Genomic DNA, 61866 nt, shown 5'->3' on the forward strand with positions numbered 1-61866 from the left:
GATTGACGGAATATTTTGGATATTTTCACGCGAACCTTTACTTGACATGATTTTCGTATCAAGTAATATAAGTTCTTACTTGACACGTTTCACATGTCAAGTATAAGAAACTCTTACTTGACATTTCTTTCGTGTCAAGTAAAAAGGTTAAAAAAATGGAGATTGACGGAATATTTCAGATATTTGATAGGCCTCCAATTTGGTAGGCAATCGTATATCATTTGGTAGGCGATCGTGTAGCATTGGGTAGGCGATCGTATAGCATTTTGTTACTTAGCGATCGTGTAGCAGAGCTAAGTGATCGTGTAGCATTTAGTAGGCGATCGTATAGCATTTTGTTACTCAAGGATCATGTAGCAGAGCTAAGCGATCGTGTAGCCAAGCTCAGTGATCGTGTAGCATTTGATAGATGATCGTATAGCATTGGGTAGGCGATCGTATAGCATTTTGTTACTCAATGATCGTGTAGCAAAGCTAAGCGATCGTGTAGTCAAGCTTAACAATCGTGTAGTATTTGGTAGACGATCGTATAGTGTTACTCAGCGATCGTGTAGAGACTTTATTTTTTACTCAGCGATCATGTAGAGACTTTAATGATTTCCCTCCTACCAAAATTATCAAATAAAATAACATTTCCCTCTCCCATTTTCATTTCCCTTTCTCTCCTCTTTCACCATCTCACTCACGACCTTCCCCTTCCCCCCAATTTTTTTTCTTCTTCCATGTGCTCGAGAGCCCTAACCATCGTCAACCTTCATTCTCCCCTCGCCTTCGTTCGCGCCGCTGTTATTGAGTTTTTCATTCTGTCATCTGCTCAACCGCGCCAGCACTCTTTCTCGTCGTTTGCAAGTCTTCAGCCCTACCCAGATTTGTAGTCGAATACCCTCAACCGCTTCCATTACTACAGCCGTGCCCAGATCTGTAGTCGAACGTTTGCATTGCTTCCGTCACTTCCGTCGCTTCAACTCCACCCAAATTTGTAGCCGAACGCCCCCAACCGCTTCCTTTACTTTAGTCAAGTTGGTCTAGCCAAATCTACTTGTTGTCGTCGAGGTCATCCACGTCTTCGTTGAGGTCTAGCTTTGTAACAAATCTGTTCAAGTGTGGCTTCACTCTATTTCGTCAAATCTATACTCCATCTCGCTGGAATCTTGTATTTTTGGGTAAGGTTTTGGTAAGTTTGGTGAGTTTTAATTACTTTAGTGGGTTTCTTGGAAATTTTTAAATACCCATAATTTTTTTTTTACCCAAATTGATTGATACTCTTTGTGATTTGGCTTTAGATTCAAGATTCGGAGAACATTAATGTGCTGTCCAACAGGTTGATATTAATTTCGGTAAGATTTTCGATAAGTATATGAGGTATATCTTATTTGTTGTTTGATATTGGGTTTGTTCCATTGTTGCCCACAATATTTTGGTTGGTGTTGGTGGTTTTACTTAAAAATTTTTGAACACTCAATAAGTTTTGACATTAACTTAGTAATACCTGTCACTTTTTTTGTGTTAGATTGAAGTGTTGGAAGGAGTTAAGTTGCTATCCAATAGGTTTGAAACCGATATTCGCAAGGTTTTGGTAAGTTTGGAGGTTAGTATTAATAGTTCTTTGTTACCCATTGAAGTATTGGTCTAATAAGTGAGTTATTTTCAATTTTTGATGTTCAATTCAAAGATTTCAAGGGATTGAAGCTGCTATCCAACAAAGTTAACGATGATTGGACGTTTTGATAGGTATTAAGGCCTTGAAACTCTTTTGGAATTATTACATAGTTGCTGGAATTTGCGTTTGTTAACCATTGAACTTTTCGTAGGTTGGATTACATTATTGTATTTTAACACTTATTTATATATTTTGAAATTTCATGTTATCACCCTTTATTCTATTTTGCAGGTTGACTTGTGATGGGTGGAAAATGGAGAGTAACTATGCATGCGTCTTATGATATGCGTTGGTCTCCATGCGTCGCTGGTCATGCGTTGGACTAAGGGATGTGCACTATGCGTTTAAGAACATATGTGATGACCATCCATTCTTGCCACAAGTTTTCTTGCTCTTTCGCTAAGTATAACGAGAACGCAAGTTTTTCGGGATGATCTGAGATCGAACTCAGGGACTTGTAACTAAATGTTGCGACGTAATATGTTTGCGGCGAAGAATAAAAGAATAATGAAGTTAAGGAACTATGCGCTACTCCTACTCCTAACTAAACAGATTAAGCAATGGAAGCATGACTATGAGAGCTGGTAGAGACACGACAACTATTAATGTGTGAAAAGATGCATGGAAAAATAGATAAAATGGTGGAGGGGATGACTTCACCGCATCACTAAGCTTGATCGCAAGGATAACCCCAGCCAGCACAAGTTATGCGATCATGCTATACACAAATATATATACGCATGTGATGCATATGCAATAATGTCGATAGGACTTATGTCTAAGTCTCTATTCTTGCTTATATGATCTAATACACGTAAAACAAGGTGACTGCATACTACCATATCCTAGTTTTATGGCGCATGCGCTGTGTAAATAGCAAATAGAACTTATTTCTAAGTCTCTATCCTTGCTTATGTGATCCATTATGACTCTCTCAAGCCTAGATTTGGTCTTTAGACTACTCTTTCAAATATGTCCAAATGATGAGTGATGCACTCATAAGACAAGATAATCACATAAAACATGGTTGACATAAGAAATCTAGGAATAATCACATAAAACATGGTTGACATAAGATTATTCCTATTTCTAGGAATACTGCTTACTTTGCTCAGTGAGTTCCACTACTTACCCTCTCGGGCAGTTAATTGCCGCTGATCAGCTCATAGACAAGCATTGCAATCGCTCATAGACAAGTGTTGCTACAACTTCACACTAAGCAAAGAGGATTTACTCACTATACTCGCGCAACGCACACCTCTCGATAGTTTAGAATCTTACTTAGTTGTTGCAATGACAGTAAAGAATGATAAAGAAGAGGTAAATGAAGATGGAATCGAAGGAAATCAAGAGATGCATTGATTACAAAATGTATTAATGTCTGAAGCCAAAATGTAATACAATATAGAGAAAGAAGAGAGATGAAGGGCCAGATGTAGGCAATGTCTTGCTTCCATCATATGTGTGTCAAGGCTGCTGGTGGTGCCATGGATGGGTGGTGGAGTAGTCTCTCTCGAGATCTATCTCCGACAAAGCTCTGGTCATCACTCGGAATGGTTGAAAGAATGAAGAACTCTCAAAGAATGTCTTCTCACGCTTTCATCTATGATATCAGGATCTGTCTTAAGGAAGAAGCTCAGATGATTTGAAGTTGGGCTTTAAGGCTCTATTTATAGAGCTCAATCGCTGACAACATTAATGGTCCTGCTCTGAATCTCTGTTACTAACGGTGTGGTAGGTGAAATGTTAAAATCATCTTTTTGATACTCCCAATGTATGTGTTCATGCTTGGTTTTCGAAGTACCATCGCATTCCACCACCCTTGCGTTCATCCTTCTATCATGGTTATTATCCGATAACCGCAACCTCTATGCGATGGACGCATGCGATTAATAGCCACAACATCCATGCAATGAATGTATGCGATCACCCTTGCGATGGTCTGGGATTCACCGCATGCGATCAGTTCCTGCGATAGCTACAAAAGATAGACATTTTGACGCAGAATAACGTATAATATTGGGTTAACCGAGATTCTTAATGTTGATCGACGCAAGCTCACTTTTTACATGAATTCTTAGTATAATCACTGCATATTCTACTTGTTAGCCCTCCAAAATTCTAAATAAAAGGCTACAATAACTTGTATTTCTACCAGTTATCAACTTGTTTAAACATGGCTTGTCTGACTCTTAGTTCTCGATCTTTAGACGTCAAAGCTCAATGTATAGATTAAATAATGTACTTTGTTGAGAGGTTATTTATTAAACAATTTGTCACTTTTGTGTTTGTTGAAAGTTGAGTTTTGTATACAAAAGCAATAGTTGAGATTTTATTTTGTGCATGTACATGTGAAAGAGAAATATTGTTGTAATTTGTGAGGAGTGTTCATAGTTGAACATATAGATTTTTAGTGAATATATTGAGTTGATAGATCTTAAATGTATAATGTTTATTTATTTTGTGTAATTGTATTGTTGAAATATAAGGTAGAAAATGAGAATATCGATTGGGGCATTGAATTTGAAAACAAAAAGAAATATACTTGACATATAAAAAACGTCAAAGAGTATCACACTATACTTGACACCCAAATAAACTTGACATACCACCAATGTCAAGTGTATTATCTTACTTGACACGAAAATTGTATCAAGAAACATATTACTTGACGTTTTTTCGTAGTCAAGTTATCACACTATACTTGACACTCGAATAGTTGACGCTTTTATAAGTGTCAAGTATACCCTTTACTCGACACTGGAAAAACGTCAAGTAGTCTAATTTTTTTAGTAGTGAATATTAAATTTAATTTATGATTATATCAATTTGGTTGTCTTAAATTTAAATTAATTAATAAATATTAATACTGAAAGGGAGTATTTAACGAAAATTTGAAGTTTAAAGTGTAAATCTGGAAATCTAAGGATCAAAATTATAACAAAACTCAATAATCAAGTGTGAAATTGTAACTTTTTGAAACCTAGAGAATAAATTAAAATCAAACTCAAAACTTAGAGACAAAAACGGTAATATTTTGAAACCTATATACCAAAGGAAACTAGATCCAAAATTTATGGACAAAAATTTTATTATTTTTCCCTTTAATAGTTTATACGTAATTATGTAATTTTTACTTCTTCTTACAAAGTTGACCAAACAAACGAAAGCATTCAACTCTCCTATCCAAACAAGAGTTCAATTATCTTAGACATTTAAATTTCTTATATTTAAAATCTATACACATAAAATAATATTTGTGATCCAAACTAACACTAAAAAATATTTAAATTATTAGTCAAATTCAAAAACCAAAAACAACTTTTTAATTTTTCTATTTCACTAATAATTGTAAAATATAGACAACAAAATTTTTTTAAAAAAAATCATAGGTGAAAATAGTATTTATAAGCTTAATATTTTGGCGAAAAACACTTTTAGTCCAACTTTCATAAAAGTAATAATTTAACCCCCAAACTTTAACTAGTAACGATTTAGTCAATGTACTTTCAAATTTGTAATAATTTAGTTCTTGAACTTGAATAAATAATTACTTAGACTTTATACTTTACAATTTGTAATTACGATTTAGTAAAACTTCTTATACATATAGATCAATGAGCTGATTGAAAATCAAATTTATTAGACTAAATCATAACGTAATAAAAGCTGACACTTAATTTTAATAGTATTTTTCATGATAGAGACTAAATTGTTAAAAATTGAAAGTATAGGGACTAAATTGTTAATTTATTAAAGTTCAGAGACTAAATTGTTACAAATTTGAAAGTACTGAGACTAAATGGTTACCGATTAAAGTTAAGTGACTAAATTTTTACTTTCATGAAAATTTATGAAATAAAAGTATTTTTTAACCTAATTCTTTTAGAAAATGAATAGAAGTGATTATCAAACATAACTTTAAGATTATTTCAATAAGATTACAAAGATGTAAAAATGTTCTCTGGGTGAAATATTGATTCCTCTTGTGCCCTAAAGAATCCTAAATGCTTGAAGTTGTTCCCTAGTTGTCTCTACATTGTTCATTCACACAACACCTTAAAACCTCCAAATCTAAAGTTTGAAGAGCCACACTGTCTTTTTTTTCTTTTATTGTTTTGCCCAAAATTAAAGAAGGGAATATTATATATAGTAATTTTCATTTAAAATTAAAAGGGAAAAAAAGCACACACACAACAACCCCATAATTAAATTGAAACAAGACATAAAAAACACAACAATTTAGAAAAAAGAAGAAAAGAAAAACATGCATGTGAAAGAAAAGCAATTATTACTATAATTTTTATCATGTCAAGCACATTGTTTTATAAATTCTTGATAAATTAATTAATCCTACTAATTTTTGAATCATTGATAATAAATCATAAAAAAGGAAAAATATGTTTTTTTCCTAAATTTTGAGTCTAGATAATTCCAAACGGTTACACTTTCAGTTCCTAAGTTTTGAGTTTGATTTCTATTTAGTCCGTAGATTTTAAAATATTAGGCTTTTAACTCCTTTAATTTTGAGTTTTGTTTCAATTTGATCCCTAATTAAATTTCAAGATTTATGTTTTTTAACTTATTTCACTAAATATTCACTTTTAATTTTGATGTTAATGTCTATTAATTAATTTAAAATAATTATGAAGTGAAGTTTTAAAATTAATTTTAATAGTGATGATCAATAGTGAAACTTAATTAAGTATAATTCTTTTAATTTTTAAAATTATTTGATAGACAAGAACCTTAAAGACCGGAAAGTGAGTACTTAATTAAAAAAAAAAATTGAGGTTAAAAGTGTAACTATTGAAATGTAGTTAAGGATTAAATTGAAATAAAACTCAAAAGTCAAACCTCAAGAAAAATTAAAGCTAAAAGTGTAAGTATGGTAACATTTTGAAGCATATGGACTAAATTAAAATTAAACTCAAAACTTAAAAGACTAAAAATATAACATTTTTAAAGTTAGGAACCAAATATTAGAAACTAGACCCAAAACTCAAGAACTAAAAAATATTTTCCCACTACTATTTACTATATTATATAGGTTAAAAAACACTTTTGGTCTCTAAACCTTCATGAAAGTAATAATTTAGTCCATGAACTTTGGTTTATAACGATTGAGTCCATGTACATTCAATTTTGTAGCAATTTAGTTCGTGAACTTTAGTAAGTAACAATTTAGTCCTTTTACTTTTAAATTCATAACAATGTAGTCTTTTAACGTAAATATATTTATCAAAATAAGATGTCAATTTTTATTATTTTATGATGCAGACAATATTGAGTTCTAATTAGTTTATCGGTTTATTTATGCAAGAAATCTTATTAAATCTTAACAGTAATTTCTACAATAGGGGACTTAATTGTTACAAATTTGAAAGTACAATAACTAAATTATTACATAATAAAGTTTAGGGATTAAATTGTTACAAAATTGAAAATTAAATGACTAAATCATTATAAACCAAAATTCACAATGACTAAATTATTACTTTCATGAAAGTTTAGGGATTAAAAGTGATTTTTAACCTTTTAATTATGAAATAATAATATTACGGCGTATTCTTCTAATATTCATCTTAATAGTTATGTCAGAGTAATATTATTTATAGTGTAGCCCCTCCCCCAAGTTAAATTACAAACTTTAGACACGAACTTTAAAGTTGTATGTAATTGATTCTTCGATTAACTAAGAATGCTTATCTCTAAACTCTTAATTTTGGATCTAATCGATTTTAAACTATTCGATAATTTCTATAATTTATGGGCTTATTTGATACAAAATTAAATTTTATGTTTAAAAAATTTAGAGTATTTAAATTTATGTAAAGAAGTAAATACTTAAAATATTACACCATGTAAAATAATTTCATATTTCTTATTGAAAATTGGAAGACCTATTAAAACATTTTAAATTAAACACAAAATTAAAAATTTTAGAGACTAAACATTAATTTTTAAAGTTCATATCCTATTAAACACAATTCTAAAATTAGTTGCAGAAATTAAATATATTTCAATAATAAGTAGAACTGAAAATATCAATAGTGGAGAGTGTACTTTTGTGGTTTTAAAGAGATAAAACAACTTACATACAAAAGAAAAACATGTAACAGAATACTGACCATTTAAATTATAATAAGATGCTATGCATAACAATTATTAGTTTCAATAATAGCAAAAGACAATAATTATGTAGAGACAAAATCCAAGTTCTATATAAGGAAAATTCTTGAGAAATAATTACCCAAAATATAAGCTCTCTCAAAGTAGCTTTTTAATATTGCAAAAAAAAAATATGGTTCTTCAGAAGGTATCAGCAGTTTCATGCAATAACCTCCTTCAGCTATTGGCCTTCATCTTTCTTTTTTTTCTCCTCATTACAACCACAGGTAACTTTTAAGTTTTAACCTTTTTATTATTTTTTTATATACTTATTTTATTTTATTTTCATTATTATTATTTATTATCTTTTTGAGGAATTGAGTATTAACTTCTCGTTATTGCATGCATGTTGTTAGGTTCTTCGGCCAGAAGGAGTTTGGTAGAAGGAAGGAATCGAAACGAGGACGATTCATATGCTAAAAACCATGGCGGAGTTCTTGGAAACGACTTGGTGACGATGGATTATACTCCGGCGAGGAAGAACCGCCCAATCCATAATTAGCAAATTAGTAATATATGTGTGAAAAATTAATTGAAATAATTATTGGTAATGTTTTGAGAGTATGTTTGGAATTTGGATACAAAGAAATTATATATGTCTTTTTCTTTGTATTTTGGTTTATTTATACATATATTTAGACAGTGAAAAAAAAATATGATATGATATTTTCTACCATTTTAGTATTCTCTCCCTTGTTATTTGAAATATATATTGAAACAGGAAATGAAAGTACATGATTTGATACCTTTCTTCATATTCAAAAATCATTTACATAAATATTTATATAAATAGAAGACAATACGAAAATATAATGACATGTTATATATATTTTTTTAGTGAAGTTTTATTTGCCAAAATTAAGTAAACACGAACCGAACTATGTTTACTAAAATCAATGGAAGAAGAAAAAAAGAAGATAGAGGACTAATAACTTCATAATTTCGGTTAAAATAGGGGAATGCTTTTTCAAAGAAAAACCATAGTCAAAACTTTAGGAAAATAAGCTTCTTCTTCTTCTTTATTTTTTTTTTTTTCAAATATCTTCAAAGCAATTATTGGTAATAAAATATATGTTTCAAGAAATATTATTGTAACGACCCGACCTTTCGAGTACTCTAACAAGAGTCGTTACAACTAAATATATATTTAAAACCCAGATATTTTTTACCATAAAAATTCATTAAAATAATAAGGATAGTTTTTTCCAAAATAAATAAACAAAACTTTTATTCAGGGTCCCCTAAAAATAATATTCATAAAGAAAACATTCATAACATTAAAATTTGTTGTCTCACATTAAATTCTAGTTTCAAAACATTCAAATGACAACAACATAGACGGAGCGGAAGTGATTTCTCTTATCCTCATATGGTTCTGTCACCGGTCTCGTCTGTCACTCGCCAACCTGTTCCTATCACTCCTTGAAAAACATAAGAGAAGAAAGGATGAGTATAAAAATACCCAATAAGTGACCTGCTACTAGGCCCTCTAGGTTACCTGTTAGCTAGTTTATCTAGGCACCACAGTCGTAGTGATCCCAAAGGAGCACGCATCAGTCATAGTGTGTAACCTGAAGGTCCAAAAATCAATCATAGACATGAACCTAAAGGAACATGAATCAGTCATAGTGTGTAACCCGAAAACCCACAAATCAGTCATAGATAGAAACTCAAAGGAACAAGAATCAGTCATAGTGTGAATCTCGAAGGTCCACAAAGCAGTCATAGACATGCACCCGAAGGAACATGAATCAGTCGTAGTGTATAACCCGAAGGTCCACAAATCAGTCATAGACATGAACCCGAAGGAACATGAATCAGTCATAGTGTGTAACCCGAAGACCCACAAATCAGTCATAGACATGAACCTGAAGGAACATGAATCAGTCGTAATGTACACACCTACCCAGATAAGAAAAACTAACAAGAACCCTATAACTTAGTATGCATCAATTTTCATATAGCTCCTATGTTATATTTTACAGTCGTTTATCTTAGGGTAAAATTTTATATATACACTCAGTCAACAGTACAATCATCATAGACAAAACAATCCAATCCAGTCAATCAATGTCATTAAGTCATGTAGTTCAATCAATCATAAATTATTAGTTCAAACAGTCCAGAATAATTAGTCAAATTAGTCTGAACAGTCTTAAGAAATAGTCCAACTAATCTTAAGATAACAGCCCAAGTGGTAGGGACGACTGGTTTAAAGGCATACCAATAGAAAGACACTTACCTCAAGTTTTAGTCAATACGAGCTCAAACAACCTTAACTTTATTTGCCCAAAAGGTCACGAACCAAGTACTTAGTGATAAACCAAAAATTAGGATTTCCAAAATAAGGCCAAAATTCCCAATAACCCAATTTACATCATCTATTAAGGCTAAATATTTACAGTTCCAAGGTACAATTACTTACCAAAATTGTCTTCAAATTGATCTCAAATTTGGTGAACAACACCTCAAAATCCTTCAGTTCTTGAATCAAACCCTATATCCAAAATTAAAATTAATTCCAACGTTTAGGATATAATTCCAATCACAACTTAACCCGAATGTCTCCAAATAACTTACCCAACACATGGTTTGATCCCAAAACCACTTCGCATCTTCAAAATCAACACAATCAAATAACTATATCACCAAAATCAACCTTTAACTTTAATGGACAACAACTTTAGATCTTTTAATCCAATCTCCAAAAATCACAATTAAAAACAAAAGTTTAGCCGACACTTAATGGTTATCCAAAATTTCTCAACAAATGCTCTAAACCTTACAAAAAAAAAAAAAGGACACCTAACAATTTTAGTCTTATCGAAAAGTACTTTGAGTGTCTGTAAATCCTATTTCAACATCAAAACGATATGAGTGAGCTAAAACTTGAACCAAAATTTGATGGTTTTTCAAGATCTTCTAAGAAAACCCATAAAACACCAAATAACTTACCCAAGATATCAATTCCGGGAATAATGGTGCCAGCGGCGATGACAATCATAAACAGGCAGTGGGTGTTGCTGTGAGATGGCACAAATTGTTTAGGCTAGCAGCTGGCAGTGAGGGTCTTGCATGAGGAGAGTTTGCAAGAGTGAGAAAGAAGGGGGATTTCCAGTTTTACACATTCTATTCAGCAGCGATTACGGACAAACCAGAGCTTCAAACAACAATCAACCGTTCAAAATGAAGCTATATATGTCCCGAACGGACTGGTCAAATTTTAGTACGATCAAACGGTTCAAACTCCGAAAATCAACAATATTGTAGAAGTTGTCGCTGAAAAATTGAATTACTTTCTCTCGAATTTTCTGTCTCTTTTCACTCTCCTTTAATTTCAAAAAATCTTAATTCTTTCATTTGTTTTTCAAATTTTAGAAAGATAAATAAAATATTTTATCACAATATCTCCAAAATTTTCAAATATTCTATTAAATTAATAAATCAATTAACTTCTCAAATTACCTTAACCTAGGCTTTAAAACCCAAGTTAAATGGCACAAAATCCATCAATTTGATATAAATTAATTTCTTTCAAATATTTAAATCAGTTTAAAACCACATAAAATTAATTATCTTTTAAGTTGGCTCCAAAATCCAAAATAAAAAAAAAGAGGCAAAATTCAACATTTTCAAGATAATTAGTTCGAATATCTAATCAATTATATTCAGTTTAACCAATAAAAGTTTTTCAATTATTTCAATGTAATTCCCATTTTTAAAAATGAAAGGAAAATTAAAACTCAATAATTTTAGATAACTAAAATTTTCCTGAATCTCGGGATGTTACAATTATTAATAGTCAAGATATATTGGGTATGTTTTTTTTTTGAAAGATATGATAGTTCGGTGAAATTTAGTTGATGGAGTTGAATTATTAAGTTTGTATAGGTTTATATGAGTGTGATTTGATATAACACTCGATCATTTAGAAGTGCACTTCTTTCAAAAGATGGAGGATGAGAATGGTTTTTGTAAGTTAAAGTCTTAGAAGAATGTTTACTTCCAAGGACTTCAATCTTCAAATATCATTCCGTACTACTTTGAAGAGCTTAAGGAGTATATTTTAGTAGTTGGTTCATTCGCTAAAAGTTCTTTTTTGGAGCTTTATTTTTGGGGCCTCCAAAATGAATGAAGAAGAACTATTCAATAGAGTCTTTTAGAAATACTATGGAATTAGGACTTGTTTGGCCTTTGGATCGAACTATCCAATGAGCTCATTTGTGGGCTCAATTGGACCTAGGATATTAATAGTTATGTGAAAGCTCTATAAAAGAGTTATCCTTTTCTACCTAAATTGTGTTAATTTTAGGAAATTTTATTTGGATGTGCTTAGATATAGGAAATCAAGTTCAAGAGACCTTTCAGACATTGTCTTAAGTGAATTTTAAAGCTAAATGGAGCGAGTTGAACCATATCAGATTTGAACTTCATCGTCTTTGGACACTTTACCCTATTTAAATTTTATGTCTAGACACTTTACCTATATTTCTTTTATGAAAATCATTCTTGTTCAATTTTTTTTATTGCAGACTCAAACATTTTGTGAAAACCTAATTGATCAGAAAAGTTTTTCAATATAAAAATATACTTAATAAAGAAGATGTTGCTAACTATTGGGCAACACTTTAGAACTTAAACTGTGGCAAGCCAATTATCTAGACTTCTACATACTTTGAAGTCTGATAGGGCTAAAGAAAGAATGTCGTAAATCTCTCTCCACCAATCAAATAAAATTTATCATTATCGAACTGAACTACTATTACTACTAGAATAACATAGCATTAGTGGCAAGTCCAGGTTGATTGGTAGAGAAACGCTAGATACGTTTCGATATAGTCAATTAACTATGTGGCAAGTCTCTTATTTGACTATATGATCCCTCTAAATTATGTCAATCTACTCCCTATTAGTTATCATTCTAGATTGTGAGTCAAAACAAAACGAGATAGCATAAAGAATCACTATGGAAGGGGGAGTGAGTTACCCAGCTAGTCCTATTCTTTATCTAGACATAAGGTGGATCCAGGAAGATCTTGCTAGTCCTTCTTTGAAGCACTTTCCATAGGACCTCCTGAACTTGCCTTCTTCGTCAACTACTATAACTAGCTAGGAAGACTTCCATTTACTTATAACTGTAAATAGGGGGTTTGATGTGGAATAAAGATAATGTGCACAAAATAAAAAGATAAAGCAGGTAAATGTAAATCAGGAAGGGATATTCTAGTTCTATGAGCCAGAGAAGTTTTTATGCAATTCTCGATCCTTGAATTCCTTCATTAAATATGCATATGATTTTTATGTGTACAATGGCTTACTTGGCTTAACCAACTCATTGACGCAACAGGCAATCTACTCATTGGGTTAAACCAAGCAAACATCCTAATTATCACTTAAAGCTTAAACTCTAATTAAACTTCGTGCTTTAATTTAGCCTTATTGGGTTTGAGAGCATCCATCTAGAATTAAAACAAGTGCATTAAGACCTAGGATTCCATTGTGTTTTAACCAATTAAATAGCCTAATTAATTAGGCAAAGTGTCCTTGAATCTAGATTGAACATGCAATTTAAGGCCTATTGGTATGTTATATTCCATAGATACATGATTCAATCTTTGCTACTGATGCGTTATTTTATGTGGTGAAATTATGAAATGAATTGCGGTGATATAAATGCGTTGAGCAACAAGTTTTCTCAGCAGAATCCAAGTATAAATCCCGCTGAGTTTTCTGGTAAGTTCAGGGTCGAACTCAGGGACTAGGGAAAACGGTATGCGGGGATAATTTTTAAGAAGACTTTGCGATAACCAATACATCAAAAAAAAATTTTGGGTTGTTGTTTGCAGTAATAAAAAGTATGTGGCGAAGTTAAGACAAGAGTTGATAATACGGAAGATGCGATGAATATGCAGGAAACAGGTTGAGAAGTGGTTCATCTAACACTTCCTAGGATGCGTTCATGTTATGCGATCATGCAACACACATACAATAGCAAATCATCTCTCAACGCAAATGCTATGACCTCTAGTTCTAGAATGCATGCGATATATGCGATAAGTATATAGGACCTACACATAAGCCTCTATACTTATTTATGCGATGACAAATGACACACACACAAACAAGGCGACCGTATAATATCATAACCTATCTCTAGGGTGCATGCGATGCATGTTGGCAAACAGAGCTTATCTCTAAGTCCCTGTCTCTTGCTTATGCAGATCTAATTTTGCTCTCTCGAGTCTAGATTCTAACCTAGCTCTCTCAAGTCTTAGGTTCTTTCTTTAGACTCTCTCTCGAGTAGCTCTAAAGGGGTGTTGAGTGCAACATAAGACAAGACAATCGCATGCGATGAAGATCCTAGGTCATGTTAGCTTAGTTCTTCTCAATCCATTCAATAGATTTAGCTACTCATGCGTGCTTTCAAGAGAGTGAACAGATGTAGATAAGTAAGTTCCATTTTATAGATATAGAGTTGAAATGCAAAATAACAATGCGAAATGAGAATAAAGAGTCCTGGTAGCAATCTCTTGCTTCCCAAGGCTTTTTACACTGTTCTTCTCTACTCTGTTCCAAAGATAGTCTTGCTCTCGTGAGAATCGACCCTCTCTCCACTTTTTCACGCCTCTAGATTCTCTCTCGAGCTGACCAGAGCAATCTTCCGATGTCTCTTCCCTTCTCTTGCTTCGCCTTTGAAGTAAAAGAAAAGCTACTTCTATCTAAGGGAAAATTATCTAATTGTTCGAACCTTTACTGAAGGTTGCCTTCGGTATTTATAGAGCTTCGGGGTGAAAGGTTGTTTCTCTCTTATGATTGCATTAATGAGATGGCATTAATTCTCTGTCTGATGCGCCGAACATTTGTCACTAAAAAGTTGAGGGTACTTGCTACAATAGTTCGTTAGCGGCTTGTCAACTTAATTCGGAATCGATCGTCATCAGCTTTATGTCCCATCGTGATTTATTATACTTTTCACCCAGATGCGCCCACCAAGTTGCGTCGGCTCTATGCAGAAATCCTTCTTGAGCAGATAATTGCGAGTGCAAATCACCGCAAAGCCTTGTGGTAACGCTGCATTCGACCGTTGATTTCTTGTGATCGCGCTTTCCGCCTTGCGTCAACGCATATTCTGCCCAAAAAAACATAAGTTAATTGTTTTCATGCGATGGACGCCTACGACGGCAATATTATGAACTTAATACTTTTTGGATGCAATTATATATATTTTATCAACGCAAACCTTCATTGTTTAATAACTTAGCACTGTAATACCGTGCATTTCTGCCCGTTATCATACCCCCAAATTTAAACAATGCTTGTCCTCAAGCATAAGCTAAAGATTTCCTTTAGAAAGTCGACCGCAATCTCTTTTCCTAGATTTATCGAGGATACCTCATTCAAATCCTATGTACCAAAATTTCCTTAATTCTTATTCAGGTATTTTCTTAAAATATTTCTAAAATTTAGTGATCATAAGTTTAACCTTAAAAAAGACTTTACTAGATTTCGGGAAATCGTATGATTTTTTTTCAAAAAAAAACTTTTTTACTGGGGTGTTAACTAATTTTTTATCCTTGCGTATTTTAAGCAGTATTTTTTTCTCTGACCTTGCGTTGATCCAAGTGCCTCGCCTTTGTTTTGGCTTGCCCCCACATGTGTCATACGGACATCCAACTACGAGCATGGCGCTCTTTCTCAAACTAAACTCATACCCATTTGGCATCGGAGTTGCGGTCATTTTTTATGTGTTGATCACAATTCCTACCTTCGTTTTGGCTTGCCCCCACGTGTGTCATGCGGACATCCAACTACGAGTAGGATTCGATCGCAACGCTATGATTTTTTTTTTTTTTTTTGATAAGCTAAAAATAGCAAAGTCGAAAATAAATACCGCACCCATAAATTTGAAATGCGGCAATATCCTCATTGCCAAAAGATTGAAAGAAGTCATGCGATGTTCCTAGGAAGCTCCGTAAAGGGTCAGTTTGAAAGAAAGCTAGCAAACCACTAACTTCTAGAAATATTTCATGAGGTGACTGTTCTAAAATTAAGTTGACTCTAGTGTATACGAAAAAATAGAAGCATGTGTTTCATCATTGAAATCATAATTGGCAAAGTGAAAGCATGAGACGACTTACTAAATTGATCAATGTTAAATGATTGTGGTAACCAAAGAGGATGCGGTGATAAAATTTTCAAGATTAAAATGTGATGTGATAGTGCAAAATTTGGAATAAAGCCAAGGAAAAATAAAACCCCCAAATTTGCATTGTTTCCCGCATTATTTGTTGACGCATTCTGCTTTGCGGCGATCTACTTTCTTTGGATTGCGGTGACGAAATTAAGTAGTTGCGTCTTCGTGTAGTGCCTCCGCAATCATTCGCCTCGATCGTTGCAAGAAAAACATCGAGAGGGTCAAATAATATTTAAAAAACAGAGTTAACAAAATCGCTTACTGCAATCGTTCAGCATGATCGCATTTTTTTTTAATATAAAGACAAAGATATGATAGCAATTAAAAGACATGTGATAAAAGTTCATGAAGCAGTGGTATAAAAAGGATATTTCAAAAGGAATGTGTCCCTAATGAGTTTGAGTTGCATAGTAACGCAGGGGCTGCTTATTTTGCTGTACAAGTTGGACTTTTTATGCCCATGACGGCTTTTTCTTCTTTTCTCTGTCCTCTAGAATCTTGATTGCCTTAATCCGGAGCTTTTTTCCGTTAATGTTCATCACAATCTCCCCCTTGTGCACATCAATTTGAGCCCGACCGGTCGAGAGGAATGGTCGTCCCAATATGATGGGCGCATCTTCGTTCACTTTATAATCCAAAATGATGAAGTCTGCCGGCAAGATGAATTTATCAATTGAGATTGCGGCATCTTTCAACTTTCCTTCAGGATGTATTCGGGATCTATCCGTAAACAGGAGAGTCTCCATCGTGGGCGTGAGTTTCCCCATATTCAATTGTTTGAAGATTGATAGCGGCATTACGTTTATACTCGCCCCAAGATTGCATAGTGCTTAGCCAATGTAGACCCCTCAAATGGAGCATGGTATCGTGAAGATTTCTGGGTCGCACATTTTTTATGGGATCATAGCATTTTGCATTACTGCCACTGTCGCGATCTTGTCTTCATCATTTTTTTTCTCTTTCAATCTTTGCGGGACTGGTGTTAGCTGGACTTCTTCCATCTCATGTTTTAAAGGCTTGAGGGTGGACGCAACTTTGAGGTTCATCTTCTCGGGCTTTTCTGAATTATAAGTCAACGGGTCATTGGTTGTTACCGTATTCAAGTTGGTCGTGATGGGTTCCTCCCCTACTTTCGCAGTCCTTTTGTCACTTAGCAAGGAGACTGCTAAGCATTGTTCCTTCTCTGTACCCCCAGCGTTGCGAGGAAGCTCAGTTGAGCTCGGAAAAGCTCCTTGCAGTCTATTTTTTAGCTCGCCCGCAATTTGTCCCAGCTGAATTTTGAGATTTCGGATGGACGTTGCTTGATTCTGAAGCACTGATTCATTCTTCTCAATGTATTGCTTCAACAAGCTCTCTAAGGACGAAGATTGCGGTGTCTGCAAACTGCTGGCTTAGTTATGCGTTGGATCATTGGTTTACGGGAAAAATTCGGGTGGCCCTTCTTTTTGCACCACTAGTTGAAAGCTTTATTGTTGATTTTTCCACGCGAAATTTGGGTGGTTTCTCCACTCGAGGTTGTACGTATCGGAATAGGGATTATTCTTTATGAAGCATACCGACTGCAGATTTCCTGGGCATTCTTCCATCGGATGAGTGTCTCCACAGATAACACAACTTGCGGTCATCTAAGCAATTGTGTTGACCTGCCCCTTTTTCGCTCTCGTACTATTAATTGTGATGCCTTGAATCAAACTCATCATCACAGTCATTTGGTTCTGAAGGGATGCGATGGCCTCGTTGTTCACGTCACTGTCTTTAATTCTTAATCTTTGATCGCTTTCTCGCCAGTCCTCGTGATTTTTGGAAATGCGATCAAGTATATTTTTGGCCTCCTCATATGTTTTATCAAGCAGACCACCAACTGCTGCTGCATTGGCAGTGGTCTGCGAAGTAGGGTTCAATCCTTGGTAAAAAAAATCTCCATCTGCAAGCAGTTTGGTAAGTCGTCATGTGGACAGTCTCTTACCAACTTCTTAAACCTCGCCCAAGCATCGCTGAGCAATTCTTCAGTTTCTTGTTCAAAATTCGTTATTAATTTCCTTTTCCTGGCATTCTCGGTTGGTGGGAAATATTTCTTCATGAACTTTTCCACGACTTGTTCCTACGAAGTTATCTCTTCTGGTTCGAGAGAATAAGTCCATTTTCTTGTCTAATCACACAAAGAAAATGGAAACAAAGTTAGTCGAACTTCTTCGGTGGAGATATTTGGGAACACAAAAGTGTTGCAGATTTCTATGAAGCTCTGGAGGTGGGCGTGGGGGTCCTCGCCACGCCTTCTTCCAAACTGTCCAGCAGTCTGGATCATCTGCAGCATCGCCAGTTTCATTTCGAATTGGGATCCCTCAAGAGCATACCTCATGATTCCTGGGGAGAAATCGTAGAGGTTTGGCGATGCATAGTCCCGAATGGGCCTATTGCGATCGTTTGCCAGTAGGAATGGATTTCCACTATGACATTGTTTTCATTGATGCTCTGGTCCTCCAGAGCTTGCTCCGCAATGTTGTCTATTCTGGTTGTTGTTGTTGGCAAGCTATCTCTCAGTCTTCGTCAGAACGTCCTCTCAATCTCTAGATCGTAATATCACCAGAGGATCGAGAGCTGAAAGAAATCAGAAAATTACCGTTAGCACACTGAAATTGTCGAAGTCCCTGACAACGACGCCAAAAACTCTGATGCGTTTTTTTATGTGGTGAAATTATGAAATGAATGGGTGATATAAATGCGTTGAGCAACAAGTTTTCTCAGCAGAATCCAAGTATAAATCCTGCTGAGTTTCTTTGGTAAGTTCAGGGTCGAACTCAGGGACTAGGAAAAACGGTATGCGGTGATAATTTTTAAGAAGACTTTGCGATAACCAATACATCAAAAAAAAATTTTTGGGTTGTTGTTTGCAGTAATAAAAAGTATGTGGCCGAAGTTAAGACAAGAGTTGATAATACGGAAGATGCGATGAATATGCGAGGAACAGGTTGAGAAGGGGTTCAGCTAACACTTCCTTGGATGCGTTCATGTTATGCGATCATGCAACACACATACAATAGCAAAATCTCTCAATGCAAATGCTACGGCCTCTAGCTCTAGAATGCATGCGATATATGCGATAAGTATATAGACCTATACATAAGCCTCTATACTTATTTATGCGATGACAAATGACACACACACAAAACAGACGAGACCGCATAATAATCATAACCTATCTCTAGGGTGCATGCGATGCATGTTGGCAAACAGAGCTTATCTCTAAGTCCCTGTCTCTTGCTTATGCAGATCTAATTTTGCTCTCTCGAGTCTAGATTCTAACCTAGCTCTCTCAAGTCTTAGGTTCTTTCTTTAGACTCTCTCTCGAGTGGCTCTAAAGGGGTGTTGGGTGCAACATAAGACAAGACAATCGCATGCAATAAAGATCCTAGGTCATGTTAGCTTAGTTTTTCTCAATCCATTCAATAGATTTAGCTACTCATGCGTGCTTTCAAGAGAGTGAACAGATGTAGATAAGCAAGTTCCATTTTATAGATATTTATAGAGCTATAAGTTGCCTTCGGTATTTATAGAGCTTCGGGGTGAAAGTCTGCTCCTCTTTTATGATTGCACTGATGGGATGACATTAATTCTCTGTCTGATGCGCCGAATATTTGTCACCGAAAAGTTAAGGGTACTTGCTACAGTAGTTTGTTAGCGGCTTGTCAACTTAATTCGGAATCGACCGTCATCAACTTTCTGTCCCATCGTGATTTATTATGCTTTTCACCCAGATGCGTCCATCAAGTTGCGTCAGCTCTATGCGGCAATCCTTCTTGAGCAGATAATTTCGAGTGCAAATCACCACAAAGCCTTGCGGTAACACTGTGTTCGACTATCGATTTCTTGTGATCGTGTTTTTTGCCTTGTGTCAACGCATATTCTGCACAAAAATACATAAGTTAACTGTTTTCATGCGATGGATGCCTGCGACTGCAATATTATGAACTTAATGCTTTTTGGATGCAATTATATATATTTTGTCAATGCAAACCTTCATTGTTTAATAACTTAGCATTATAATAACGTGCATTTCTGCCCGTTATCAGCTACTTAAGTGATTTTGGCTAGATGAACAAGTAAAGAACCTGCAATCTTTAATCTATTAGCCAAGACATACCGCCTATGAAGCACAGACACAAATACAGTTACACGATATGGATACGATCAGATTTGGCGATTCGTCAATTTCTAAAAAAACTAAGATACGGATACGTCTAAGGATGCATCATTTTTTTATGTATTTTTTAATATATATATATATATATTTCTAAAAAACGTGGATACTGATACGTTGAAGTTACATTTTTTTTCTTTAAAAAAATCTAGGATATAGATAAATTTAGCATACAAGTTAATAACAATAGCACAAAATAAAATACAAACACTGAAATACAATACAAAAAAAAGCAACATCTAAGATGTTGAAGTACAATAGTTAATAAAATGCAATAGAAAAGTGACTCATGTTGCAAAGAATAAGAAGAAGATTAGAGAGAGAAGTATGAAGATAAACGAAGAACTTATTGTTGAAGATATACAAATGGTTTATATTTTGGTGGACTTTGTGAGGATTCAAATGTGAAGATGGAGATTAGATGATTCTAGTCTAGGGTTTGGTCCATTATTTATTATTTTTGTCTTTTAGTTTTGGACTCGAGTAGTAAGCTTTTTAAATAGGTTGCCTAATTTTAGATTGGGAAAGATTTAGATGAGTTACTTGTCTTTTTTCTTTAAAAAAAATTACGCATAGAAACAGATACGTTAAATCGTGTGTCAGATACGTATCTGGAAAGTATCTGAAAGTATAAATATGTCAAATCGCGTGTCAAATGCGTATCTGGGAAGTATCTGGACTGATACGTCTCTGATTTGATTCTTTGCCTCACATGAAGAATTTGTGCTTCATAGCATACCTCCATGGAGGGAATGTCAATCCATACATACACATACATTTAAATAAAAGTTCAAATTCAAAGATAATAACCCATAATACATAAAATTCATAAATAAGCAATCTCACAAAAGTTACGTAAGGTTTTGCTCTCAAAACTAGAGAAAATCCTTGCCTAATGGATCCATAGACAAGATTGAGATGAAAGGGAGCATCCATACTTGAATTACAACCCAAAATAATGAAAAACTAAGCTAAAAGATGGAGAAGAAAGAAGAAAACTTGGCTAATGGATGCATCTTCTGTTTTAATTTATTCCTTAAAACCTCATGGTTAATTAGTTATTTGATGAAATAATTAATTATTGTTGAAAATAACAAGTAATTTAAGTGTTTTTAAGTTTGAGAGCATTTATGTAATTTGCCAGAGACATTTAAGTAAATATGTGCAATGGTTTCTTTTGTAATTAAGCGGATCTTCTCCACTTTAGGGCTCCATCGTGAAAGCCATTAGAAGAAAAAAAGAAGAGGAGCAGCCGTATAAAACCTTTAGAGATAGAGAGAGAGAGAGAATATGGCAGTCTAAGTTTCTGCCGATTAGAGGTTGTTCGACGTTGGGGTTTTTTCATTCAACGTAAGAGGTTTTTTCGGCGTGGGTCGTCCGATCTGCAGTGGATTTTCAGCGCCAACATCTTCGGTAAGAGGAGGTGATTTTCGGCGGTTTGGGTCTCCAATTTGCAAAGGAGTTTGTTAGCCATGTGGGTTCCGGTATGTGGGTTGTTTCCAGGCTGTGGGTCTCGGTTTTAGAGGCCATATTTTCTACGTGTGGGTTTCTCAGTATAGTGGGTGATGGGCCGGTGGTAAAGTCGGGCTTGGCAAGCGATTGCTTAAATGATTAGTCTCGGTCAAGAGGCAGAATAATCGTGGCTAAATTACAAATTATTGATTCTTGATAATTTCTGTAATTGTAATCTTGATTACTCTTAATAAAATTACTCCAATCTGATTTTCAAATTAGATTTAAATCCAGTTGGTCGTCGAACTTATGCTTTATTTATCGCTATCGATTTATCTGTTGGTTATTACATTCTATTTGGACATATTAGAGTTCCTTTTAATTTTACAAGTGGTACCAGAGTTCCTTTCGATTCAAAGGAAGGTGTATGGTAATGTGTTGTCATATTCTTTGTTCAAGTTATTTTTGTTCAGGTTAGTTTTGATTTCGGTTTATGGAGGAAAAAGATTAAGGCTTTTTATTGTCATATTCTTTGTTCAGGTTATTTTGTTAAATTTGATGGTAATGTGTTGCAAGTAAGAAAAAATAATGGGAAAGGAAAACATACGAGATCCAAGTCAAAATCTGAAGAGAAAGCGAGAAAGTGTTTCTTGTGTTAATGCAGTGAATGTTACTGATGATTCTGCCGCGGTCTTGATAATGTCCAACAGGGATATTCAAGATGCTTGAATCATGGATCATATGACTCCTAATCGATATTTTTTTTAATGATTTTTAGAAAATGATGCGGGAAAAGTTTTGTTTGGTGATAAAGGTATTTGTGATGTAAAAGGAATTGAGTCAGTTCGAATAGCATTACATGATGGTATGATCATAATATTTACAAATGTAAGGTATATTCCGAAACTCAAACGAAATCTAATTTCTCTAAGTGAATTAGATAGAGGAGGTTATTCTTATAAATCTGAGAAGGGAGTTCTGAAGGTATATGTGTTAGAGGGCCATAAAAAATGGTCTATATGTGTTGGAGGGTACTGCAGTTTCAGATAGTGTTGTTGTTGCATCTGGCGAAGAGACAAATATGTCTATGTTGTTTTTTTCATTCTTGAGAAAAGAGAAGCCCGTAGATCTTAGGATCGCCTTTTATAAACGAGTGTTGTGTACTAATAGACTTGCTTACCATAACCACAAAGAAAGAATCTTGATTTGGGCAGTCACGGGCTCTTTGAGGGGATCGAGGGTTTTCCTTGTGTTAATGGATCTCCTTCAATCTTCCCAGACTTGAGTCTATTTCATTTAAGCCCAGCCCTTTTCCTTCGCTACTAGAAGAGTCCTCTACTTCTATTAGCGCCGATCGTCGTTCGATGGCTGGTAGCTTTATTAAACGGTTCATGTGAATGAAAGAGGTCTACAAGCTCTTTCATAATAAGGTTTGCTTGGAGGAGTCAAATACATTGAACTCCTATTTTGTGAACATTGCATAATGAAAAAGTCTACTGGAGTGAAGTTTGGAAAAAGGAAGCATTCTACAAAAGGTATATTGGACTATATTCATTCAGATTTATGGGGTCCTACAAAGGTACCTTCTAGAGGAGGTTCGAGATACTTCATGTTAATTATTGATGATTTTTCAAGGAAGGTGTGGATCCACTGAAATGGAAGGATGGAGCTTTTAGGAAATTCCTTAAATGGAAGAAGAAGTTAAAAAACCAAATAGATAGGTAGGTCAAGTATTTGAAGACCAATGAGAGTTTAGAATTTGTAAATCACAAATTCGATAAGTTTTGCAAATTTGAGGGAACCATGAGGCACTTTAGTGTTACATACACTCTATAATAAAATGGTTTAGCTGACAGGTTTAACAGAAAAATTATGGAGCGTACAATACGTCTCTTGACAAATGCTTCATTACTCTTGAAGTTTTGAGAAGGAGTTACCTAAGTAGCCTCTTATCTCATTAATAAGAGTCCGTCTTTTGCCTTAGACTTAAAGACTCCTCAGGAGATATGGACATGAAAAGCTCCAAGTTTGGATCATCTCAGAGTGTTTAGATGTTCAACTTATGCTCATGTTAATGAAGGGAAACAGAATAAGATGGCACTAAAATATATGTTTATTGGCTATCCTCAGGGTGTTAAGAGGCAGAGCAAAATATATCATCAGTAAAGATGTGACTTTTAATGAAATAGAAATGCCATTTTATGTAAAAAAAAAAAAAAGCAGTAAAAAAAGCAGCAAAAACAGCAAACATTGATCATGTTGAGGCAGAAGTCAAAATTAATTTTGAAGCACAACCATCATTTAATTCAGGTGAATCTAGTGATCAGTCATCGTTGGTTTCACAAACAAAATCTTCACAACAGTCTCGTTTTGATTATGGACAATAATCTTTATAACAATCTTTACAATCATCCTTTATCATAATTGTATATACCTACTCTAGGGTTTCTTTGTTCCACATATATATATATGTAACTTTATTCTGAATAATAGAAGAGAGAATATATTCCAAAGTATTGAGTACTTGGTTTCAAAGCCTCCTTTAAGGTTTAGAATATTTGTTTGACGTATATATATATATATATACACGTAACTTTATTCTGAATAATAGAAGAGAGAATATATTCTAAAGTACCGAGTATTTGGTTTCAAATATATGTAACTTTATTCTGAATAATAAAAGAGAGAATATATTCCAAAGTACTGAGTACTTGGTTTCAAAGCCTCTTTTAAGGTTTAGAATATTTGTTTGACGGCTACGCTCTCACAAGGTTAGGCTTTGAGTTTAGATCAACGAGTTCGAATGGCCATTGGTTGACAGCATCCACCTTAGGAGGAGCGCTATCGTCTGCCTTTATTTGTCTTCACCATTTTCTAGAAACCGCCGCATGTGAGGTTCATGTACCGCCATAAAATTTATGCTCCATTGCCACGCACTGACGCATGGGAGCTCCGGTTCCTGTTTTGTTAGTTGGGTTCATCTCAATCCTTTTTTTTCGATTAGTTTGTGCTTTTGATGCTACTGAAACCCATTCGAGTGTGAAGATATTTGAAGAATACGCCGTTGTATTTTGGGTTTGTGGGTGTTTCGTTCAATTTTGTAGTTGTTCTAATCATTTGTTGTGATTTTACCCTAGCTTTTTATTATGTTTCTTTAATCTCATTCTGTTTTTGAAAGCTACAATCTGTGTGTAAATACATTATTGATGAGACGAAGAATTTGGTTGTATCTAATGTGATTCCCCTAGCCTAAAAAATCACAGAACACAAAGTTAAATGAATCTAATTATTATGGTTGGCGTCAGACAATTCTATTTTATTTACGAAGTACTGATATGGATGATCATATGACTGAGGATCCACTATAAGATGATAAGAAGAAGAAGGGTTGGCTTTGTTCTAATGCTCGACTTTATCATTTGATAAAAAGTTCCATTTAGAGTGAGGTAAATAGTTTGGTCAATTATTGTAATTTTGTGAAGGAATTCTTAGAATTTTTAGAATTTCTATATCATGTAAAGAGCAAATCCATAAAATATTTGAAGTTTGTATACAATTCTTTCGAGCAGAATAGAAAGCAAAATCTATTTCTACCTACTTTATGAGATTTAAGAAAATAGTTGTTGAGCTTGGTAGGAAATGTTGTCCATGATGCTTGAAGACATGGGTGCGAGGTTGCAATGTTAGCCTATAACGTCGCAATGCTGTTGAGCAAGGAGCTTTAAATCAATAAAATTTTTGCCAACTTGACTTATAAATGAGGAACAAAAATCATATAAAACGTAAGAAAATATTCAAAACATAAAAAGAAGAAAAAAACTAACTGGTTAAAATATCATTTGGTCCATATACTTTGAAATATATTCAATTTTAATTTATGTAATCCTAACAGATCTTAAATTTAAACATTCAAAGTTAATTTTTTAATCGGAATTAGTTAAATAATAATAATTATAATTTGGGAGGAATATGTTTTTGGTCTATAGGTTGTGAGTCTGATTTTTATTTAGTTTCTAAGTTTCAAAATGTTACAATTTTAGTTATTTAAGTTTTGAATTTTGATTTTAGTTAGTTTGTAAGTTTTAAAATTTTTCAAATTTATCCTTGAGATTGAAGTTTTGTTTCAATTTGATCCTTAGGTTTCATGTAACCACAATATTTCTCTAAACAATCACTTTTAATCTTTAGTGTTAATGTCTATTAAATATTTAGAAGAATTATACTTCATTTAGTTTCATTATTTTTCATCACTAATAAATTTAATTTTAAAATTTCACTTTATAGTTACTTTAAATTAATTAATAGACATTGTCACCAAATAAGGAAAGTAAGTTTTCAAAAATCGAGACTAAAAGTGTAAATCTTGAGATCTAGGTTGAAACAAGACTCAAATTTCAAGGATAAAATTATAGTATTTTAAAATTTAGGAACTAAATTGAAATCAAACTCAAACTTAAAAAACTAAAAATATAACATTTTGAAACATAAAAACTAAATGATAAACTAGATTCAAAATAGGGACCTAAAAAATAATTTTCAAGATAATTTTCCATAATAATATTTATGTACAGAAATATAACATATGAACATGTTTCCAAAATTTAGAGTGGAAATATTAATAGATAATAAAAACTTTTTGAAAAGTTGAACAATATTTTAGAAATTTAGGATTTATTGATATTAGATAACAAAAAATTGAACCCAAAATGATATTTATGCCAAATCATTTCAATAATAAAAAAAAAACTTTTGTATAGCCCAAGTAACAACCATTAAAAAGAAAAAATTTCATAAATAAAAAAAAGAAAAATTATTTCAAATGGTAAAACTGTTGAAAATATTTACAAGATATAGTAAAATTTTAGAACTATTAATGATAGACGTTGATAGATACTGATAGATATTCAGACGTTGTCAAATCATTGATAGAATTTGCTATATCTTATAAATTTTCTGTTCATTTTTCTATATCTAATAATAATTCTAGAAAAAATGTCAAACTATTTATAGAAATAAAAAAAGAACACTGATAGATATTAATAAATTTTTATCCGTTTTTATCACTGTAAGATACACAGATTTCTATCCATCTCTATTAAAAAAATTAAAATTTTACTATTTTGTATAAATAATTTCCTTTCTTGTTCTATTTTGGAAAATTCTCCAAAAATATTCTCCAAACAACCCATGACAACTTTAAGCAACTTTAAGCAAAGAGAGTACAATAATTACAAATATGACCAACCGTGGTTCGCCATTTGGAAAAGTAGAGCCTTCAACACCGCCGCGTCTGTTGCTTTGCTATTCCATTTTCCAGACGAACAATCCACTCTCAATCTTCTCCAACTACGTCCGCAGTAGCTCGCCGCCGTGCTCTACCGACAAAAGCAGTGCCGCCGGTGGGGTATTTCTCCCTTCTCTTTCAATTTCTCTCTTACTAATTTACTACCTCCATACTAATTTCCCCCAATTTTATAGTTTTTATGGCTACCCCATTTCTTAAATCGCATGTTTCCATGTCTTTTCTTTTATGTGCTTTAGCATTTCTTTCTCCAACTGTCAAACAATGTTCATTGTTCAAATTTGTGGTGTTATTGGTAGTAATTTAAGCCGTCTGGTTCATAAAGAGACATGCCCGTGCTGAGAAAATGTTAGTAAAGTAGAGATTCTTTTGGAAGTAGAAATAGTTGATAATTTCACTGTCAAACTGAGGAAATTCTGATAAAAGAAAATGAGTGTGAAGATTTTTTTGGCCTTTAATGTTTGGATTTTGTTATCAGGTTATACTTTCGAAGTTAATGTTTTATATAACACTCTCTTTATTCCTTGCGCATCTCTCTCTCTCTCTCTCTCATTCATTGTATTACGGTAAGTTGGACTCTAACTTCTGGAAGTTCATAATGCCTCGGTTTAAATTGTTTGTTGGAGGTTTGAAGATAGTTTTGGAATGGACAGTTTTGGTCAACTCTTTATGCAATTTTAGAGTAATTTTGCAGCACCTAACTTAGTCCTGAATGTTGAAGATTTAAGATTTGGATTTAGGATTGGACTGAGGTTTTTGTTAGCTCAAAGAATTGAGGTAAGTAACTCTTTTACTATTGGAATGCCTTAGAGCAAGCTTGGGAACTATTTGATGATATTTTTTGGCTTTTCCAAATAGATTTTATATGATATGTATGGTGATTGAAAATACATCCTTATGTGATGACTGATGTCTTAACTTAACCAGAATGTTAAGTGGATTTTGTGGGACTTCATGCATGTCTTTGTTACATAAGAAGTCATGAATTTGGAGATGACTTTCCTCCTTTCCTTCTTGAAATATTTTATTTCATGAAAGTGATACACGTCCAGTAGCTTTAAGTACATGAAATTGATGTCTTACAATTTGTCTGTATGAAATTGATGCACACCCATGCATGAAAGTGATGCATGTTCAATGGCTCTATTTGGGTTGAAGATTAACATGAGTTCTGACTTATGGGGCTCAATTGTGATGAGGAGAAGCATTTGAGGTGGGTGGATTTGGTGGGTTGTGTGGTTGGCTCCTTTCCCTCTTTTTACCTTGGTCTCCCTCTTGGAAGTAATCCCAAAGCCATTTTCTTTTGGAATCATGTGGCGGACAAAGTTAGGAAAAGATTGCTCTTCAAAAAAAAAAAAAAAGTTAGGAAAAGATCGGTCTTTATGAAAAAGGGACTTCTTCTCCAAGGTTGGTAGACTTACTTTGAGTCGTGTTTTTTGTTGTTTTCTCATTTATTACTTCTCCCTTTTTAGAGCTTCGAGCTAGGTTTGTAAAAGTCTCGAGAAGCTCATGTGTAATTTCCATTTTTTTTATGAGAAACATTCAAGATAATTTCATTGATGGGATGAAATTACAAAAAGGCATAAAAGCCGTGGGAGTTACATATAGCTTTTCCACTGTGTAGAGAAGTAAGATTGTAATCACAAAAAAAAGATGTATATTTACACCAAGATAGAGAATTATATAATAGATGATCAAGAACATGCATAAAATCCTGCTCTATATCTTCAAAAGTACGTTGATTCCTTTCCTTCCAAAGAAGCCAGAAAAAGCCTTTGGTAAGGAAAGTCCATGCTATCTCATTCTTGTTCTTGAGGGGGTGGCCAATAAAAACCATGTTCAAGAGAATGAGGGGGCCATTAGGAAAGACCATGTTGTAGCTATAGTGAGATAGGATTCTCCTCCAAAAAGATAGTGCAAAGCCATAGAAAACCAGGATGTGCATAATAGTCTCATTGTTGTGACGGCAAAGGACACAACCAATTAGGGGTGGATATAATCCATGGAGCCTTAAATAAGAACATTAGCTGTGCCAATGCTTCCATGGCTAACTTCCCAAAGGAAAAATCGAATCTTCTTTGGGATGGGGCCCTTCCAAATGTTTTTATACAAAGGAGCGTTCTGTCTTTGGCCGTTGGAAGCGAGGTGGATGGTGAGAGATTTGGTTGTGAACTGCCCTGTTTTTTCCAGCTTCCATTTCCATTTGTCCTCAGTCATAGTGTATTGGATAGCAATGTGCAATTTCCTTTGGAAAGGCTGGAAGAAGGAAAAGGAAAAGGGTTGCATTTGGTCGGGGGGAGGTCATTGAGAGGTTGGTTTCCTTGGGGTGGGGGGGATATAAATTTTGAATTTAAAGATTCGTTGCAGTTAGCCACATGGCTTGGGTGTTTTCTCCTTGAGTCTAACTCTCTTTGGCATTGGATTATTTCTAGTAAGTTTGGTTTTCATCCTTTTGAATGGTTGTTCGGTGGGTTTAAAGGAACTTATTGGAACTTATGGAAGGATATTTTCCCAGAGCTCCCGTCTTTCTCTTATTTGGTCCATTGTGTGGTGAGGGAGAGCTGGAGGGGAAGGATATATACTTTTGGGAAGATTAGTAGGGGGATAAGACCCCTCTACGTTATGTTCTCTCGTTGGTTTTAGTTTGGTTGAGGATCTCTTTTTTCTTTTTGCTTGGGTTTCATTGTTCTATATGTAATAGGGAAGCGATGAAGATTGAAGGGTGTCTCTCTTTTGTACATGCTTGAAGCTTTTGTTTTTTAGACTTGAGAGCAGGGATATTCCGTATTCGTTTGAGGAGTCCTAACCCTTTAGGGTGATTTTTGTGCAATTTCTTTTTCTGTACTTTGTTAGACCTTTTTCCCTTAAGTGAGTTAGGGTTTTTTGCTCCATGGAGGAAAATAAAGTTCTATACTTGGCAAGTTTTACATGGAAGAGCTAAAACTATGGATCAGCTTTTGAGGAAGATGCCCTCATTAGTTGGTTCGTTTTGTTGTACTCTCTATCGGAAGATAGAGGAAGGACTTGGATCTCATTCTTTGGAGATGTGAGTTTGCAGGATCTGTGTGGAATCGTTTCTTGCATGAAAGTGATGCACCTCCAAATGAATGGAAGCCAAAAGGGCGAAGTTTTAGGTTCCATTAGTTTAAAGTCATTCAACATGTTGCATTTGATTGCATAGCCTGATCCCAGTAGTGAGGTTAATTAATGAGTATTTTTAATACTCAATCTTTTCTTTTAAAAATTTTGAATAATAGTCCGAACGTACAGGGCATGTGACAACGTCTGATGTCATATGTGTTGCTTATGTTTTTGCACTTTTTTCTTCAACACCATTTTTATTGTTTTCTTCCTAGAAATACGGTTTTTTTTTTTATTTTTATTTTTTTTATTTCAAATTTATTTGAAAAATTGTTTTTAGTAAGAATCCTGAAACTAAATTATTCGATCTATTTTTATTAAAGAGGTTTATGCATGTTTTCCTTTATTTACTTTATAAATTAAGTTTAGGTATTCTTGAAGACTTTAGTTTTAATGTAGTAATAACTCCAGGTAGAGGTTTTAAAAACTTTAGTCTTTTCAGTTTCTTTATTTTATCAAATAGGGTCGATTTTGTGCAGTTTGATTGGAGCTACTTAACTGCATTTGTAAGGATCTCTTTGATTTCTTTTCATTTTTAATATTTTTGACTCTTCCAGCTTGATTAATCAGCTGCTGTCTAAGTCATGGACAACACAGAAATGAAGAGAAATTCGCCACCAGTATGTCTTCCTATAATGACTGTTATTATTAACTCGAAGTTTAATTGTGCTTGTAGCGACTTGATTGCATATATAAGAATCTGTTTCATTTTCATCTCCCTTTCTTTTTCCAGCTTGATTCATCAACTGCCCTCTTGGGTCTGGGAAATAAAGAAATAACGAAAAATTCATCACTAGTATGTGTTCCCATAATGGCTGATTCGGCTGATTTGATGATTGCTGATGCATGTAAGGCAAAAACTAGTGGTGCTGATCTTGTGGAAATTCGATTGGATAGTTTGAAAATTTTCAACCCGCAAACAGATCTCCAGATTCTTACAAAAGAATGTCCATTGCCTACTTTATTTACTTACAGGTTTCCACAGGAATCTATCTTCGATCAATCTATACTCGTTAATCTCAAGTCTCCACAAGTTAAATGAGATATTTTTTAATTGGAGTTCAGTTACTGAAGGTCTAGTTAATGAAAGTCAATTGGAAAATACAAATTAATATCTCAAAATTAATTAATTAATTAATTATTATTTATTTATTTATTATTTTTTTTTTACAAGGGACAGAATTTTTTAAATTGGTGTATCTTGAATAAACATTGGTTAGAGTTACTTTTCAGTTGTATGCTATTTTTCAATGCCGGTGATTTCGTCTTTAGCATCTGATACAGGAAAGCCTTCTACTTGTATATATGAGTAAGGTACAAAAAGATCAATGCTATAAACAACTTACAACTTAACTGGCTAAAGTGAAGCAAAGTCATACACTAATACTGAAGAGTAGTGATATGAACCGTCTAGGGCATAAATTATTAATTATATTTTATTTAATATTTGATGTAATTTTAATATTTTATTAAATTTTAGCCTTGAGCTTCTAATTTCAAGATTAGTCAGAGAGCTTCTTGAATTTTGCAATTCAGGTGATGAGTTGCATACTAAGAACATTCAAGTGGGATTGATCATCCTATCTTGTGAAGTGTTTGAATATTGGGCCAAAGAACTTGTTCTTTGTCTCAAGATATTTTTGATCTTAAGGCAATTCATGTCTAACCCAATCTTTAGGGTTAAACTCAAGTTGATTTGGGGGGTTATAGTGTTTGAAATGATTTGGGGGGTTATAGTGTTTGAAAATTAGGGGTTCACATGTCCAAAAGGTTCCTAATATTAATTTGCTAGGGTTTTCGTATCACCCCCCCTCCTACAAACCCCTCCCAAAAATAGGTGTTTAACCCATCCCTAATAGAACACTTAATAAATTGAGAGAATAGAGGAAAACCCGAAGTAATAGTAGACCAAGGGTTCTGACAAAAACCCTTAATCCTACTGCCTGAGACCTATCCAAAAGGGTGGGGTTCACAACAGTTCTCCGCCAGAGTATTGGGCTCCATGTGGAAACGCCCTAACCATTTCACTGAAAGAGTCTCATTATGTAATTGTAGATTCCAGTAGGGCCCCATTCTGCAATTTTAATAGATGTTCCTTATAAAAAAAAGTAATTATAGTTTTCAATTTTAATAGTTTTTTAGCAGAATGTGTGTAGTTTAATTCATTAATTTATATTTTCTAGACCTAAGTGGGAATGTGGCCAATATGATGGTGATGAAAATGAACGGCTTGAGGTACTTCGATTAGCCATGGAGTTGGGAGCAGATTACGTTGATGTGGAACTTCAGGTTAATTTCCTACTAATAAAATATATTTATCTTTAATGCACCCGCAACGTGGTTCGTACTTCTTTGGCTAAATTATGCTTGTGTTCTAATTGAAAGCAGTTTGAGCAGCTCAAGCAATCAATATTTTTTGTTGAATTATGTTATGAAATTCTTTTGCAAAGGAGTGTCGTGAAATTTTCTAGGACTTAGTTACATTTTTTACTTGTACTTCGTGCACCTTATTCAAGGAATTTTGTATTTATGCAAATCCTTACCAATTGGGAATCTTTTTTGCAATCTTCTTGGCTTGGCAGTCAGCTAAGTCAAAGATAACTGTGAAATCTTCCCTTCTTCTTTCATTTAGAGTTCTCTTGGCCTTTATATTGGAAATATCTCTTATCTTTTCTTCTCTGCGTTTTATACACAGTTTTTTCCTTCATTGATAGCATTTCCTTTCCAAAACATGCTATTTGGATAACAAAAATAGATAGTTTTATATACATTGACGAGACTATCTTTTATCTTTCCTTCTCTGATTTTTGTCATTGATTTTTCTCCACTGATAGTGTTTCTTTCTGAAACAAGTTACTTAGATGATGAAGAAGTAAGTAGTTTTGTTTTGTTTTCCACTCTCTTATTGCAGGTTGCTCGTGAATTCATTGATTCCATTCGTGGAAAGAAGCCACAAAAGTTTAAAGTTATTGTTTCTTCTCACAATTATCAAGAAACTCCATCTCTAGATGATCTTGGTAAGCTTGTCGCAAGAATTCAAGAAAGTGGAGCTGATATTGTGAAGATTGCAACAACTGCCTTGGATATCACTGATGTATCACGCATTTTTCACATAATTGTGCATTCACAAGTAAGCACCATATCCTTGAGTTTAATGCATTGAAGGCTCATGTCATTCCAATTTGTTTACATGCTGAAAGTTACGTTATGTTGATAGCTTTTCTTAAATCCTATCAGCCGGAAGTCAAGGATTTGCAAATTATGTGGCCATATTTTTCTAAAAGGAATTAATGTAGCAGTTAAGGAATCTAAGTTGGAAACTTAATTTTTTAAGTACAACAATTATTAGGAGTCGAACTTTCGACCTTATGGACCAAAAAATTAATGCAGGGCTAAACTCACTTTAGCACTTGTTAGTTAATATGATATAAAAGTTTAAAATTATATTTTGAAAGAAGGGTTATATGACACACAATGTAACATGTTACACACAATGTTATAGTAATCTCAAGGACAATTAGTAAAGCACAAATAAAAAATACTAAAAGACATAACACAAGGTTTTGTAACCCAGCTTGGTACAATACTTTACTACCTATGTCCGTTTTGTAACCTAGCTTGGTACAATACTTTACTACCTATGTCTGGAGGACAGTGTGCCCAGAAAAGATAATTTTACTAATATAAAGTCAAGCAATTATAACGTTGTATTTATCTATAAATAAACGACAATCACAGTGATGTAATTCAAATTTTGTGACAATTTAGTCATCCCTAAAATGTTAAATCTTGTTAAGATTTCTTGGATGGAGATTTTTTTTTTTTAATTAATTAATTTATTTATAAATATATGTAGATCAATAAACTTGGAACGAAATTGATGAGATTTTTTTTTTCATGTGTTTATAACATGTTTATGGATTACGATTGAATTGGAACATCTGATAACTTTATTTATCTATGTCATTTACTGTTTAAGCCTCGTATGTTAGACAATGATTGTTGCAGTATACCAACATTGGATGTATTTATTGTTTTTTAGCTTTAGGCAACAAACTATATATTTTTTGAGAGCACAAACTAGCCAGTCTTGTACTATCAAACATATGTTAAAAGAAGTTAGGGTTTATTTTCTAATTATTATTTTCCATTATTATTTTCCTTTTTGGGTATTTTCCTTTAGTGGTTTCTTGATGTCTATTTATTCATCTTGTAAAAGGTTGATTATGTACTCTAATTTATTCAATAATATACAAAATTAACATGGTATTAGAGCTTAGGGTTTTGTCTCATTAAACTTTAGCCACCGCCCTATCCTACCTCTCCCTCCGTCGATCGGCTGTCGATGGAGGCAGATCCAAGCAAATCTCTTGTATCAAACACATTAGGGTTTTCAGTCTAGTGATTTTGCTGCCATTCAAGCTTTCGCCGCCACTCAAGTTTCTGTCGTACAACCTCTCCGGTTATGCACACCTCGCTCATATCTGGCACATGCCGTCTATTTATTCATGCTTGATTTATTCATCTTGTAAAAGGTTGATTATGTACTCTGATTTATTCAATGATATACAAAATTAACATGGTATTAGTGCTTAGGGTTTTGTCTCATTAAACTTTAGCCGCCGCCCTATCCTACCTCTGCCTCCGTCGATCCTATCCTACCTCTGCCTCCGTCGATCGGCTGTTGATGGAGGCAGATCCAAGCAAATCTCTTGTATCAAACACATTAGGGTTTTCAGTCTAGTGATTTCACTACCATTCAAGCTTTCGCCGCCACTCAAGTTTCTGTCGTACAACCTCTTCGGTTACGCACACCTCGCTCATATCCGGTGCATGCCGTCGATTAGATTCGTCGTGCTCCTCCTCTTGCTACTCGCCGCCCCTATCTGACCATTGTTGTCCGTGCCCCCTGTTACCGAAGTCATTGTTCGCGTGGATCAATGCAGCATCTTGCCCAACTCATTTTTGGTTCAGCAACTAGTTCGGTTCAGAAATTTGTTTAGTGACTTGGTTTGGTTCGATTTAATTCGTTTGGCTCATTTGATTTGGTTTGTTTGATTGCTTTGGTTCACTTTGCATTTGTGATTTATGTTCCGTTTTCCAATCAATTGTTCGAGGGTTTTGTCGATCGCTCTATGAGGATCTTTGTTTTCAACTTGGAAGTTCTTTGTAGGTTTTGTTATCGATCTCTCCATGAGGACCTTTGTTTCCAGCCCGGAAGCTTGTTTCCGTTTTTCGTGGGTTTATGTTTCTAGACTACTTTGTGTTTTCGTTCTTTGTGGGTTTCTGTTTCCATCCCAGATTTGCTCATTTGATTTATGAAGTTTTCTTCAGAAACTCAAGTTGTTCGTCATTCTACCAAGAGGGAGGGTGTTAAAAGAAATTAGGGTCCATTCCTAATTATTATTTTCTTTTTTGGGTATTTTCCATTTATGTATTTTTCTTTAGTAGTTTCTTGATGTTTATTTATTCACCTTTAACAAGGTTGATTATGTATTTTGATTTATTTAATTATATATAAAATTAACACAACTTCCATAAGCCATATAAGTTCCTTGTATGTTGTTAAGGTAATGTTCACTATAGTCCATTTGAATTCAGGTTCCAGTAATAGGGCTTGTAATGGGAGAAAGGGGCTTGATTTCACGGATACTTTGTGCTAAATTTGGTGGGTATCTTACTTTTGCTACCCTCGAGGCCGGAATTATTTCAGCTCCTGGGCAACCAACAATTCAAGACCTTTTAACATTATACAATTTTAGACAGATAGGGCCTGATTCAAAAGTCTTCGGACTTATTGGAAAGCCAGTGGCCCACAGCAAATCACCCAGGTTATACAATGAGGCATTCAAGTCAATAGGTTTCAATGGGGTTTATGTGCATTTCTTGGTGGATGACATAGTAAACTTTCTCGAAACATACTCATCCGCAGACTTCGCTGGATTCAGGTTCAATGATATGTATACATTTGGAATTCAATACAATTTTTATAAATTTATCCAGTATGAACTTGTTTTCTAATAATGTGGAAAGGGAAAGAAAAAGAAAGTCATATGGTTTTTCTTGTTCAATTTAACATATTCTGAGTGGACAACGGTCATCCTAGTAAATATATTTGAAATGCAGTTGTACCATTCCCCATAAAGAGGCTGCAGCACAGTTCTGTGATGAGGTTCATCCAGTGGCAAAGGTAATTGAGTTGTTATGATGATGCAAAAATTATCTCTGCTTCATTGGTTTTGCTGGAGAAATCGAAGTTTGGCTGGGTGTCAATTTTCTCTAGTTATGTGTGTGACTGGTGTACGTTTTGTTCAATACATTAGTCAATTGGTGCTGTTAATTGCATTATAAGAAGACACGATGGGAAATTTTGTGGTTATAACACGGATTATGTCGGGGCTATTTCTGCTATTGAGGGAAAACTACAAGGTGCGTGTATAGTTTGCTTCACCATCTTTTCAAGTTTCATTTATAGTAATTTTTCTCCCTCTTTTGATCAATTCTTAATTTTACAGATCACGATACTGGCAGCCCTCAATCTACCTCACCGTTATCCGGCAGGCTATTCATTGTCATTGGTGCTGGTGGAGCAGGCAAGGCAGTCGCCTATGGTGCGAAAGTGAAAGGAGCTAAAGTCGTGATTGCCAATCGTACATATGGTTAGCTTATATCTATCAAGTGTCTCTCTTTTTACCGTTGAAAATAGTACCTCTCTCTTGATTACCACGTGTTCCTTGGCTGTAATCTTTTCTTGTGTCATTTCTTTTAAACTCTTTCTATAAATTTTTTTACTATTTGATGGATCTCCTTGTAAGACATCTTGACTTGATGGGAACTTGTACATACAAGATATCAATATTGCATTTTGAAACTAAATTATGGGCACAAATTAGGGGATCTTTCAGGAAGCTCTTACTGAACCAAAAGCCAGTCAAAGGAAGAGGTATAAAACTTTGTTAGGGCGAGAATGCGAGTTTGGAATGACTTTAGAAATAAGTACATAATTCTTCTTCAGTGAAGTGATGCTCCTAAAAACATTTTAATTATGTAAGCATATGTTAGGAAAATTTTGAGACATGTTTTGAATAGGTTAAGAGCTCTCTTTGCCCTTCTAAAAGTCATCTTGTGTGAGCAAGTTTACAATGCCTTTTGACAAAAAAAAATTTCAACAATATACAAGGTCGAGATTCAGGGTATGTGCTTTATGCCAGTTGAGCTATGTATTTTTTAAGCACTTTTTTCATAACATTTTTGAAAGAGAGCTAATTAAATACTTTCATCTAAAAGCACTGTAAATGATTTTCATCTGTTTTTGGGATTTGTCAAAATATTTTTTGATTATTGAAGATTCAAAGAAGTAATTAAAAGAAGCACGTTTTACTACTATTTATAACTTTAACCAGTCAGTCTTGAAGGCATGCCAAACACTCTTGTACTCCCATGTGTAATTTTGAGATTGAATCCTTTCCACATACCTTTTGAAGAATATTTCCACATGTTGGTTGCTGATAATTTCGAAACCATCACGATTAGTTTATAAATTTATGATGCTCATGGTCCTAATTGCAATTGTTCTTTTTGTACACTTGCTCCTGTTGCAAAATTTGACATTTTCCTGCCTTGTACTTCAAGAACGAGCAAAAGAACTTGCGGAGACCATTGGAGCTGATGCGATCACTCTTGCTGATTTGGATAATTTCCATCCGGAGGAGAATATGATTCTTGCAAACACAACATCAATAGGAATGCAACCAAAAGTTGAGGAAACACCAATTTCTAAGGTTTGTGGCCACCAATGACGTGCTTGTGTATTTATTATAGATTTCTATTTATTTTATTGGAAGTATAATTGTCTTACTAAACCAAACGGTTGGTTCCTACTTTGGCTAGGCACTTGGATTATTTATTCAGCCTGTTAACGCATTTTCTTGATTTTTCTAATTACCACCGGGTGTTTCTCTACTAGTATCTATCTGAACTGTAAGAAATGACCTGTAACATAGGCTGTTTTGTGTTAGTAACAGAAATGAGAAGATTAAATTTACTTGTATCTACTTGAACCATAAACAATGTTTTTGGTGTGTCCCAAAGCTTAGGCTATTGCGCCTATCTTTTTCTGTTTTCTTAATATTTCACAAGGGAGAAAGAGAAGAGTCAGGAGAAGAAAATGATAATATGAATAGATTAAGAGTCGGAAGATTAGAAAGAAAAAGAAAATGAAGAAGAATGAGAAAGAAGATACGGAAGAGAAATAGAAGGGGAACAAGAGAAAAAAAAAAAGAAGAAAAGTGAAAAGTAGCAGTACAAAGAAGAGTAATAAGAAGAGTCAGGAAGATTGAGGAAAAAGAAAAAAGAGAAGTGTGAAAATTATGAAAATGCACCTTCATTTTCCAATTAATGTCTGAAGCATAGCACTAAATTGAGTTTGTTGCATATGCTACGTGCAATGAATGATTAACTGACGGCCGTCTATATCTCTGTTCCAATGAATGTCATGGTAATATCATTTTCCGATTAATATTTTTATCTTTACGTTACTCCTAGACGTGTTAGGTGGCAACATTCGGCAAAGTCCTTAATAAAATATTGTTGTATTGATTGATGATCTGAGCTTTGGTTAATTTCTTCTGGTTGTTTTGCAGCATGCTCTACGATATTATTCACTGGTGTTCGATGCTGTTTACACTCCGGTGATGACGAGACTCTTGAAGGATGCTGAAGAATCTGGAGTCAAGATCGTCACTGGTTTGGAGATGTTTGTTGGACAGGCATATGAACAATACGAGAGGTTTACTGGCATGCCTGGTAAATTTTAAAAATCCTTTTGGTCTTTTTTCCCCCCTATTAAAACACGATTTCTCTTTTTAAATTTAAGTCTTGTTTTGGTTATTGAATTTTTAAAATTATTTTACTTTAGTCCTTGAAATTTCAAAGAATTCATTTTAGTTCCTTTTTTTTTTTTTGATAAGAGACAAAGTATTTTATAGTTTTGTAGGAGGGGGATCCCTCTTCCCCCTGCCCTTAGGCTGTTTTCTTTGCTCTTTTAGTTCTGAAAATTTTCAAAATGTCAAAATGTCTATTTAAGTCTTTTTTCATGTAGTGAAATCATATTAGGTTGTTTGTGTGGTTGAGATGAGTATTGAATACGTAGATATTAAGTGGTGAAGTAATGATTATGACTACAATGATTATTTTTTTTTTGAAAGTTGAATGACTGAATACACATTTTGAAAGTTTCAAACCAAAAATGTCCCATTTTTTTAAGCATGGAGAATAAAACAAACCCTTGAAATTGAAGCATTAAGATGGGAACAAAAGTTAAAGTTCATATATGAGTTTTGAACTTTATTTTTGTTATTATTATTCAAATTATTTCTCCAATATATTTACATTTGATTGTTACTGTAACTTGCAGCACCAAAAGAACTCTTCAGGAAGATCATGAAACTTGATTCCAAAATTTAGGCTGATGTGTGGTGTAGCTGATATTTTATTTTCTTAGTATTCATTAATGCAAACTTAGTTCAATAAGGGAGGATTTGTCTTTTTTTTTTTTTTTTTTAGTGGGGCAAAAATACATGCACTTTCGATCCTCCCTCTTGATGGTTCACATTTATGGTAAAAAGTATTGATGTTGATTTGCCATTCCACAAGTTGATTTTGTGGTAATATTATGGAATTAGATGTAATAAATTTTTTTAAATAAACTTTTGTTTGGGATATTGATTAAAGTTCAAAAATTGATTATCACATTCTTATTGAACTTTGTATGATAAATAAGTTCTAATGTCCACCACTAGTAGCATAACCATCAAATTTTGTTGGTCTATGTTATTATATTATACAGTAGTTTAAGTCTAAAATTTTGGGGTTGTGTATATTAAGTTTTCAACATAAACCTTCAATAACACTTCATTATAACTATTTGGTTTTTGAAAATTAAATTTATGATCATTGACTATTTCTAAAGAGTTTTTTTGTTTTAGATTGTGTATATTTTGGAGTTTTTTACAGAGATAAAAATCGAAAACTTTTATCCATAGTCCCAAAATAAAAATATGCATCTCACAAAAAATAAGAAATTAGAAAATAATGCTTTCGGTAAAAAAAAAAAGTTACTGTCATCATATGTGAATTTCACGGTGGGATGTTTAAGTTGGATGGAAATTAACTCATGGATTTTATAAGAAGCACATTCTAAAGTTGAGTATTTTGTATGGATGACCTCTAGTGCGTCTCTATTTTTTATGACCTTTAGTTTATGTTAGATGACACTTTCAACCTCCAATAAACTCGTGTATGGGATGAGATCTCTAGTCCGACGTCTTTTTCAAAGTTTGAACTCGATGCTATCATAATAATGTGATAAAGAAATTTAAGGGGAGATTTAACGGCCATTTCGGTTGGGGATGAATGCATTAGTTCGATCGTTTTTCTACAGCCCTAATTCGATTTCAAATATGCAACCTGATTGAATAAAATCCAAAACTCATATGACATTACCTGTGACATCGCGATAGTGGTGAACATCTCAATCCGATTAATCATGGATAATGTCATTCAAGTTTTGGACAGGGGTTCAAAAAAGGCACTGTGGGGCTGAGACGTTTTGCCATTATTGCGATATCACATGTAATATCATTCGAGTTTTTGATTTTATTCAATCGGGTTGCATATTTGAAATTGGGTTAGGGCTTCGAAAAAGCAATCGGATTGGTGAGTTCACCCCTAACTCAATATCATTAGGACATCGAGTCTCCCCTTAAATTTCTTCGTTGTGCTATTATGATAGAATCGGGTTCGGGGTTTGAAAAAGGCATTGGGCTGGAGATCTCATCTCGAATACGAGTTCATTGAAAAGGTTGAAAGTACTCTCTAACGTAAAATTATAATTAATACGATAATGGGGGACATGTCATGAAATATAAAGGTATGTAGAAGTCATCCAAAAAAAAAAAAAAAAAACTCTTTCAAAGTTTTTCTCTAGCCAGTTTTTGGTCATTTTTGAAAAGGGCTAGCATTGACTTTTTTTTTTTTTTTTTTTTTTTTTTTTTTTTATCGATTTTAAAGGGGCACTATTGGTCATTTCTAAACAACTCATTTCTTGTCTTTGGTTTTTGTGTATATTTTCAGATATTATTCCAAAGATCAAAACCCAAATATTTTAACCCATAATCAAATAAAATACTTTAACAAAACCACATAATGGTTTAAAATCTTGGGTTTAACAAAAATTGAGTTGCAGTCACCATTTGTGAATTTGACAGTGGGGGATGTTCAAGTTTAATGAGAAGTTTCATTAGGAAACACATTCTAAAATTTTATTCTCTATTTTTGAAAGTGGTAGCAATTGCTATTTCTTTTTGTCGATTTTAGAGGGGCATCATTGACCACTTCTAAACAACTCCCTTCTTGCCTTAGTTTTGTGTACATTTTTAGAGATTCTTCTAGAGATAAAAATCCAAAGATTTTAACCCGTAATCCCTAAAAAGAAAATACCTGCAACTCACAAAGACAAAAAAAGGAACTCCATGACCGTTGAAAAGTTTTTGGTTAAAAAACTACGTTATGGTTATTATTTGTGAATTTCACTGTGGGGGATGTTTAAGTTTAATAAAAACGAACATATGCGCTTTATGTAAAAAAATATATTCGAGAAGTCATTTGTCTAGCCATTTCTTCGTTATTTTTGGAAGGGGTAACACTAGTCATTTTACATTGGTATAAGTTGTATTATTGGCCATTTCGAAAGAGCTTCCTTCTTGTTTTAGATTTCAATTATATTTTATGAGTTTTTTTTTTTTTCAGGGATAAAAACTTAAAGATTTAAACCCAAAGTTCCTAAATAAAAAACCTACATTTCAAAAAAGGAAAAAAAAAAAAGACACACCATGACTGTTTAAAAGCTTGCGGTAAATAAAACAAAAAATGAGTTACAATCTTAGTTTGTGAATTTCACCGTTTAAAGTTTTATGAAACTTCATGGTTTGTGAATTTCATTATCGTTTAGAATTGTTGTAGCGTTTAAAATAATTGTTGGTAGCTGTGCTTTTAGAAGATTCAGCCGTGAAAAAAAAAAGTAAAATAGTGTTTGATGAACTTTAATTTAAGTTAAAAAAACTAGCTATGGTGTTTGGTAAATTAATACTAACTTTATGTAATTTAGTTATATGTATCAAATTAAGAGTTATTATTTTAATTGTTTTTGTCTAGATAATTAATTTTAAAATGTCTACCATTTAAATTCGAACTAATTTTATTTAATCTAAATAATTTGATAAAAGTTTTAGAAAATATCTTTTCGGGCAAATGATTAAAAAATAATTCTTATAAAAGAATAATTAATTAACATTTAAAAATATATAACAAAATATATTAATATAAAATGATATTATTATTATATATTTAGTTAAATGATTAAGAAGTTAACAAATTCTTAGGGTAACTAAATCTAAAAGCTAATATCTTATCTGTTTTTACACTATATTAAAATTAGAAAGTGATTTTGTTAAATTAATAAATAATTCATTTTACCAAATAAGGTAGACAGTTTTTTTATAATCACTTTTCATGATTACAAACACAATCCCAAATGGAGCCAAAATTTCTTTTATGAGACTTATTTAGTTCTAAAAACCTAAGTTATTAAATTCTTTTAAAGTATATATTTTTAAAATTTTAATTAGGAAGGAATTATTAGAAAATGAAAACATTTCAAGTGAGGTCATTCAAAATTCTTGATCCTTAAATTTTGGAGTTGTTCTTAAAATTTTTTGTATTTATTGAAGGAAATTGGTGCAAATGGGCGCACATTCTAGAATTGTATTTCTATTGCAATTCCATTATTTAACAATTGGGCACATCTCTTGATAAAGAAATGGTATCAGATTCATAGCATCTTTGGAAAGAATTTTCCAATGAATTAAGACCCAGTTTTTTCAAATATGTAAATATCCCAAGGGAGAAGAATAAACCTTTCATGCACAAAATGTAACTTTGCACATTCTAGTAGCATGGTTTGTTTTATTGAAATTATTTCTATTATTAGTCTAGATTGGTCATCTAAATCACTATACAAAAGTTGAGTTTAATATTGAAAGGGCTAAGCGAAACTTGGTTTTCATAAAAACTGACATAGGAAAAGAACTTAGACATAAACCTTTATTTTTGACATTATACATAGGCAAAACTTGTAGGCCATGAGATTGTGTTTTTATTAACCTAAGTTCTCATTAACCTAAAACATATAAGTTTAGTTCTATAAAGCGAACATGTTATGGCTCTGTTACCTCATCTACTCAGAAGAAGCAAGCCGCTGTGAACACTAAAGCTTTGACCATGACGACTTATTTGGCCCAATTATTGAAATTCAACCTAAACCTTAAAAGTCTACTTCAAGTAGTTTCTTTGAGTCTGCTCGTGGCTTTAGGGTTGTTAGTCGAGATACTAATATTGGTCTGTATATCTCTAGAGAAATCTTTAGGACTAATCTAGATGAAGTTAGGGTTTTTGAGAGTACTACCCTCTTGGTATGCGTACTACTTATAATACTGACGAACTTGAGTGTGATTTGAGTGATACTCAAGGTAAATACTATACTACATTTGACCATGTTCTTAAAAAAGGTTTTTGGATTCTATCTTAATATCTGTTGGTATGGATATCATGTCTGTGAATGCTACTATTGTTTATTATTTGCATGATGTGAACTAACTGAAACTGTTATGTCTATTGTAATGGTTACCCTTGAAATCAATAATCTTGTGGCTGTTGTAACTCTTCCACTCGAAGTAGATAATTGTAGACCCTCAACTAAGCTTGGGACTCACAAGATAATAATCTACTTCAAGACCAAATTTTGACTAAGTATTTAAACTATACTACGAAAAGGAGTGGAAGTAGGAAAGTTCTAAGTACTGAAATCTTGTGGATAAACATAGGAAGAGTTGAATTTATAGTATAATGGGGAATTAAGGAAAATGAATAAGTACTAGTAGGAAAGAATGAAGAACTAATAATTTTTAAGTAGAAGTAGGGGGAAATAAGGCTTTCTCTCAGTAAGTAGCATAGGAAAAGTTCAAAGCACCCACCAAGGAAGGGAAGTGTGGTTGGTCCTCTAAGGAGGGGCATATTGAACGCCTAGTTGAAACCTTAGATCATTTAAGTACCACTTAGACACAAAATAAGGAAGAAGGAGAAAGCCATCTTGAGCATATGATCCAAAAAGAAGTAGCTTAGACACAATGTGAAGTTTGGGTGCCTACCTAAGGTGTTGGCCAAATACCAAGGACAAATGAGGTGGTGAACTATATTGGACGCCTAGGAAAAAGGTGGTGAACCTAGGAAGTACTAGGCGTTGGAATTTAGTCCAAGAAGAAGCCCTAGGCACGGAGATGAAAAGGTGCTAGGCGTGTAATTAAGATTTCTTTGATAACAATGCTAGGTTGACAACTAGAAGAGGCACGTGCTAATTTGGAAAAGGTCTTGACTAAGTCTTAGTAGGAGGTGGATGAAGGAACTCTTATCAAAGAGCACCTTTGAGCGAAAGCAAGATTGTTGATAGCGGGTAGAAATACAATCTATTATAGCCTTTTATTTAGAATTATGAGGGCTAACAAGCAGAATATGCATTGATAATACTAAGAATTTATGTGAAAAATGAGCTTGCGTCGATCAGCACTAAAAATCCTTGCTAACCCTATATCATGCGTTATACGGTGTCAAAATGTCTATTTGTAGTTATCGTAGGAATCAATCGCATGCGCTGAAGCCAGACCATTGCAAAGTTGATCGCATGCGTTGATCCCAGACCATTGGAAGGGTGATCACATATTTTCATCACATGGATGTTGCGGCTACAGAGTAATAACCATGATAGAAGATTAATCGCAAGGTAGGTGGAATGCGTTGGTACTTCGGAAAAAACAAGCATGAACACATACCTTGGGAGTATAAAAAAGGTGATGTTGACATTTCACCTACCGCGCCAAAAGTGGCACTGATTCAGAGCAGGACCATCAATGCTGTTGGCGATTGAGCTCTATAAATAGAGCCTTAGAGCCCAAATTCAAGGTATCCGAGCTTCTATCTTAAGGTAGATCCTTGTGATCACAGATGAGAGCATGAGCAAGACATTCTTTGAGAGTTCTTCATTCCTTCAACCCATTCCGAGTGACGACCGGAGTTTTACCGGAGATAGAGCTCGAGAGAGACTACTCCACTACCCATCCATGGCACTAGTGGCAACCTTGACATACATCTGATGGAAGCAAGAGATTGCCTACATCTAGCCCTCCACCTCTCTTCTTATCTCTGTATTGTATTACATTTTGGCTTAAGACATTATTACATTTTGTAATCAATGCATCTATTTATTTCCTTCGACACCATTTTTATTATCTCCTTCTTTATCATCCTTTACTTTCATTGCAACGAACTAAGTAAAAATCACAAGCGTTATCGCATACTCAATCATGCGGCATAGAGATATGAAGCATGTAGCAAACTACCGAGAGGTGTGCGTTGCGCGAGTATGGTGAGTTAATCCTCTTTACTTAGTGTGATGCTGTAGCAACGCTTGTCTATGAGCTATCACAATGCTTGTCTATGAGCTGATTAGCCGTGACTAACTACCCGAGAGGGTAAGTAGTGGAACTCACTAAGAAAAGTAAGCAGTGTTCCTAGAGATAGGAATAATCTTATGTTCAACACAACCATGCGTTATAGAGATATAAGCATGCGGCTGACTATCGAAAGGTATACGACGCGTTAGTGTGGTGAGCTGGGATTACCCTTGCGATCAAGCTTAATGATGCGGTGAATTTATCCCCTCCACCATTCTATTTATTTTTTCATACATCTTATTACGCGTTAACAGTTGCCACGTCTCTACAAATTCTCATAGTCATACTTCTATTGCTCAATCTGTTTAGTTAGGAGTAGGAGTAGCACATAGTCTTTTAATTTCCTTATTCTTTTATTCATCGCCTCAAACACATTGCTTCGCAACATTTAGTTACAAGTTCCTGAGTTCGACCTCGGATCATCCCGAGAAACTTGCGTTCTCGTATACTTGGCAAGAAAGAAAGAAAACTTGTGGCAGGAATGCATGGTCATCGCATATTGCATATTTTGTAGTCCAATGCATGACCATCGATGCATGGAGATCAGTGCATATCATAAGATGCACGCATATTTACTCTCCTTTTTCCACCCATCAATTGTTCCAAACTAATTGTGACAAAAATACCACATTCACAATCAAACAAACAAATTATGCATTTAACAACAAATTACAACATGCTTTGAAAATTAAACAACAAAGGAACGAGATACATACCAAACATTAGCAAACTCATGCAAAAGAAGTTTTATTACTAAATACTGCAACACTAACACATTGTATTGCAGGATTTCAACAAGAAGCTAACGCATAATCAAGAAGTGTTGCAGACAAAAGTTCTAACGCATGGGCCATGCGTCGGAGGGAATTCAACGCAAAGAAGATTCATTGATCCAGGCTGATTGTGTCACATCACCACTTGCAAGTATGGGCACTTGTAATAGGCGGCGTCTGAAAAGCTTCTGAGTGTCAGGCAGCTGATCAGGGCATCATATACCCAAGCCAGATGGGACGAGGCAAATCAGAACTTAGCTCAGCAACTAGCTCATGCTGCACAAAATCCGATTCTAATGGCGAACAATAGCACGCGTCCCATGAGAGAGTACGCGTCCCCTGTACTGTATGATTTCTCTCAAGGAATCATATACCCAAGCCAGATGGGACGAGGTTCGAGGTGAAGATCGTCATGCCCACATGAAGCGTTTCCTGGAAACGTGTAATTCATTTGTGATTCCTGGAATCACCCAGAGGCGATCAGGCTGTCTTTGTTCCCCTATTCTTTGCATGATGACGCAAAACAATGGGTAAGCTCACTGGAGCCTGGTGAAATCGCCACCTGGGAGAAGTTGGTGGAGAAATTTATGCAAAAATATTCCTACCTACCACTAACGCGAGGAGGCATCGAGAGATTATGAATTTTGAACAAGAAGAAGCTGAGACCTTAAGCGCCGCATGGGAGCGTTTTAAGGGATTGGTAAAAAATTGCCCAAATCATGGACTACCACTAACTATCCAGATGGAGACTTTTTATGGTGGATTGAGTAGAGCATCGCAGATGGCAGCAGACGCAGCGGCGGCTGGTAGAATATGGATAAATCTTATATAGAAGCTAAAGAGATATTAGACTGTATTGCTAAGCACAACATGGAATGGGTGGACGATACATATGACGAAAGAGCTGACAGAAAGAAGAGATCTCAGAATGTTAATTCTATCGATTCCAATGCAATAGCCACACTTTCTGCATAAGTGGCTACGATGACCAGCATTTTGCAGAACATATCACTAGGAAATGCATCAAATCAGCAGAAGGTGAATCAGGTAGAAGCATTTGGGTAGCCCATGGTTAGCTGTGTGGGTTGTGGACATCCTCACTCCTATGCTGATTGCCCACAAAATCCTTAGTCAGTATGCTTCATTAAAAATAACCCATTTTCCAATACATATAATCTTGGATGGAGGAACCATCTAAATTTTTCTTAGACAAGAGGAAATCATCAGAAGCAGCACCCAGGGGTGAACCAACAACAAAGGCAAGGACCACCACCTGCATTTCAATCAACACATCAGCCACATCAACAGTCCTTTAATAGAGGAGGATAGGCGTCTAGCTCAGGATTTCTGCTTGAGAACCTATTAAAGGAGTACATAGCCTAGAATGGCGCGTTGCTAAAAAGCTACACGTCATCTATCAAAAACCTGGAAATATAGGTAGGGCAGATAGCGAGCGAGTTGAAGAACAGGTAGCCTAGAGTTTTGCCTAGCAACACTCAAACATCTGGGAACAACAATGGAAAGGAGCAATGTCAGTGATATTGCGAAGTGGAAAAGCTCTTGAAGAAAGAAGAATGAATCCAAGAAACAACAGTCCTTCAAAATAACACAACACACGTCCAATGGAAGTAGAAGATCAAGAAGGAAGAACGCCTGAGACCATAAGCCATTTAGAATCAAGTACGTTTAATGTGGGAAAACTTGCAGTGCCGCTGAACGCACCATTCCCTAGACGTCTGATGAACAACAATTCAAGCGCTTTCTTGAGCTCCTGAGGCAATTGCATATCAATATTCCACTTATAAAGGCCTTGGAACAAATGCCAAAATATGTAAAATTTTTTAAGGACATTTTGATGAAGAAAAGAAGAGTTAGCGAAATGGAAGTAATTGCACTAACACAGAAGTGCAACACGTTAGTAAGCAACAGTTTACCCAAGAAACAGAAGGACCCTGGGAGCTTCACAGTTCCATGCTCGATAGGAGGGTTAGATGTGGGATATTCGTTGTGCGATTTGGGAGCTAGCATTAATCTCATGCCACTCTCAATCTTTAAGAAACTGGGAATTGGTGAAACACAACCCACTTTTGTTACTCTTCAACTTGTTAATAGAACAATCAAGTACCCAGAAGGAAAGATTGAAGATGTTCTGGTAAAGGTTGATAACTTCATATTTCCAATAGGTTTTATCATCTTGGACTATGAAGCAGATGAGAAGGTACCAATTATCCTTGGACGCCCCCCTTCTTAGCTACTGGGAAATTTTTAATTGACGTGCATAAAGGAGAATTAACTATGCGCGTAGATAATCAAGAGGTGAAGTTTAATGTGTTAAACACATTAAAGTTCCTAGATAGTGAATATTGTCAGCTGAATAGTTTAGAGTTGCCTGAAAAGGAGACCCATGTGTGCGAGGTCCTTGCGTTGGAGGAGAACCTGAAAGAACCAGAGCCGCCAAGTCTGAGTGAGCGGCGGACGAAACTAACGTGCCCATCACTAGAGGAACCATTAGAACTCGAGTTGAAACCGTTACCTAGTCACCTGAAATATGCCTTCCTTGGAACAAACAAAACTTTACTTGTGATCATTTCCGTGAATCTTACTAAGCCTAATGAGCACTCTCTCTTGTAGATGCTGAGAAAGCACATGCGAGCAATAGGTTGGATGCTAGCGGATATTCGTGGCATTAGCCCATCTTATTGCATGCATAAGATCAGGCTGGAAGAAGGGAAGTCGGGATCGATTGAGCCTCAAAGAAGGTTGAACCCCATAATGAAGAAAGTGGTCAAAAAATAAATCCTTAAATGGTTGGATGCGGGAGTGATCTATCCTATATCCGACAGTAGCTGGGTAAGCCCAGTCCAATGCGTTCCCAAGAAAGAGGGAACAACTATGATAGTCAATAGCAATAATGAACTCTTACCTTCAAGGATTGTCACGGGCTAACGCATCTGTATTTTATTGACCAAATGCTTGACGCGGCAACTAAGAAAGACCACTTCCCCCTTCCTTTCATTGACCAAATGCTTGATAGTGCTGGAAAAGAATTTTATTGCTTTCTTGATGGATACTCTGGTTATAACCAGATTTTGATTGACCTAGAAGATCAGGAGAAGATAACATTTACTTGTCCCTTTGGAACGTTTGCGTTCAGACGCATGCCTTTTGGGCTATGCAACGCACTTGGAACATTCCAAAGGTGTAAGATGGCTATTTTCTCTGACTTCTTAGAGAAAAACGTTGAAGTCTTCATGGACGATTTCTCAGTCTTTGAAGACTCATTCCAATCATGCTTAGATAATTTGGAAGCCGTCCTCGCTCGATGCGAGGAAACAAACCTTGTGCTGAATTAGGAAAAATGTCACTTCATGGTGATTGAAGGAATTTTCTTAGGCCACAAAGTATCTAAAGCTGGGTTGGAAGTAGATGAAGCCAAGATAGATGTCATAGCTAAACTTCCACCACCATCAAATGTTAAAGCTCTACAAAGTTTTCTAGGGTATGCTGGCTTCTATCGAAGGTTCGTTAGAGGATTCTCTCAAATTTCACGACCCCTGAGCGCATTACTAGAGGCGAACCGACCCTACGATTTCAATGAAGACTGCTGTGACGCGTTTGAAACATTGAAATATGCATTGACTATAGCCCTGGTACTAATAGCACCGGATTGGATGCAATGTTTTATTCTCATGTGCGACGCGAGTGATGTTGCAGTAGGAACAATGATAGGGTAAAAGAAAGGAAATTTGATACATCCCATCTCTTACGCGTCCAAGACACTAAATGACTCTCAAGAACACTACACAACCACTGAAAAAGAAATGTTGGCTATAGTGTTTGGCATCGAGAAGTTCAAATCTTATTTAGTTGGTGTGTCAGCCACCATCTACACAGATCACTCAGCCATAAAGTTCCTGATGAGTAAAAAGGACGCGAAGCCAAGACTAATAAGATGGGTGCTTCTGTTATAGGAATTTGACATTGATATTCAGGACAGAAAGGGAACTAAGAATCAGGTGGCTGACCACCTATCCAGGTTAGAAAATCAAGAAATGCAAGATCAAGAAAGTGAAATCAAGGATGCATTTGCTAATGAAAGCTTGTTCAGAGTTGAAGACAGGGAACCTTGGTACGCGGATTATTTAACTACCAAGCAATTCCCTGGGAACTTCAACTCTCAGCTAAAGAAACGATTAGTACATGACAGCAAATTTTATTTTTGGGATGAACCATTTCTCTATAAATAAGGCCCTGACTCCATAATGCGTCGATGCGTTCTGGAGGAGGAGACACAATGCATCTTGGCTGAGTGTCATGACTCTCCTTACGGAGGGCATTTCGGTGGGCAAAGAACCGCTGCAAAGATTCTTCAAAGCGGATACTTCTGGCCCACCCTCTTCAAAGACGCAAGGGAGTTTATTCGTAAATGTGACCCCTGCCAATGCACCTGAAATATTTCTTCAAGGGACGCAATGCCCTTGAACAATATTCTCGAAGTTGAATTATTTGATGTTTAGGGCATTGATTTTATGGGACCTTTTACCCTGTCCTGCGGCCAACAATATATCTTGCTTGCAGTAGACTATGTATCAAAGTGGGTAGAAGCAGTAGCTTGTGCCAGAAATGATGCGTCCACTGTTTCTAAGTTTCTTACCAGAAACATCTTCACACGCTTTGGAACACCAAGAGCCCTGATAAGTGATGAAGGTACGCATTTCATTAATCACATCATTTCTAAATTACTTGCCAAATATAATGTTAGGCACAAGATCGCTACCGCCTACCACCCACAAACAAATGGTCAAGCTGAGGTATCCAATAAGGAAATAAAATCTATCCTGGAGAAAGTTGTCAACGCATCGCGGAAGGACTGGGCACAGAGGCTGGATGAAGCACTTTGGGCCTACAGGACTGCCTACAAGACCCCCTTAGGTATGTCTCCATACTCTCTAGTATTTGGAAAAGCTTGTCAGTTACCCCTAGAGTTGGAGCATAAGGCTTTTTGGGCAGTTAAGAAACTAAATTTGAACTTGGGGTAAACTTTAGCTTGAGAACTGGCGATTGAACACAAACTTTAGCTCAACAAGCTTGAGGACTGACGATTGAACGCATACGAGAACAACAAGCTCTACAAAGAGAAGACAAAACGTTGGCACGACCAACGCATTAGTAAGAAAGAGTTTGTTGTTGGCCAAAAAAGTTCTATTGTTCAATTCACGTTTGCATTTGTTCCTAGGGAAGTTAAAGTCAAGGTGGTCAGGACCATTCATCATTAAAGCAGTCTTTCCATATGGAGCAGTGGAATTAACACGGGAGGATGGCACCAATGCGTTCAAAGTAAATGACCAAAGAGTGAAGCCATACTTTGAAGATGGCATGGAACGTCAAAAGTCATCTCTTGCACTACGCGAAGCCAGCTGAGGCCCGCGTCGAAACATCCCTGCATTCGGATCGATATATATTCCAGGGACGCTTCCTCTTTCCTTGTTCTTTTTGCATTATGTATTGTACCAATGCGTTTGAGTTTGTTGGTTTGTTTGTTTGTTTGTGTTTTAAGATTGATTGTTCTTTGTTATTGCCTTCATAAGTTAGAAATTTTACTTTTTTTTTTTTAAAAAAAAAGTTGTGTATAATCGGGATGGGAATAATGGATGCGTCAGACTTAAGTCTAACGCATGGCCCCGGTTGAAGGGACACGTCTCGAAAATACAAATCACTCGAATGCTTAGAAACCCAAGAACATCTCTTCGACTTCGCATTTATTACGGATGTTAGACGCCGCCTGACGTCACCCCACTCTCTCTCCCCTGCCTATAAAAAGACCAAAATGCTTCGTTTTCTTCTTCTTCCCCACTACCCTTGAGCCCTCTATGAAAAAGAAAAAAAAAACCCCTAGTTCTCTCGTTTTCCTTCACTGTCGATCTACTCAAACGTCTCTCCGGCCACAATGTCGTCAGTGTTTGATAGTCAGAACCAAAAGATGAGCTTCAGAAATGACTCGTCGGTAAGTTCTTTCTCCTCGTCATCTATTTCAACTTTGCCTCCCCCAAGCCCTCGAAAAACCTCAAAACCCTCTGTCCAAATTAAACCTATGCACGGCGGGGAATCTCCACCTCCCAGCGACTGTCTCGGTCGAAGCCTACCACAACACCCATGAAACCTCCTTTTAAAACCACCAAAGCCATCGCAACCCTTCCTACCAATACTCATCAACCAAAACCCAAAGCTACCCTTAAGCCAAAGCCCCAAACCCCTTCGAAATCGAGGCAGCGTCCGTCATCTACGGCTGCCAATAAGCCATACACCAAGCCTGCCCCACCACCATTCATTCCTAACATAACTCTGGTGGGTGCAACGCATGACCCCATTCCAGCCTACCTTCACAATGCCCCATCACCAACCGTGTGTCCACCTCCTCCACTCTCAATCCAACCCTTAGAAACCATCTACCCAGTTGAATCAAAGCCAACAGCCACGTTCACCCATCGTCATCTCATCCCCTGGGTCGCCTCATACCCTATTAGGCACCCCACCATTTATTCCACCTAGACCCACCTCTGACAGTCCTGCATTAGAGCGTAACCTGAAAAGTTGGCGGAATTGGCTCGACTAGACGAGCAGGAAGTGTTTGGTGCCATTTTGGCAAGCCTCAATCAAGGCCAAGAGGAAGAGCAAGTGATGCGTTCCGACCCACCTAATGCATCACTTGAATTGGACGAAGCGGAGTGGTACGCTATGATGCTCGAAGAAAAATTAGAAGAAGAAGATGGAGAAGAAGAAGAAAGGAGATTTGGCCTAAATGCGTCTCAATCACGCCAAACTGACGCGAATGAAGGGCCCTCAAGAGAAAAGAGGGTGACAAGAAAGAGAAAATTAATCTTGGAGGAAGAAGATGAACAATCAGCATCCGGTCCTGAGGATGCAACACGTGGGAGTTGCTCAAGGCACGATGCGTTAGAGAAGGACTTAGAAGATTATCAGCCCACAAAGTAGGGGTAAAGGAAGACAACTCTCCAAAGGGAATTGAAGAATGAATTGAGAGAGCTAGCATGAGAAGCCAAGGAACATACGGCGGGAAAACACAAGGTAACCGACGCGTTACCTAAGAAGACCACGGGAAGAAAGCGCTAGTTCAATGATATCCTCGTAGAGAAAGGCTTCTTTCCCGAGTGCAACCCACTGCCAGTATACATAAGAGAAACCATAAACGCAATGGGTTGGGGTTAGTTTTGCGTTGGGCACACAAGAATTTGGCCCAACCTTGTCCGCCAGTTCTACAGTAGTGAGTTTAACATGGATAAGAATACAACATTTGTTGATGGGATATTGTTGCATTTCTCATCTGATAATATCAATGAAGTGTTCAATATCACTTGTAATCCGGATGCAGAAGGCAACCACATCTTGGAGCAACCAACACCGAGCCAACTTGAAGATGCATTAAGAATGGTAGCCAAGCCTGGAAGCAAGTGGCAAACATCTAGAAATGGACAAAGATGTTAGCTTCCAAGAACCTAAACCCAGACACGAATCTATGGTATTATCTGATTAAGAGAAGCATCATGCCTTTGACGCATGATGAAACATTGTCAAAAGAACGCGTCTTGGCTACCTATTGTATCATGCAGTGCATACCTTTAGATGTAGGAAGAATAATAAGGGATTAGATCAAGGCCATCAAAACCAAACCAAGAGGACAACTGTATTTTCCATGGCTGATCTGTGCATTGTGTGAACATGGGGGCATCCCTCTGGGGATGATCATGAAGAGATCGACGGTCTAATAGATATCAAGTTAGTCAGGCATTTACTTCGTGATTCACTGCATCAGCCTGCCTTACCTCCCATAGAAGTGGCAACCAGACCGTGATCATTTAAACGCGCCCCCAAAAGAAGACGCGTCCAGATAGTTGAACACAGCGATGAAGCTTTAGAGCATGAAGATTACGAAGTAGAGCTAGAACTTATGAATGAAGAAGCACAGCCAACCCTAAACCTTACCCTCCATGACTCACCAATGGCCCCGCCAGAAGGGAGTCTTGATCAAACGCACCAAGAACCTACTAATATAGATTAAGAAATCCCTTGTTCCCTTCCTTCGCCTTCACTAAGTTCAATTCCAAATTTAGTGCCTCCTCCAACCATCTTTGAACCAACTGGGTTAGGATCAAGTAATGTAGTAAATTTTGAAGACCTAGTTTGAAGAAATGAAGAACCAGCACCACCTCAACGCAGCACTGACCTTGAAGAGTTGAAAACTTTCATCAGTGATCAGCTCAGACCATTGGCCACGTCCATCGAAGGTCTTCAACAACAAAACCGGGTTCTAAGAGATTACCTAAGGCAGCAAACAAGAAGGATGCAAGACCAATTTATTTATACAATGCAGTACATCAATCAGGTCTTGGTTGGAATGTTTGCCCTGCCTCCATTACCTGCTCATCTTAGAAACCCTTTGTGCTTTATAGATGAAGACCCTGGAGAAGAACGCAGGGATGACGCACCAGCACAATGAAGTTTTTGGGTGTTGGGTTATTTTGTATTTTGAATTATTTAATGATCTTTTGTATTAGTTTGACTTGTTTGTTTGTTTCATGTTATTCCATGAAAATGAATGAGAAAGTTCTATCATTTTGTTCCTTGCGTTTGACCTTAACATACTCTTTTTTTTTGTTCTTTAGCTATTTTCTAAGTCTTGTGCTTTGCCTTACCTCAATGATATCAACAATATGAAATCTATAAGTATAGAGTAGGCATTAGGAAAATCAACAAGGCCTGAACTTCTCTAAAAAGACTACATGTTTTCTTTCTAACGCATGCAAGCTTTAATTCCAAAACTCCTTTCGGACTCTCAAAACCTTTTCAAAATTTTGTTTCTCTTTTAGAAATGAGGATTTAGCTCATCTCCAAATTTGGAGATGAGCGAAATCTGAGTTAAGACGCATCAAACGAGTACATTATAAAGAAAGGGAACAAAATAGAAACATGTTAAACGCAACTCCTCTGTCATTACTTCAAAAGAAAAACCTCAAAGTGACATGAGTTAAAAAGTTGGAACAGGCACTTAGCCATAGTTGGATGCTCGCATGACACCCGTGGGGGCAAGCCAAAATGAAGTTAAGTCTCCTAAACCAATGCGTCCTATAAAACTCCTCTATCTAGTTTAAAAAAAAAGTTGTACCTTGAAACACATGAATATTAGATATGATTTTAGTAATGAAGGGTTCTCACCTGTAGTTAGATGCTCGTATGACACTCGTGGGGGCAAGCCAAAATGAAAGTGGGATACTTAGAACAACGCATGGGTAATTGAAAATTCATAATTTTTTCTTTTTATCCGACATTTATCTTAAAAAGAGCATCTAACGCATTGCTGGTTTAGAAAAAGAACGGGAATGTTTTGAGAAACGAAAGGACTTATTGATAAAAGGCTTGCTGCATCTAAAACTAAACATTATTCCTTTTAGAAAAGAGTCAATCTGAGTTACATTTTATAAACTCTTATCTCAAGCTTATGACTGAATATGATCAGAGGCGAACTTTGCACACTTAAGACAAGGGAGATAACAAAGAATTATTTTGGAATGCTTGAGGACAAGCACTGTTCAAATTTGGGGTGGTGATAACTTGTAGAAATACAAGTTATTTTTGCTCTTAAGTTGGAACAACTAAGGTGTTTAATGATAAATTCTCCTCATTTTTAGATGAAACGCATGGAATTACTCAAACATTAGAAAACTCATGCAAAAGAAGTTTTATTACTAAATACTGCAACACTAATGCATTGTATTGTAGGATTTCAACAAGAAGCTAACGCATAATCAAGAAGTGTCGCAGGCAAAAGTTCTAATGCATGGGCCATGCGTCGGAGGGAATTCAACGCAAAAAAGATTCATTGATCCATGCTGATTGTGTCACATCACCACTTGCAAGTATGGGCACCTGTAGTAGGCGGCGTCTGAAAAGCTTCTGAGTGTCAGGCGGCTGATTAGGGCATGGACTTTAATACTGCCCATCACCAAGTGGAGATGACCAACGCCTATAAATAGATGAAGTCCCTCCAGAGTTCAACATATACATACACAGAAATTTTGAAGATTCTTACTATCACAATTAGTGTAGTCGTAATTTTAGTTGTTTAGAAGCTGTGCTGTGGTACCAAGACGATCAGAAGGGTTGAGAACCACCATGACCGCCGGCTAGGGAGCAGAGGAATTCAAGCTTGAGAAAGACACTTCGTCCAACTCCTATACAAGTGATTGAACACAACTAGATTGAGCCAAAGAGATACAAGAGATTGTACTCTGCGGCTTTACTCAGTTCCTTTCATCTCATTTATCGCTTTCATTTCATCTGATTAAATATTACTTTTGTAAAGACAATCTGCTTCTTTATAAATTCATATATTTGATCCATCACACTTGCCATTGTTTATTTCTTGTTTATGTTGAATGCATTTATACTTTATGAAAAACTTCATTTCAAATGCTTAAGTCATCTTGATCAATTGGTAAAATCATCTTTAACTTAGACTATTCGAGAGAATAACTAAGTCACATCAAGTAGAACGCCTAGTACATCTAGAGATAGACTTACCGGTGCTTATTGCATTCTATGTTCGACGCATGCATCCTAGAGATAGGTGTTGTATGTTATTCGCATTGAGAAATGTAGAATAAGTGTCTAACACATAAGCAAAGATAGGCAACCCATCTCATCCACATCACATTCTAGTTTTTGTACATTCATCTTAGATCGACACATACCACTTACATTAAAATTCCATTTTCGCATGATTCATCCCTTACTACTCAACTCTTTTGTATCTTCTTGCACAAGCATAACACTTTAGTGTAAATAACACATATCTCTTCATACATTTAGGAAACCCTTACATTACCTACAACGTAAGGTCTGCATTAACTTAACTGAATCCCTGAGTTCGACCCTAGACTTACTAGGAATCTAAATTGGATTTATACTTGGGTCTGATTTAGGAAAACTTGACGTCAATAGGAGGAGTGTCGTGCGTTCTTTTGTACATCTTTAACGCACCAACGCGTTACAAATACATAAACGCATCAAAGCATCAACGCATCATTTATACTTGAAACTTATTTTTTTCAATCTATTTTATACAATACACTCCCAGCTCAAATCACGATAGCAATGAACATGACTGTTATCGGCTGTCAACTTTATTTGGATCCAACTGTCATCAACTTTCTATCTCATCGCTCTTAATTATCTTTTCACCCAGATGCACCCACCATGTTGCGCTGACCAAGTTGCGGTGATTTCTTGGGTGAATGTTTGCGAGCACGATTAATGTAAAGTCTTGCGGTGAAGTTGCACTCGACCAATGTATTCCTATGATCGCACTCTCTGCATTGCGTTAACGCATATTCTGCACAAAAATGTAAAGATCAACTGCTCTAATGTGTTGGATGCATGCGACTGCAATATTATAGAATTTATGCTTAATGGACGCAATTTAACATATTTCATCAACGCAATCCATCATTGTTTATGAACTTAGTACTATGATAACGTGCATTTCTGCCCGTTATCACACCCCCAAATTTAAACAATGGTTATCCTCATGCATAAGCTAAAGATTCCTTTAGCAAGTTAATTGCAAAGTTTTCTTTCCCTAGACTTCTCAAGGATACTTCGTTCAAATCCTATATGCCAGAATGTCCTTAAGTCTTATTCTAGTCTCTTCCTAAAATATTTCTAAGACTTAGGAATTGCAAGCTTAACTTTCAAAAGAACTTTACTAAATTCCGGAACATCGCATGATTTATTTTAAAAAGAAAATTTTCCTCTGGGGTATCAAATGATTTATCCTTGCACAAAAAAAATTTTCTTTATTGCTATTTTTTTCTGACCTTGCACTGATCCGAGTGTCTTGCCTTCGTTTTGGCTTGCCCCCACATGTGTCATGCGGACATCCAACTACGAGCAATGCACTCTTTCTTAGACTGAACTCATACCAATTTGGCAGTGGAGTTGCGGTCATTGGTTTATGCGTTGATCCTGGTGACTTACTTTCGTTTTGGCTTGCCCCCACGTGTGTCATAGGACATCCAACTACGGGTAAGTGCCTTTCACAACTTAACTCTTATCAACATGGGTTTCCCATTGTATTGACAGTGGAGTTGTTATTCTCAAATATTTATATTTTTCATCATTTTTTTCCATAGCAAGATCGAAAATAAATACCTCACCCCCAAATTTAAAATACGACAATGTCCTCATTGCCAAAAGAAATTAAAATAAGTCATGCGATGGTCATAGAATGCGTTGTAAAGGAAGTTTGAAAGAAAATTAGCAAACCCCTAACTTCTAGAAATATTTCATGAGGTGACTATCTTAAGATTTAAGTTGACTCTAGTATATACGAAAGAGATAGAAGCATATTTTTCATCATTGAAATCATACTTGGCAAAGGACAACATGCGGTAAACTACTAAAGTTATCTACTTGTTAAATGATTGTGGTAATCAAGGAGGATGCGGTGATAAAACATTGAAATGTAAAATGCAATGTGATAGCGCAAAATTTGAAATAAAGATAAGGAAGAGTACACCCCTAAATTTAGCAGGTCGCCCGCATTGTGCATTGATGCATCCATCCTTACGGCGGTCTTTGCTTCTTTGGATTGTGATGATGGAATGAGATCATTTGCTTCTTCGCAATCTGTGCCTTAATCCTTGTAAACAGACAAAGAGAGGGTCAAATGATTTTAAAACAAAACAACATGTTTTTCTTAAGAGAAATAGAGAAATAAGTAAAATACAGATAGTAGTAAAATGACGAAGAGTTAAATGTTCAAGAGTTGAGTAAGGGATAGTCTGGGTTTTTCAACTTTGCAGAGGTTGTTGTTGGCTAGAAATCTCCTCCGCAATATGCTTTGATCCGTTGTCCATTAACTTTAAATGTTCGACTGCCATCCTCGATGATCAGTTCCACCGCACCATGTGGAAATACTTTTTTGATGATGAAGGGACCGAACCAGTGTGATTTTAATTTTCTTGGGAAGAGCCGTAATCTCGAATTGAAGAGTAAGACCTTCTACCCGATTTGGAGGTTTCTAGTGCATATGCGTTTACCATGCCAGCGCTTGGTGTGCTCTTTATAAATCTTCGCATTCTTATATGCGTTGATCCTCCATTCTTCTGGCTCGACCAGCTGCAGCTTTCGCGCTTCCCTTACTTTCTTTAAATCGAAATTCAGTTTCTTGATCGCCCATAATGCTTTATACTCCAACTCCAAAGGCAGATGACACGCCTTGCCAAATACCAACACATAAGGAGACCTACCTATAGGTGTTTTAAATGCGGTTCGGTATGCCCACAACGCATCATCAAGCTTCATCGCCCAATCTTTCCACGAAGGTTTTACCACCTTCTCAAGTATCAATTTGATTTCATGATTGGACACTTCAGCCTGGCCATTTTTTTGTGATGGTATGCCGTGGCCACCTTGTGGAGGATATTGTACTTGTGCAGCAACTCCTTTATATTTTGGTTGACAAAATGTGATCTTTCATCACTTATGATGGCATGGGGAGTTCCAAAACGAGTGAAAGTATTTTTCTTGAGGAACTGGGAGACTACCGCCGCATCACTTGCAGTGCATGCAATTGACTCTACCCACTTGGAAATGTAATCGACAGCCAATAAGATATAATGCTTGCCATGCGAAGGAAGGAATGGTCCCATGAAATCAATCCCCCAAATGTCAAATAATTCCAGCTCCAAGATAGTGTTCATTGGCATTGCGTTCTTCCATGCAATGTTACCGGTGTATTGACACCGATCACATTTCATTGCATGGTCAGCAGCATCCTTAAATAATGAAGGCAAAAAGAATCCACTTTGCAAAACTTTGGCTGCAGTACGTTGTCCTCCAAAGTGCCCTCCATATGGCGTATCATGGCACTATGACAATATGCGTTGTTGAGCAGCGTTTGGTACGCATAGTCGAATGATTTGGTCTGCACCTCTTTTATATAGATTTGGCTCATCCCAATAATAATGTTTGCGTTCATGCTTGAGCTTCTTCTGTTGATGGTATGTGTAATCTTCAGGAAATTGTTCACAAACCAAATAATTAACGATGTCCACATACCAGGGCAATTCTTTTATGTGGAACAGCTGCTTGTCCGGAAACACGATACCCACTTCAAATTCATTACGGTCAACCTCGGGATTTTCCAGTCTATCCCCTTCCGATCAATTATCTCGAGATCAAATTCTTGAAAGAGGAGAACCCATCTGATCAACCTCGACTTTGCATCCTTCTTTGTCATCAAATATTTGATTGCTGAGTGATCAGTGTGAATGAGTACCTTGGTTCCCAATAGATATGCCCGAAATTTTTCCAATGCAAAAATCACAGCTAGGAGTTCTTTTTCAGTGGTGGTATAATTGATTTGAGCTGCGATGGGGTGCAAAATAGTTTTTTTCTTTTGTGCTAATGCGACTCCCATCGCATACCCACTTGTGTTGCACGTGATTTCGAACAGAAGTGTCCAATCCAGCGTAATCAAGACAAGCGCGGTAACCAGCGCATCTTTTAAAACTTGGAATGCATTGAGGCAATTGTTGTCAATTTTAAACTTTCTGTCCGCCTCTAACAACGCATTCAGTGGTCGTGCAATCTTAGAAAAGTCTTTAACAAATCGTTTATAAAATCCAGCATGCCCCAAGAAGCTTCGCACAACCTTCACGCTGGTTGGAGGTGGAAGCTTTTCAATTGTGTCGATCTTTGCTTTGTCCACCTCCAACCCTTCCTGGGAGACTTTGTGTCCCAACACTATACCCTTTTTCACCATGAAGTGACATTTTTCCCAGTTGAGCACCAAATTCGTCTCTTCGCATCTCTTCAGAATTTTCTACAAATTGGCTAGGCAGACTTCATACGTGTTCCTATAAACGGAGAAATCATCCATAAATATTTCCACTGAGCCTCGAGATAATCTGAAAAGATCGCCATCATGCACCTTTGGAACGTGCTCGGCGCATTGCAGAGGCCAAACGGCATGCAGCGAAAAGCAAATGTCCCATATGGGTAGGTGAATGTGGTCTTGTCTTGGTCTTCAGGAGCTATCATGATTTGATTATACCTGGCATATCCATCCAAGAAGCAAAAAAAATCGTTCCCTGCTAATCTGTCCAACATTTAATCAATGAATGGCAAAGGGAAGTGATCTTTCTTTGTGGCCGCATTCAATTTGTGGTAGTTCATCTAGATGCACCATCCAGTGATGGTCCTTTACGGTATTAATTCATTGTTCTCATTTAGGACTACCATCATTCCGCTCTTCTTCGACACACATTGCACG

General features: G+C 35.7%; 2 protein-coding genes and 2 non-coding genes across 7 annotated transcripts; 3 read left to right on the forward strand and 1 right to left on the reverse strand.

Moving 5' to 3' along the window:
- The first annotated feature begins 17965 nt into the window (after positions 1-17965).
- LOC120089556 lies at positions 17966-18072 on the forward strand. Its single transcript, XR_005485232.1, has one exon. It is a non-coding gene; the product is annotated as a small nucleolar RNA R71 (small nucleolar RNA).
- An 8848-nt stretch (positions 18073-26920) lies between these two features.
- Positions 26921-39842, forward strand: LOC120088083 (bifunctional 3-dehydroquinate dehydratase/shikimate dehydrogenase, chloroplastic). 4 transcript variants are annotated; one of them, XM_039045130.1, is made up of 12 exons: positions 26921-27074; positions 30676-30738; positions 30852-31093; positions 32302-32407; positions 33030-33248; positions 35720-36066; positions 36245-36308; positions 36442-36547; positions 36634-36777; positions 37751-37899; positions 38761-38923; positions 39534-39842. In XM_039045130.1, exons 2-12 carry the CDS (start codon positions 30703-30705, stop codon positions 39581-39583), a joined length of 1626 nt encoding a protein of 541 aa, XP_038901058.1. In that variant the 5' UTR covers positions 26921-27074; positions 30676-30702; the 3' UTR covers positions 39584-39842. The 4 variants fall into 4 exon arrangements, with proteins under 4 accessions (XP_038901058.1, XP_038901059.1, XP_038901060.1 ...); XM_039045131.1 differs by having other exon boundaries at positions 26927-27079; XM_039045132.1 differs by having other exon boundaries at positions 26944-27074; positions 30689-30738.
- A 7294-nt stretch (positions 39843-47136) lies between these two features.
- LOC120089605 lies at positions 47137-47240 on the reverse strand. Its single transcript, XR_005485278.1, has one exon. It is a non-coding gene; the product is annotated as a small nucleolar RNA R71 (small nucleolar RNA).
- Positions 47241-49882: 2642 nt separating this feature from the next.
- LOC120089165 lies at positions 49883-51935 on the forward strand. The gene is made up of 4 exons (XM_039046579.1): positions 49883-50164; positions 50507-50710; positions 51032-51446; positions 51751-51935. Exons 1-4 carry the CDS (start codon positions 49883-49885, stop codon positions 51933-51935), a joined length of 1086 nt encoding a protein of 361 aa, XP_038902507.1.
- Positions 51936-61866: the final 9931 nt, after the last annotated feature.

The sequence above is a fragment of the Benincasa hispida genome, chromosome 10 (assembly GCF_009727055.1).
Source record: "Benincasa hispida cultivar B227 chromosome 10, ASM972705v1, whole genome shotgun sequence".
Classification (NCBI taxonomy): domain Eukaryota; kingdom Viridiplantae; phylum Streptophyta; class Magnoliopsida; order Cucurbitales; family Cucurbitaceae; genus Benincasa; species Benincasa hispida.

Excerpts from the sequence above, each read along its gene's own strand:
- LOC120088083 (XM_039045130.1), top strand. The coding sequence starts at position 30,703 with ATGGACAACACAGAAATGAAGAGAAATTCGCCACCA. Across the intron at positions 30,739-30,851 it reads TGAAGAGAAATTCGCCACCA|CTTGATTCATCAACTGCCCT; the intron begins GTATGTCTTCCT and ends TTCTTTTTCCAG. Across the intron at positions 37,900-38,760 it reads AGGAAACACCAATTTCTAAG|CATGCTCTACGATATTATTC; the intron begins GTTTGTGGCCAC and ends GTTGTTTTGCAG.
- LOC120089165 (XM_039046579.1), top strand. The coding sequence starts at position 49,883 with ATGGTGATTGAAGGAATTTTCTTAGGCCACAAAGTATCTAAAGCTGGG. Across the intron at positions 50,711-51,031 it reads CTCAGCTAAAGAAACGATTA|GGCATTGATTTTATGGGACC; the intron begins GTACATGACAGC and ends TTTGATGTTTAG. Across the intron at positions 51,447-51,750 it reads TGCCTACAAGACCCCCTTAG|GGAAGTTAAAGTCAAGGTGG; the intron begins GTATGTCTCCAT and ends ATTTGTTCCTAG.